Here is a 66,407-nt window from a genome sequence, read left to right on the forward strand (position 1 = left end):
ATACAAAGAAAAATTACATATATGTGAAATTATATATGTGTGCATATATGTATAAAGTATATATACAAAGTATATATATATGTATGTATATATATATATATATATATATATATATGAACTTATCTCTGAGGGATACATAGGAACTGTGGAGAGATGGGTAGAGAAGAAAACTTTCACTGTGAAACTGGTGTTTTCAACATTGTCAACGTACTGAATGCCCCTGACTTGTACACTTTAAAGCGATTAATTTTATGTTATGTGAATATCATATCAATTTTTAAAACTGGTGTTTTAAAAAATTTTGATCCTTAGATAAACCAAATAAATCAAATCTTAAAACTAGTAAGGAATGAAAAAAGGCAGGCAAGCACTCCAAGCCGAACCCAGATCCCCAGGACTCCAGGTTGCTCAGATTCCCATTGAGTTCCAGTGTGAGAGGGAGCCTCCAGGGAAAGCCAGCCCAGGCCACCCTCCTTATAACCAGTGCCAGCTGCCATTGGACACAGCAGCGTGAGACCCCCAGTGGGAAGCACTCAACTGATCCCCTTCCCCAAACCCTGGCCCACAAAATGGTGAACAAAATGGAAATAGTTGTTTTAAGCTGCTAAATTTTAGGGCAATTCATTACTCAGCAACAGCAACTGGATCACTGCCTCAGGGCTTCCACAAGGGCCCTTTCTCTGCCTGGAAAGCTCATTCTCCCCCCAACCCCATACTTACTTGGTCTTCCTCACCTGATCCACATCTCTGTTCAATATCACCTCCTCCCTGAGACCTGCTCCTACCATCCTATGTGTGCAATATACACATCTCCCATCCCTTTATTCTGCTTTATTTCCTTCATAGCATCATTTGCCACCTGTCATGATTTTATGTATTTATTCCTACTTTCTATGCCCTCCCTCATCTATAATAAAAACTCCATATGAGCAGAGAGAGTATCTGTCTTGTTCTCTCCACTGGAGCCTCAGCACAGAGTAGATATTCAGTCTTTGTCAAATGAATGAATAAATGAATGAATGCACGAGCCTCTGTGCGGGGGCAGAGTGTGCAGAGGGCGTCTTCTCAGGCAAGCTGTGGAGGTCCTGGGCCTCTGACCAGGCATATTCACCTCCCTATCCCAAGGCTCCGCCATTGGCCTCCAGGGACTGGGTTTCCAGGGGCTTTTCTGGACAGTAATGGTCTGAGATGTGGTTGTCAACTTGGGCCACGAGATGACAGCCCAGGAGGCCAAGACTCCTGCTCTAAGAACTCCAGGGGCTGAATCTCCTTACAAATAATGCCAACCTGGGGGAGGCTCAGGGGCTGGCTGGGAGTGTGGATGACCCGGAATCCCTGGATCCTGGGTCCAGAGAAGCAGCAGCCCTGACTGCATGCCAGTCTAAGGGTGAACTAGATGATTCCCAAGGCTCTTTGTCCAGGAGAGCCATAATAAGGAGCTACTGATTTTATCTTAGAGCTGAGTATCCTACCTCTCTGCTTTTAGAGACCTATCATTACCATTTGGAGCCATATCTTTTAACCAGAAGAACTATTATTTACTTGATATGCTTCCTTAAATAGACGTTTAAAACAAATGTAATAGGAAAGAATTTTCATATCACCACTGTAACAGAAACCAGAGTCACTTGCCAGAAACAGGTAGTAACTGTAATAGTTAATAATCGCTAACATCAAGAACTCAGGTGGCACTCACTGAATGCCAGATACTATCCCAAACATGTTCTGTATTTTGTTTAGTCCTAACAAGATAATGAGATGTGTCCTACTCCTATCCCATTGTACAGGGAACTGGGGCACAGAGAGGTTAAGTGACCTTCCTGATCTCACACAGCTGGTAAGTGGCACCAGCAGGGTTTGGCATCACTAGATTTTTCGAGACCTGTTAAAAAGTCGAAGTTTATTGCAGCAGCCTTTCCCCCACGCACTACTAAGTGTTGCCTAAGTGAACATGTGCACACCTGTGCACACAGCACCAGCTGCACCCCCTGGTTCCTTGCTAGCCTGCCCTTTGGGCAGCAAGATCCTGGGGTCAGTGCTTGTCTCCTCACCCAATGGGGCTAGCTGGATGAGTTTATCTTTCCAAGGCAGGACTTTACACTCATCCCGTCAACACACAGGAGCCCTCAGCGAGTTCTGAGTACTTACCTGGAGTCTAGAGCAGTTGTGGGTGACCGGGTGACGCACAACAGTTCTGATGCCCAGGGCAGACATAAACTGAGACCCCCACCTATCCTTCCTGAGTCTGGCTGTGACTTGCATAAGCCGGGATTCAGGCAAGACCTGGAGACACTTGTGGAAAACAAGGCTATTGGGAGGCCTTGGAGGAAGAAAGGGACACTCTTAAGCCTGATCCTGGGGAGGGGATCTCTAGCGGAGTCATACACAGCCCTTTGGCCCCTGACTTATAAGGAAGCAAAAAGGCTACAGGACACTGCCGCCGCTAACTGCCAGCTGGCCACTGTGACACGTCTTGGCCTTGGGTAGAGTATGGCAACCGGGGCAAACTGAAGGAGGAGGAGCCTCTACGGCGACAAGGCCCCCTCCACCCAGGCTCCACCCTTCTCCCCCTGGACCTCTGCCGGGCTTGATCGGGTTGAGGTCATGGAGACTGCAAGTGGCCAGCCGACTCGCCCTCGCCCACCTCCTCAGTCCCCAGAGGCCGACTACACGTCCCGGCTCACCCCGCGACCCTCGCGAACAGGGCCCCCATACACCCCCGCTGCGCGCCTTGGTACGCGCCGCCAGACAGGCTGAGGCGGGTCCTGGGGCGGGTACCCCGCCAGAGCCAGCGCCACCGCCCCGCGGGACACTGGACTGCATCCTTGCGCGTGGGCACAGCATGGGGAGACACTGCTGGCGCCGGCGAGTGCTGGCGGCCGCATGTCTGGGTGCCGCGCTCCTGCTCTTGGGTGCCGCGCCCCGCGCCCTAAGCCCAGGTGAGTGCCCGCTGGGCTAGGGGCTGCCGCTCCGGTGGTCGGACCCATAGACTGGGAGGGGCACTTCCACTCTGCTCCTGGGCTGGCGGGTAGAAATGCTCTTGACAGTCCGCCTATGGCCCAGCTCCCCAAAGGGTCTTGCCCCGCTCTGGAGTTGATTTCTCAGCTGCTGGGAATGGGGACCATTCGGGTCTCACAGCCTGTGCCTGGAGACCCAGGTCAACAGTGGCGGGTGGTGGAGGGCGTTTGGCCCACTCAGGAAGGCAAGCCTTCTTTATTTCCCCCTAGTCCCCTTAGCACCGAATGCCCTTACCAGGTATCTCTATGTGACAGGTGCTGCTGCCAGGAGCGCCCTGCTCTGCCCTGAAGTTCACACCAGCAAGGATTTGGGGCTCCTTTGCATCTAACTCATGGTCTGGTAGGGGAAACTGAGGTAGCCAGTGAGAACTCCCACCAGGTGTGTGCTGAAACTTCACTCACATCATCTCCTCAAACCCTGCTACCAGCCCATTTCGGGAAAGAGGAAACAGGCTAGAGAGGTGGAGGGATGGGTGTGGATGGCAAACGTGCTTGCGGGATAGTCTGCCTAAGGCTTGAGGTGCCCCAGTCATTAGCCTATCCTTCTGACCTCTGGCTGTGTGCCTTTCCAGATGTGAGTGTGTGTGTTTGCGGGGTAGGGAGATCTGCACTCTTCTTCCCACCTTGCGTGAGCTCTGTGAGAATCCTTGGAGTCCCTCTTTCGGAGCCTCACAGACAGAGAGTAAGTAACTTCATCCTAGGGTGGACAGGGATTGCGGAGCAGTGGGGTTGGGGTGGCCCAAAAGATGAGGCTGAAGAGACTGTTTTCAGGGGAGCACTTACTCGTGGAGAGGTCTGGCTGGGCCTAGGCCGATGGTAGTAAGGTCATTCCATAGCTTTACCTTCTGGGTGACCTATTCCCTCCCTTCTCAGGGCCTCAGTACTCACATCTATAAAATGGAGTGCTCAAGTTCCTCCTTATAGAGCTTCTGGTGAGGTAAATGAGTTAGCACAAGGGTCCCCAACACCCAGACTGCGGACCAGTACCAGTCCATGGCCTATTAGGAACCAGGACACACAGCAGGAGGTGAGCAGCAGGTGAGCAAGCAAAGCTTCATCTCTATTTGCCGCCACTCCCCAGAGCTAGCATCACTGCCTCAGCTCCACTTCAGATCACCAGGCCTTAGATTCTCATAGGAGCCCTAGCCCCTGGTGCTAAAAAGGTTAGGGGCCACTGAGTTAGTACACAGACAGTGCCTGATCCCTAGCCTGGAAACATCTCTCCTCCTCTACCCAGATTTGAGAGAAGAGAAGAACCAAGGAACCGGACTCCTGTGTTTTGTTCCTTCTGACCTCCCTCTCCTGGGAGAGCAGATGTTAGAGAGGTGGCTCACATTCTCCCTTCCTGCCTTTGTCCAGGCTGTGCCCCCTACCTGGACTGTCCTGCTACTTGAATACCCTTGGCCATGATCCTCTTACCCAACATCTGGCCTCACCGTTTCTGGCCCGGAAGACCCTTCTTGACCCCTGCTTCCATAGCCCCTAGACTGGAATAGACTTTTTTTCTGTCCTCCTACCTCTCAACATCCTTCTCTGCTCCTACTAGACCCTCAGACCTTTCTCCATGGCCTGTTTCCAGCCATCACAGTTTTGAGAGTAACTTTGGATGAGCAAGAGTTAATCAAACCAACCTACCAAACCTACCCTGTTGGCTATTCTCCCTTCCAAGCCAAGAGCTAAAGCCATGGGCTTAAAAGCCAGTGAGGGTCTGCTAAGGAGAGCCTGTGGGCTCATGGCAGACTAGGAGAAGAGACATCTGGGTGGAAAGGGCTTCTCCTGCTGGAGGTGGATACTGCTGTCCAGGGTCTTTGGAAATGGCCTCAATAGGGCCTTCGGCATCTCTGAGTGTGTCCCAGCAGCATGGCCCAAGGAGATAAAGGGTATAGTTTGTGGCCTCTAAGGGCCAACCCCAAGAAGGAATTTTAGCCCTTTATTCCAGGCAGGCGAGTCTGGCACTGTCTCTCCTTCTCCAAAGGAGAAGGTGTTACCAAAATTGGCATGGGACTCCTGTAGGGCTGCCAGCTCAGGCCTGGGGCTCCTGCTGCTCCTTTACCAGTGTGTAGGCGGTTCTGGAACAGCCCACCCCAGCACTCCTCAGCCCCCAGGACTCCACCATCAATGCTAACCTAGTGCTCTCACAGATCTTATATTTTTTGTACTAAAAGCCTTCATCTTCAGCCTGCATCATCTGTCTGAGAGGCATACCCAGGGAGCACCGCCATGCTGCTATATTAGATCTCCCACCTCTGGTCCTCAGGGCTTTGTTGGGGGTACTGGAGCCCACGACAACACCCACCCCCACCCAGTTCTGACCCTCTATCCCCTTCCTAGCTTCTTAGGGCTTGAGCATCTTTCCTAATGTTGCCAGTCATGAGTGTTTCTCTCCAGCCAGACTGGGCCTCTGTCTACTTCCAGGGAACCTTGGAGTTGAGGGCAGAGAATGGAGGGTGTAGAAAGAGGTTGGAGGGAGGAGAGACTTGTTCTCATGAGAATCCACCACCTCCGCAGCTGGATCACTGCCCTCCCTCTCCTCCAGGCCATGTACCTTCTCTTAGAGCCCAGTGCTTCCTGTCTGAAGTCCAAGGGTAATGTGTGTTAATAGAGACCTTATCCCACAGCATCCTTCCTGAAGAGTCTCCAAGGGGAAGGAACCTCAGATGGGGACTCTGGCTCTCTCTCCTAACCATCCTCCGTCTCCCTCTCTACGCTTTAACTCTTCTGGCACCCCAGCACCTAGGGACCCAGTCCATATAGACAACTGTGGGCCGAGCACAAGGGCCATTATGGTCACAGCGCCTTTGCAGTCATGCAGTATTGTGACCCTATAGTCATCCAACATCTATAATGAAATAGCAGTATTTTTGTCCTGTGCAGAATAAACGCAGAAATGCCCAAAGACTACTGAGAGTCAGGGCGCCAGAGCTGAGGAGGGTGGGTGAGGACTGAGACTGGCCTGGCTTTGAAGCTGAGTAGGACCCCTTGAGGACTCAGTGTCCTCCCTTCAGTGCAGAGGTCAGGGCCCGTTTGGAGGTAGCCTAAGGAAGCCTTAGCAGGCAGCTTGCCCTGTGTCTGCTGCCTCCCACTCAGCCTCCTGCAGGGCTCAGCGCATAAGCTCTCCCTCAATGTCCTTGCTTAGGGCTCCCCCAGTGCCCTACTCTACATGCCCTGACTCCTTCCCCAGTCCTGGCCCCTGGTCCCTCACAGGCAAGAGAGGAATCAGAGACTGGGAGCCACCAGAGGATGATGTCTCAGGCCCACTTAAGCCAGATGTGGCTGCCTTCAGGCATGGATGGATCCAGGGTCTCAAACCATGTTTATGCTTCAGCCCTAGGTTTGACTTTTCTCCATGGTGGTTTCACTCTTAGTTCCCTTAGCTAAAACAGAGGGCTTTTTTTTTTTTTTTTTTTTTTTTTTTTTTTTTTACCAACAGTTCCAGTCAGAGTCCCAAAGATGTACCTCATTGGCCTGGGTTGGGTCGCATGATGCCCACTGTGGAAACAATTGCTGTGACAGAAAGGGATGGAATGGTCTGAATGGCCAGGCCTGGTCACGTGCCTATCCTAGCAGCTGCAGGAGGAGGGCAGCTTATTAAAACCACAGAGACTGAATGTAAACAGGTTTGCTCCTGAAGGGAAATAGGTAGACTAGCAAAAGGAAGGGGAGAGGCTGCTGGGAACCAAATCAATAGATGCTCACAATTCTGCTGTCCATTCTCAGGTACTCTGAGAGTGTCCAGAGCTCAGAGGTAGTTTCCAGGCCTCCAGAGAGTACTGTGAGATAAGGCATGTTGGCAAGATGGATGGCTTACCAGAGACCAGAAAAAATGAAGTGCTTTGCTCAAGGTCACTCAGCTAGGGAGTGTGGGGCCAGGGTGAATCCTAACCTAAATTCTAAATGCTTATGCTTTCCACTCAACAGGGCAGGAGTGTTTGGGTTGGGCTTTTAAGGCTACATAGGAATTTACCAGGTAGTAAAATGAAGAAAGGGAATTTTGGGCAGAGGGAATGGCATGAAAGTATAGTGCGAAATGGCCTGGTATGTTAAAGGATGTGCTGTGGGTGGAGCTCAGGGTTCATGAGAGAGAGTGGTGGGGTGGAAGCCGGAAAGGTACTATAAATTACCCAGTCATAAGTGGCCTTGAATGGAAGGCTAGGAGCAAAGGTGCTCTCCCTATAGCCATGACGGGTCATCAGTCTTTAAATAAATATTCCTTGACACTAGGTGGGTACAGGGGTTACAAGGAAACAAGATAGTCCCCTTCCTTACAGAGCTGATCTGCCAGGGGAGGAGCCAAACATTAACCGACACATAAATCAGATTATTTTAGCAGCAATAAGTGCCATGAATACATTAAAAGAAGAAACTGGGAAAGACCCCGGTGTGGAAGGAACATTTGAGTTGAGACCTGAACAATGAGAAGTATCTGCCCTAAAATATTAGTTTACTGGAGGAGCGTCCCAGTCAGAAGGAACAATAAGCACAAAGGCCCTGAGGTGGGAATATACCTATATGTTCAGTATGGCTGGAGCTGAGCAGATGAGCTGGGAAGGAACCAGAATTTACTGTTAGCCAATGGGGAGCCATGTAGGTTTTAAGATCACCAAGGTGGAGCTAGTAGAATTAGGAAGCCAGGTGGGGAGACTTCGGTGATCGTCACAGGCAGAGTGGATGGGGCTTGCCCTGGGCTAGCTACTGTGGAGGAAGCAGAAGGGGTAGGCTTCCTGATGGCTTTGGAGGCAGAGCTGACGTGACTATACCCAAGAACAATCTGGTCAGGGAGGCTTCCATTCCACATGGTTTGTGGAGCTCAGTTTGGAGTTTGAATTTTAAATACAAGTGGAGAGATCCCTACTTCTCTCTCAGGGAAAAAAAAAAAAAAAGTCAGAAAGGCAGAATTGCTTTTTATTTGTGAAGGGCTTGTCAATATGTTCCTCCCTCAGCCTGACCACCAGAGGGAACATCCCTGACCCAAGGGCGCACAGGTCACCGCAGAAGGCCTATGTCACCTCGAGGACAACAGCAACAAGGCCCAGGACTCCTGCCTATCTGGTCTTGCAACACTAGCCCAGCTAGAACTTATTAACCAGAAACCGTGTGTCATAATCTTTGCTTACTGGACTAGGACTCACCAGTGTTTCCTCCAAAATGGTAAAGCCTCAAATTGCCCATGCAACTACTTGTACCTTACCCCATTTCAAGAGGTGGCAGAGCTTCTCTTTAGAGGTGGCTATGCAAGGACAATTTATCAGGTTTCTTTGTGTGGCATTTCACCTACTAGCCTGTGGGTGCTATGAGGGTGGGTTATGTATAGGGTGGAGTGGGTGCCTGAGCATCAGGATAAACATGGCCTGCATTAAGGATGCACACATGCTGTAGCCTAGGATCAAATCCTGTTTCTGGCCCTTATTTGCTGTGAGGCTTCAAGCATGTTTCTTTGCTTGATTTTCAGTTTCCCCATCTGTCAAATGGGGATAATAATAGTTTTCTATCTAATAGGAGAAAGCATCAATGTGCACAAGTCACTAAGCATAGTATGAGGTGCCCATTTGCCTAGAATTCTGTGGGCCCAGGTACTTCCTGACTGGCTCTCCAAACCTGGCCAAAGCCCATCCTCCCTTGCTGACTTCCGTGCTCTTCTAAGAGCTTCCTATGCACTCATAAGCAGTGGGCATTGCAGGGTGCTGGACTGGTCCTCATGGTGGCCCACTGGGCTGTGACCACAGCCTGTCTGCAAGGGGCTATATGGTGTCTGTGGCCTGGGCCCCATGGGCATGGGCCCCTGGCTCTCCCAGACTGCCAGACAGCTCATTCCCCATTGCTTCCCTCCCCTTCAAAACCAGCTGGCTTGCTCTGAGCTATTTCAAAAGTCCTGCTGTTTCACTACTGTTGTCTCTCTGGTTCTGTTTTTCTTCCTCCCGGCCTCTCTCACTGTCATCATTTATAGCTCTCTGTCTCTGTCTCTGTCTTTAGCATCTCAGTTCCTCCTACCTTCTCTCCTATTGCCCTCTCCCTCTTCTCTCTCCCCCATCTTTCCATAACCTCCTGCTATTTTTGTTTCCGTGTTGAAAGCAGAACTCTCATGCGGTTTTGCCTGTGGCTGCTCTGGGCTGACTGAGTTCTTCAGCTCAGGCCTGGGCCCCTCCCTGACCACGAGACTGGGGCCTGCCCACTTGGTTCTCCTTGGCCTCTCTGCTCCATTGTGCCATGGGCAGTGGTCCTGGGACCTAGAGCCCCAGTGGAAGGGCTGGGGGTGCAGAGGAAGAGGCCAAGTGGGGCTTGGGGTGATGGCAGTGGAGGTTGGGGGAGGCCTAGGGTAGCCCTCTTTGAGTCATTCCCTACCCTAGAGCCCCAGCCTCCAGCTATCCAGAGTTGGGGGCTGGACCCAGGAATCTTCAAGGCGTTCCCCTCTGACTCCCTAGCCCTATCTGTCCCCCTCCATGGCCAGCCTGCCCGTCCTGCTGGACATAGTTTCCTCCGATCTGTGTGGTGGAGCTGGGTGGGACAGCCCAGGCCAGTCCTGTAATCACTGGCCACATCTACTCTGGGCCTATCTCTGCTGCCTCCTCCCTCTTGACCTCCACTCACTGGCCCCTGAGGGATCCGTTCTTCTGCAGACTGTGGTCTGCCTGGGAAATGATAGGCCTTACACAAGGGTTAGTGTTTCTGGAAGGCTCCAAGTTGTGGGGCCCCGGAGTAGAGACAGGCCTAGGTTTCTTCTCTGTCACTTGGGGTTCTTCCTCCCACAAGCCCTAGTGGACACCAGCCCTTTAAATCCCAGCTGTGTTCCCAAGAGGAGCTCCTCACTGGGTGACCTAGGGCCAGGGGTAACACCTTTTGGAGCCTCCACTTTCTTGTGTGCAAAGGGAAAGAAGGGTCCTCCTCTTTTCAGGGCTGTGAGAAATGCTGTGCTACTGTGGTGCCAGCAGCTCCTGGTGGCTGCCGTCACACTTGATCCAGCAACCTGGGGCCTCTTGCACTTGGAGGGGCCAAACAATATTGTTGCCCTTTGCTGTCAGGGTGCTGGACTGTGGCATTTTCTGATGATAGTGGCATTCCTGGGACATGGCCAACTGCCAAGAAGGCAGCCATGGGTCTCACAGAAATCCCTGGGCCCAAGTTTGGAGACAGAAGTTTCAGTCCTGGAACCACTGATGAACTCCAAGACACAGGCAGACCCTAACGGTCTTACCTTCTTCACACACCCTGGGGACACTGGGATGGGGAAGGGCCCAAGGCTGCCAAGAGTGTGGTGGGGGCCCAGGACAGTGGGTTTCAGGTGCACACAGAGGGTCTGGAGATCACAGCAAAGCCAGTATGGCTGTCCATTTATTCATTCGCTCCTTCCTTCCTTCCTTCCTTCCTTCCTTCCTTCCTTCCTTCCTTCCTTCCTTCATTCATTCATTCATTCATTCATTCATTCAAACAGCCTCTGTTGTCCAGGCACTGCTCTATCCACTAGGCGCTGCTCTGCAGCAGTGGTTGTCTGTCTGTTCTCCACCGCCAGCAGCAGCATCACCTGGGAACTGTAGAAATGTAGATTCTCACATCAGAAACTCTGGGCATGGGGTCCTGCAATCTATGTTTTAACAAGTCCCATGCATACTAAAGTTTGAGAACCACTGTTATTGGTCAATTTGCCAACAGATCACTTCATCGAATTATCTAAGTTTATTTGTTCACCAAAAACTTGTCTTAAGGAAAACCCTTGAATCTTTTCAATGAATGTATTCTTAGAAGCATTTTAACCACTTCATTTTGTTGAAACCAAGGGTCTTGGAAACATTCTTCTTATGAGTATATTTTTTTCTCATATGCTCCAAAATTCTTGAAGATAATCTTCTTATGAATATCCAATATCCTTATGAATTCAAATAAGATATTAAGATAGCCATTAAATAAATTTGTAAACTATATTCATATAAAATGTTTTTTGGATATATTCTTTTTATGATCAATATTTTTATTTATTTATTTTCACTGAGATATAAGTCTCATTCCATAAAATTCACTATTATAAAGTATACAACTCAGTGGTTTTTAGCATATTCAAAAGTGGTGTGATATCACCATTGAATAATTCGAGAACATTAGCCATTATTAGTCTCTCCTCATTTTCCCAGTGGTCACTCATCCCAAAATTCCTGGCAACCACTAATCTACTTTGTGTCTCTAGGAATTTGACTATACTAGTACTCGCATAAGTGGAATCACACACCGATTTTCTTTTTCTGACTAGTTTATTTCATCCAGGTTCATCCATGTCTAGCATGTGTCAGAGTTTCCTTCTTTTTCAGGGCAGAATAATATTCCATTGTATGTATAGACCATATTTTGTTTATTATCCCTCTTTTGATGGACACTTGGGTCACTTCCTCATTTTAGCTACTGTGAATAATGCTGCTTTGGAACATGGGTGTACAAATATCTCTTTGAGATCTGCTTTCAATCCTTTGGGGTAGATACCCAGAAGTGGAATTGCTAGGCTATATGGAATTCTATTCATAATTTTTTTAGGAAGCTTTATGCTGTTTTCCACAGTGGCTGTGTCATTTTACATTCCCACCAACAGTGCACAAGACCTCCAATTTTTCCACATCCTTGCCAGCACATGTCATTTTCTGTTATTTTGATAGAAGCCATAATAATTGGTATGAGATGGTATTTCATTGTAGTTTTACTTGTATTTCCATAGTTATTGATGTTGAGCATCTTTTCACATGCTTATTGGCCATTTGTATATATTTTTTGGAAAAATATCTGTTTGAGTCTTTTGCCCATTTTTTAATCAGTTTGTTCATTTTTAAATTGATAATTTTTATGAGTTCTCTATATATTCCTGGTCAGATACATGATTTGCAAGTATTTTCTCTCATTCTGTGGGCTGCCTTTTTACTATATGGATAATGTCTCCTGATGCACAAAATGTTTTAATTTTCATGAAGCCCAACTTATCTATTTTTTCTTTTATTACCTGTCCTTTGATGTCATAGCCAAGAAATCATTTCCAAATCCAATGTCCTGAAAGACAATTGTGTTTTCTTCTAAGAGAACTATTGTTTTAGGTTTTATATTTAGGTCTTTGATCTAAATTTTGAGCTATTTTTTGTGTATGGTGTTAAGTAAGGGTCCAACTTTATTCTTTTGCATTTGGATATCCAGTTTTCTCAGCACCATTTGTTAAGAAGAATTGTCCTTACTCTATGGTACGGTCTTGGTACACTTGTTGAAAATCATATATATGTGAGGCTTTACTTCTAGGCTCTCTATTCTATTCCATTGGTGTGTATGTCTGTCTTTTTGCCAGTACCACCCTCTTTTGTTCACTGTAGCTTTGTTGTAAGTACTGAAATCAGTACTCTAATTTTGTGCTTTTTCTTTTGGCTATTTGGGGGTCCTTTGAGAGTCCATAAAAATTTTAAGATGGGTTTTTCTATCTCTGTACGAAATGTCATTGGGATTTTGATAGAGATTCCCCAGAATCTCTATCATTTTGGTAACATTGATATTTAACAATATTAAGTATTCTAATCCATGAACATAGGGTATGTTTCCATTTGCGTCTCTTCAATTTCTTTCAGAAATGTTTTGTAGTTTTCATTGTACTAGTCTTTTACCTCCTTGGTTACATTTATTTCTAAGTATTCGTTTTGATGCTATCGTAAATGGAATTGTTTTTGTAATTTCCTTTTCGGATTGTTCATTGTATATAGAAATGCAACTGATTTTTATGTGTTGATTTGTATCCTGCAACTTTGGTGAACTCATGTATTAGTTCTCACATTTTCTGTGTGTGGAATCTTTAGGTTTTCCACATGTAAGACCATATCATCTGCAAACAGAGTTCACTTTACTACTGCCTTTCCAGTTTGGATGCCTTTTGTTTGCCTTATTGCTCTGACTAGAATTCCCAGTACTATGTTGAATAGAAGTGGTGAAAGTGGGCATCCTTACCATGTTCTGATCTTAGAGAAAAAGCTGTAAGTCTTTCACCATCATTGATTATGATGTTTTTTATATATGACTTTTATTATGTTAAGATAATTTTCTTTTATTCATTATTTTATAAGAGTTTTTATCAAGAAAGGGTGTTGCATTTCATCAGTGTTTTTTGGCATCAAATGAGAATTGAGATGATCTTGTGTTCATTTTCCCTTTATTCTGTTAAAGTGGTATACTACATTGATTTTCATATGTTGAACCATCTTTGCAAGCCAGGAACAAATCCCGCTTGGTCATAGTGTAAATTTTTTATAATATGCTGCCAAATTCAATTTTTTAATATTTCATGGAGGATTTTTACATCAATATTCATAAGGGATTTGAGTTTTTAGTTTTCTTATAGTGCCTTCATCTGGCTTTTAAAATCAGAGTTATACTGGCCTCATAGAATTAGTTAGGAAGTGTTCCCCCCTCTTTAATTGTTGTAAAAGTTTGAGGACTAGTATTACTTCTTTAAATGTTTGATAGAATTCACCAGTAAAGCCATCAGGTCTAGGGATTTTCTTTGTCAGGAGAATTTTTTTTTTTTAACTGATTCAATCTCCTTACTAGTTATAGGTCTATTTTGGTTTTCTATTTCTTTGTAATTTAGTCTTGGTATGCTTTTGTGTTTCTAGAAATTGGTTTGTTTTATTTAGATTATCCCGTTTGTTGACATACAATTGTTCACAGTACTCATAATCCTTTTTATTTCTGCAGAGTCAGTAGTAACAACCTCACTTAAATTTATGATTTTAGTAATTTGAATCTTCTTTTATTCTTACTCCATCTAGCTGATGGTTTGTCAATTTTGTTGATCTTTTTGAAGAGCAACTTTTGGTTTCATTAATTTTCTCTATTTTTCTATTTTCTATTTTATTTACCTCTGCTCTAATCTTTATTATTTCCTTCTTTCTGTTCACTTTGTTTTTTTTCTCTTTGTAGTTCCTTAAGTTGTAAAATCAGATTGTTGATTTGAGATCTTTCCTGTTTTTTAATGTAAGCATTTATAGCTATAAATTTCCCCATTAGCACTTTGCTATATCCCATAAATTTTGGTATTGTTGTATTTTCATTTTCATTTTTCTCTAAATATTTTCAATTTCCTTTGTGACTTCTTCTTTGATCCAATTTCCACAAATTTGTAATTTTCCAGTTTTTCTTCTATTATTGATTTCTAACTTTATCCTCTTTTGGTCAGAGATGATACTTTATATGATACACATCATTTCAAATCTATTGAGACTTAATTTATGGCCTAACATGTTGTGTGTCCTGGAAAATGTCCCGTGTGCACTTGAGAAAATGTGTATGCTGTTGTTGGGTAGACTGTTCTGTATATGTCTGTCAGATACAGGTGGTCTGTTGTGTTGTCTAAGTCCTCTATTTCTTTACTCATTTTCTGCCTGGTGCTCTATCAGTTGTGATTGGTGTACTGAAGTCTCCAACTATTGTTGTAGAACTGTTAATTTCTCCCTTCTATTCTTTCAGTTTTGCTTCATGTATTTGGATAGTCTGTCATTAGGTAAGTAAATGTTTATATTTATTCTATCTCTTGCTGTGCCAAAACTTTTATTAATATATCATGTTGTCCTTTGTGTCTTGGAATCTTTAAATTTAACATCTATTTGTCTGATGTCAGTGTAACCACCCTTGCTCTCTTTTGGTTACTATTCACATGGAATCTCTTTTTTCATCCTTTCACTTTCAATTTGTGTCACTGGACCTCAACTGAATCTCTTGTAGACAACATATAGAACTGGGTCTTGTGTTTTTATTTATTCTGCCAATTTCTATATTTGCTTGGAGAGTTTAATCCATTTACACTTAAAGTAATTACTGATAAGGAGGAAGTCTGTCATTTTCCTGTTCGTTTTCAGTATGCCTTATAGCTTTTATTTTTTTGGTCCGTTATTTCTTGTATTACTCTCTACTTTTATATTTAGCCCATTTTTTTTACAGTGAAATATTTCAATTTATTTGTCATTTCCTTTTGTGTATATTCTATAACTATCTTCTTTGTGGTTACCATAGAGATTACATTTAAGACCCTAAAATCATAATGCTCTAATTTGAATTTATGCCAGTTTAACCTCAATAACATATAAAAACTCTGCTATTCTACAGTTTGTTGTTGATGTTACCTAATTACACTTTTTAAATTGTGTGCCAGAATGTGTAAATTAACAATCCTTTTAAATGCATTAGTGTCTTAAATTGTGTATAAAACAAGATTTGGAGTTACCACAGTACTAGTGTTTAGACTAACAATTTTTTTCTTTAAACATATTAGTCTCTTAAATCATATAGAGAACAAAAAGTGCAGTTATAAATCATTGTTACAATAATACTAGCTCTTATAATTGCCCATGTATTTGCCTTTATTGGGATCTTTATTTCTCTATATGGCTTTAAGTAACTGTCTCATGTCCTTTCGTTTCACCCTGCTGAGCATTTCTTGCAGGGCAAGTGTAATAGTGACATATGCCATCAGCTTTTGTTTGTCTGGGAATGTCTTAATTTCTCTCTCACTTTCGAAGGACAGTTTTGCCAGATATAGGATTCTTGGTTGACACTTTTATTTGAGCACTTTGAATATATCAGCCCACTATCTTCTGGTCTCCAAAGTTTCTGATGTGAAATCTGCTCATAATCTTATCGAGGATCCCTTATTTGTGATGAGTCACTTGTCTCTTGCTGCTTTTGAGATTCTCTTTGTCTTTTGAAAGTTTAATTATAATGTGTCTTGGTGTGGGGTTTTGAGTTCAATTAACTTGGAGATCCTTGAACTTTTTAGATATTTTATTCATGTCTTTCATGAAATTTGGGGAGTTTTCAGCCATTGGGTCTTCAGATAGTTTCTCTAATCCTTTCTCTCTCTCCCTTCTCCTTTTGCCTATGTGGTCCACTTGATGTTGTCCACACATCACTTAGGCTTTATTTACTTTTTTCTCACGGCTTTATTGAAATATAGACAATTAGTTGCTTGTATTTTCATTGTACAATTCAATGAGTTTTTTTTTCAATTATAGTTGGCATACAATAATATATTAGTTTCAGTTGTACAGCATAGCGATTAGAGATCTATATAACTCACAAAGTAATCACCCCACTAAATCTAGTAACCCTCTTCTCCTTACATATGTACATTATTAACTATTTTTCTTATGTTACACTTTATATCTCCATGTCTATTTTGTCATTATCCATTTGTACGTCTGAATCCCTTTGCCCATTTTGCCATCCCTTCAACATCCCTACTATCTAGTAGCTCTCAAAATATTCTCTGTATCTATGAGTTTATTTCTACTTTTGTTGTTGTTTATTTTGTTCTTTAGATTTCACATGTATGTGAAATCATGTGATATTTGTCTTTCTCTGTCTGACTTATTTCATTCAGCTCAGTAGCCTTTAGGTCCATCAAGGCAATATATTTTTCCATCTCCTTCCTTTTAGTCTGTGTGTATCTTTTAATCTGAACTGAGTCTCTTGTAGGCAGCATATGTAGAGGTCTTGTTTCCTTATCCATTCAGTTACTCTATCTTTCGGTTGGAGCAATTAATTCTTTTCCTTTTGAAGTACTTGTTGATAGGAACGTAGTTATTACTATTCTTTATTCAAGTTTTTGATGCATGTTTTTTCTTTTTAAAGAAGTCCCTCGAACATTTCCTGTAATACTGGCTTGGTTTTGATAAATTCCTCTAGCTTACTTTTGTCTGAGAAGCTCTTTATCTGTCCTTCAGCTCTAAGTGATAGCTTTGCCAGATAAAGTATTCTTGGTCGCAGATCCTGGGTTTTCACCACGTTGAATATTTTGTGTCAAGCCCTTCTGTCCTGCATAGTTTCTTTTGAGAAATCAGGTGCTAGTCTTATGGGTGCTCCCTTGTAGGTAACTAACTATAGGTAACTTTTCTTGCTGCTTTTATCTTGTTTCTTCTAAGATTCTCCCTTTGTATTTAACCTTTGGCATCCAAATTATAATGTGTCTTGGTGTGGGACTCTTTGGGTTCATCGTTTTTGGAACTCTCTGAGTTTCCTGGGGTTATGTCTATTTCCTTCTCCAAGTGAGGGAAATTTTCCATCATTATTTCTTCAAATAGTTCTTCAATGTCTTGTTTTCCTTATTTTCCTATGACATGGATGTTTTAACCTTTAATTGTGTCCCATAGCCTCCTTAAATTATTATTGTAGTCTTGGCTTCTTTTTTGTTGCTGTTCTGGTTGAGTGTTCTTGGCTTCCCCATCCTCTTTAGCAGTGGTTCAATCTTCTATTTATCCACTCTATTTTTTCCATCTAATATACTTTTCACCTCAAATAATGTGTTCATCATTTCTGACTGGTTCCCTTTTATAATTTTCATTTCCATTTTTATGTTTTTTAACTCTTTGTTAAAGTTACCACTGAGTTCATCTATACTTTCTCTAAATTCATTGAGCATCTCAATAACAATGTTTTGAACTCTATATCTGTTAGATTGCTTGACTCCATTATTCCTGGATCTCTGTTATGTCCTCTTATATAGTTTCTACTTCTTTGTCTTCCCATTTTGTCTGCCTTTCTGTGTCTGTTTCTATGTACTAAGCATAGAATCTGTAGATTGACTTGGGGAATACTGCCACCTTAACAATATTAAACCTCCTAATCCATGTACTAAACACAGAAAATCTTTTCGTTCATTCAGGTCTTTAATTTCTTTCAGTGATATCTTGTAGTTTTCAGTGACAAGTCTTAGACTTCTTTTGTTAAATTTATTCCCTATGATTTTATTCTTTTTGATGACATTGTAAGTGGAATTATTTTTGAAATTTCACATTTGGATTATTCATTACTAGTATTTAGAAATGAAATTGATTGTTGTGTATTAATCATGTATTCTATAACCTTGCTGAACTCGTTTATTAGTTGTAATAGTTCGTGAATTCTGCAGGGTTTTCTATATTTATATTAAATCATATTGGTTATGAACAGACATAGTTTTATTTCTTTTCCATCCTCAATGATTTTTATTTCTTTTTCTGCCTAATTACAATGGCTAGAACTTCCAGTTCACTGTTGAATAGAACTGGTGAGAGTGGACATTCCCATCTTGTTCCTGATCTTAGAGGGAAAGCATCAAGTCTATCACCATTAAATATATAAGCAGCGGGTTTTTTCTAGATGACTTTTATCAGTTTAATAAAGTTGATTCCTAGTTTGTTTAGTGTTTTCATCATAAAAGAGTATCATATTTTGTGCAATGTTTTTTCTGCATCTATTGATGGTCATATGGATGTGTTTTCTTTATTCTAGTACTATGGTGTAGTATGTGGATTAATTTTGTATGTTGAACCAACCTTGCACTCCTGGAATAAATCTTACATGATCATAGCGTATAACCCTTTTTATTTATTGGATTTGATTTGCTAGTATTTTGTTGAGGGGTTTGCATCTATATTCGTAAGAGATATTGATCTGTAGTTTCCTTGTGACGTCTTTGGTTTTCATATGGGTAATAATACAGGGCTCATATAAAGAGTTAGAAAGTGTTCTTTCACTTTCTGATTTTTGTTTGTTTGTTTTTGAATAGTTTGGAAGAGATTGGTGTTGATTTTTAAATATTTGGTGAGCTTCACCAGTGAAGCCACCTAATCCAGGGCTTTTCTTTGTGGAAATTTTAATTACAGTTTACACTTATTTAAACATTTTTTTTTAACTTTTTAAAAATTAAGTTTATTGGGTTAACATTGGTTAATACAATTATATAATTTTCAGGTGTACATTATAATTTGGCACTTGTATATTCTATTGTGTGTTTACCACCTGAAGTCTAGTTTCTTTCAGCTACCATATATTTGGTCCCCTTTATTCCCTTCACCCTACCCCTACCCCCCCATATTTGACTGCCTTAATCATGTCTACCTTCCCCCTCTTCCCCCACCTCCTACCCTCTAGTCTATAGTTCATGTCCATGAGTCTCTGTCTATTTGTCTTGTTGATTTGTTGCTTTTAGGTATAAGTGATATCACGTGATTTTCAACTTTTTCTGTCTGGCTTATTTCGAATAGTATGATTATCTCGAGGTCCATCCATGTTGTTGCAAATGACAGTATTTCAACTCTTATGGCTGATAATATTCCATAATATATATGTACCACAGTTTCTTTAGACCATCATCTATCCTAGGACATTTCAGTTGCCTCCATATCCTGGCCACGGTGAATAATGCTGCTATGAACATTGGTGTGCAAATATCTTTTTTAGATATGAGTTTTCAAGTCTTTGGGGTAAATACCCAGTAGACGGATTGCTGGATTATATGGTAGATCAATTCTTAGTTCTTTTGAGGAACCTCCATACTGTTTTCTATAGTGGCTGTACCAATTTGCAGTCCCACCAGCAAGCAGTACATGAGGGTTCCTTTTTCTCTGCATCCTCTCTAACATTCGTTATTATTTGTCCTGTTGATTAGAACTATTCTAACAGGTGTGAGATGGTATCTCATTGCGATTTATATTTGCACTTCCCTAATAGGTAGCAATGTTTTCGAATATTTGATGGCCATTTGTATGTTTTCTTAGGAGAAGTATCTGTTCAGGTCCTCTGCCCATTTTTTGATTGGATCATTTGTTTTGTTGTTGTTGTTACTGAGTCATATGACTTCTTTGTATATTTTGGATATTAGGCCCTTATTGGAGGAGTTGCTTGCAAATATATTTTCCCATTTGAATGGTTTGTCTCTTTACCTTGTTGATGGTTTCTTTTGCTGTGCAGAAGCTTTTTATTTTGATATAGTCCAATTCATTTATTTTAGCTTTTCCTTCCCTTGCTTTTGAGATCAAATTCATAAAATCATTAAGTCCAAGGTCCTTGAGTTTAGTTCCTATGTTTTCTTCTATGCATTTTATTGTTTCAGGTCTTATATTCAGGTCCTTAATCCATTTTGAGTTAATTTTGGTGTGTGGTGATGGACAACAGTCTAGTTTCATTCTTTTGCAGGTGACTTTCCAGTTTTCCCAGCACCATTTATTGAAGAGGCTTTCTTTTCTCCACTGTATATTTTTGGCCTTTTTTGTTGAAAATTATTTGCCTATATAAATATTCACTTTTGGACTCTCAATTCTGTTCCACTGGTCTATGTGTCTGTTTCTCTGCCAATACCATACTGTTTTGGTTATTTTTGCCTTGTAGTATAATTTGAAGTTGGGCAAAGTGATGCCTCCAGCCTCATTCTTTTTTCTCAGGATGGCTTTGGTAATTTGAGGTCTTTTGCGGTTTCATACAAATCTGATGATTTTTTGTTCTACTTCTTTAAAAAATGCCGATGGGATTTTGATGGGGATTGCATTAAATCTGTATAATGTTTTAGGTAATATGATCATTTTAACTATGTGGATTCTTCCAATCCAAGATCATGGAATATCTTTCCATTTCTTTGTATCTTCTTCAATTTCTTTTAATAAGGTCTTATAGTTTTCATCATATAGGTCCTTCACATAAATTTATTCCTAGGTATTTTATTCTTTTTGTTGCAGTTGCAAAAGGAATTCTTTTTCCTACTTCTTTTTCTGACACTTCGTTATTAGAGTATAGAAATGCTATGGATTTTCAAATGTTGACTTTGTATCTGGAAACTACTGTATTTGCTTATTGTTTCTAGTGGTGTTCTTGTTGAGTCTTTAGGGTTTTCTATATAGAGAATCATGTCATCCACAAATAGTGACAGTTTGACTTCTTCATTTCTTATTTGGATGCCTTTTATATCTTTCTCTTGTCTGATTGAACTTGCTAGGACCTCCATGTTATACTGAATAAGAGTGGCGATAGTGGGCAGCCTTGCCTTCTTCCTGACCTTAGAGGGAAGGTTTTTGGTTTTTCACTATTCAGTCTAATGTTGGTTGAGTGTTTGTCATATATGGCCTTTATTATGTTAAGATACTTTCCTTCTATATCTATTTCCTTCTATGATCTATTTTGATCATAAATGGATGCTGTATCTTATCAAAGTCTTTTTCTGCATCTATTGCTATGATCATATGATTCTTATTTTTTAATTTGTTTATGTGGTGTATCACATTAATTGATTTGCATATGTTGTACCATCCCTGTGCCTTTGGGATGAAGCCCACTTGATTGTGGTGTATAATCTTTTTAATATGTTGCTGTATTCGGTTCGTTAGTATCTTATTTAGGATTTTTGCATCCATGTTCATGAGAGGTATCAGTCTACAGTTTTCTTTTTTTGTGTTATCTTTACAAGATTTTGGTATCAGAGTAATATTGGCCTTATAAAGTGAGCTGTGAAATATTGCCTTCTCTTTGATTTTTTTGAAGAGTTTGAGGAGAATAGGTGTAAGGTGTATGGTAGAATTTACTGGTGAAGCCATTTGGTCCTGGAATTTTACTTTTTGGTAGATTTTTGATTATTGTTTCAATTTCCATACTGCTGATTGGTCTATTTAGATTTTCCAGTTCTTCTCGATTCAGTCTAGGATGATTGTATCTTTCTAAGTACTGGTCCAGGTTATTAAATTTGGTGTTATATACTTTTTCATTGTATTCTTGTATAATCTTTTTTAATTCTGCGATGTCAGTCATAATTTCTCCTCTTTCATTCATGGTTTTGTTTATTTGTGTCCTTTCTCTTTTTTCTTTAGTGAGTCTATCCAGGGGTTTTTCAATTTTATTAACCTTCTCAAAGAACCAGCCCTTTGTTGCATTTATCTTCTCTATTGCTTTTGTTTTCAATTTCATTTATTTCTGCTCTAATTTTGATTATTTCTTTCCTTCTGCTGACTTTAGCCTCTACTTGTTCTTCCTATTCTAGTTTTTAAAGATGAAACATTAGGTTGTTTATTTGGACTCGTTCTTGTTTTTGGAGGTAGGTCTGTAATGATATGAACTTTCCTCTTAGTACCACTTTTGCCATGTCCCAAAAGTTTTGATATGTTGCACTATCATTATCATTCATTTCCATGTATCTCTTGATCTCTCTTTTATCTCTTCTGTGACCCAGTAATTTTTCAGTAGCATGTTGTTTAATATCCATGTATTTGTGGTTCTTCTCTCTTTCTTTTTACAGTTGATCTCCAGCTTCAAAGCATATTCAAAAAATATGGTTTGATGATTTCAACCCTCTTATATTTGTTGAGGCTATCTCTGTGTCCCATATGTGGTCCGTCCTTGAGAATGTTCCATGTGCTCTAGAGAAGAATGTATAAGCAGCTGTTTTGGGATGAAAGGCTCTGTAAATGTCAATGATGTCCAGTTGGTCTAATGTGTCATTTAAAGATGTTATTTCCTTATTGGTTTTCTGTTTGGATGATCTGTTCATATCCGACAGTGGGGTAATTAGGTCTCATACTATGATAGTGTTTCAGTCTGTTTCTCCCTTTAGTTATGTTAGTAATTGCTTTACATATTTCTGGGCTCCCTGATGTCTTCTTGTTGCATGATTCCCTTGATCATTATGAAATGTTCCTCAGTATCTCTCTTTACCTTTTATTTTTTGAAGTCTATTTCCTCACATATTAGTACCGCTACTCCCACCTTTCTCTGAATGCCATCTGCTTGAAATATAATTTTCTACCCTTTCACTTTGAGTCTATATGTGTATCTCCTGTAGGCAGTACATGGTTGAGTTTTGTTTTTTTGATCCATTCTGCAACACTGTGCCTTTTCATTGGTGAGCTCAGTCCATTTACATTTAGGCTGATTATTGAAATATGAGGTCTTCTTATAACCATTTTATCTTTTGCTTTGTGGTTGCTCAGTGTTTCCATTGCTTCCTTGTCCTTGTATTTCTGTTTTCTTTATTTTGGTTGGCCTTTGTGAGTTTTGCCTCTAGTTCTTCTTGCTTCATGTTATATACTTCAGTTCTGAATCTTTGGTGTGTAATTACCATTATGGATATGTAAAGGATAGTTATTTATATACAGTCATCCATTTTCTTCTGCACGTGCCTTATCTCCATTCCCATTTACAAATTTGAATCTGCGAATCCTCCCGTTTTCAGTCTTCATTGTCTCATTTTGTCCCTATGTATGCTGAACATTCATTACTATCTTGCTATAGACTTTCGCTTATTATTTAAACTTATAATGCCCTTTTATTAGTGAGGGTTGCCCTCCTCTGCTTCTATTTGCCTGATAGCCACTTCATTACTAAATATATGTAGTTTTTCATTTTGCTTTAGGTGAGCTGACCTCTTTCAGTATTTCCTGTAGTGCGTAGTGCAGGCCTCATAGTGGAGAATTCCCTCAATTTTTGTATGTCGGGAAAGGTCTTAAATTTCTCCTTCATACCTAAAGGAGAACTTAGCTCGATACATTATTCTAGGCTGGTAGTTTGTTTCACTTAATAGTTTGAATATTTCATTCCACTCCTTTCTGGTTTGTAAAGTTTTGCTGAGAAGTCCAATGATAATCTAATGAATTTTCCTTTATAAGTTACCATATTTTCCCTGACTGCCTGAGAATTTTGTCTTTGTCACTGATTTTTGATAATTTTAATACAATATGTCTTGGAGAAGGCCTTTTTGGGTCGTGATAATTGAGTGTTGTGTTGCCTTCTTGAATTTCAAGCTCCTGCTCATTCCTTAGATTTGGGAAATTTTCGTCAACTATTTGTCTGAAAATGCTTTCTAGTCCCTGCTCCTTTTCCTTGCCTTTGATAATGACCATTTGTCTTATGTTTCCTCTCTTGATATTATCAGCTAGTTCTTGAATTTCTCTTTCATTATTTTTTAATCTTCTGTTTCTCTCTTCTCCCTTCTGATTTATTTCTAGATTTCTGTCTTCAATATCACTGATTCTTTCCTCCATTTGGTTGATCTGTTGCCAAAGCTTGCTATTTCATTTTTCAACTCTTACAGTGTGTTCTTCATCTCTAGAAGATCTATTGTGTTCTTTCTGAGGGTTTCAATCTCCTTGCTCTGCTCATCTAGTTGTTTTTTCAATTCTTGAAATTTTGATATGACCTATTTTGGAACTCACTGAGTTTTTTCAGAAGTATCATTCTGAATTCTCTGTCATTTAAGTTGCATATTTCTATGTCTATAAGCTTATTTTCTGGAGATTTATCTCTTCCTTTCAGAGATTCCTTGTCACCTTGGTTGTTCATGGTGTATAATCAACTATTTCTCTACCTGGGCATTAATGGAAGTGTATTCAGCATTTTTTCCAGAAAGAAGATTTATTATATAAAGGTCTCTCTTTAGCCTGTTGTAAAGAAGGCACTTTTCTTTTGGTTTTCAGTAGGCAGCGTCGAAGCCTCTTGGATCCCTGCTTTATTTAAAGCCTTAATAATGCCTTTTAATTTTCTTATAGATATTTAATCACACTTGCTACCCTCAGTTTCATTACTCCACCCCTTCTACTGTCTCAACATGGCTTCTTCTTTATTCCATGGGAATTTTTTAAAATTATTAATTCAATCTCTTTTGTTATAAATTTGTTAGAGTTTCCATTTTTTCTTGAGTCATTTTTAGGAATTTGTGTCTTTGTAGGAATTTTTCCATTTCATAGAGGTTATTTAATTTACTGTTGTACAATTGTTCATCTTGTGCTTTTATAATCTTATTTCTGTAAGTTCCAGTACTAATATCTCTTCTTCCACTCCTGTTTTTAGTATTTGATTCGTCATTATTTTCTTCTTGATTAATCCAGTTACAGATTTGCCAATTTGGGTGATTTTGTAAAGATATACTTTATTAGTTTTTTAATATGTATAGTCATATTTAAGAAAAATATGATCAAGAAGGTCTTGGACTTTCCTTATCGATGTTGATTGTATTACTAAGAATATATTCACAATTATTGAATATGTTTAAGAAGATAGTCCTTAAAAACATTTTGAGTGAAAGAATAAACTTAGCAAGCCAAGATTTTTGGTAGCTCTAGGAAGATTGTGAGGAATGGGGGGGGGGGGGGCATTGACACAGACAGAGGTGTCCAGTCTGTGAGACACGTGCACTGCCAAGGAAAGTACAGGCTGCTGTAGGAGTTCACAGTGGGTCACTTGACCTGTGAGCCATTCCCCAGAGAGCCTGAAGCTTGGCTGTGCCACCTCCACTTCTGCTCAGCCCTTTCTGGCTGCTTACACCCAGGATCTGGGGAGGCTGGACAGATAGCTTGTTGAGCCTCTCAGGACTCTTCAGTCATGGGATGAGCAGAGGTGGGACATAAGATGGGAGCAGATTGGAATGGATGAAGTAGGGCGATCAGGCCTTTCCCAGAGAGCTATGGGCCGGGAATCACCTTCCCTCTTGCTTGGCACCCTTCAACTCTGGAGGGCAGAGCATGGGGGCAAGAATGACACCAAGTATTCTGCCCTGGTGGATTAGGGGCTCTGTCAGTGCTTCTCCACACTCCACCTCCCCACCCCCACCTGGGACAGTCAAGACACAGGAGAGAAACTGAGTCTCAGAGATAGATTAACTGTGCTCTAGGTGAGTTGGCGAAGTTTCCCCCAGAACCAAATCCAGTTTATCTGATACAGTGATGACACCTCTCTCTTTATGCTCCTTCAGAATCTAAAAACAGAGCTCTGGGCTCTGGCTGGCTTGGTGAGAAGAAGAGGAGTCCCCTGCAGATGCTCTATGACTTGGATAAGGTAGGTAGACAGATCCTCAGCCTAGAATCCCTCATTCTACCTTCAGACATGGGAATCTGAGGGCCCCAGTGTAGACCTGCTGTCATGAGACTGGAACCCACATTGGACACAGAGAAGCTTCCTCTGCAAATCCAGGCTCTGTCCAGAGACAAGACTGCTTGATGATATGACAAGGGCAAATCTTGGGGGCAAGCTGAGACAGCTGGGATCTCCACTACCCCCCACCTGTCCATCATCCATCCAACAATAGACTGAGGCCACTCTGTGCCAGGTACTTTTCTACATGTTGCAGATATGAAAGGGAGTGAAAGAAACCATGAGGCTACCCTAAGGGAATTGACAGTCTAGTAGGGAGATGTAATTATGTGAACCCCCCAATTTAGTACCAGTTGTAATAGGAAAACATACAGGGAGCCTCTGCCTCTCCTGTTCTCAGGCAATAGACCAAGTGGGTTGCTGATCCATGAATTCCACTTCTGATGTTGGCCCCACTGAGACCACACACTGCCCCAAACATACACATGGTTGTACCACACTGAGAGCCATACCCCTGGCTCACACACACCCAAACAAGGCATACTCAGAGGCACCCATTCAGGCAGCATGTGTTGAGCACCTACTGTATGCAAGCTGTGCTCAGGAAGCTGTGGATCTAGCCATAAGCAGGTCAGCTGGGTCCCTGCCCTTGTGCAGATTACAGTCCCATGTGGGGAAGGCATAGTATGATTACTGCCTGTACTAACCTGTGACTGATTCATGTCTAAAGGGAAAGTGCAAAGTGAAATGAAAACTCTACCAGAAGGGTCCTAGTTTAAATGGGGGAGAGGAACCCTCTCTGAGAAAGAGACATTGCAGCTAAGATCTACGGAAGAAGAGTTAAGAAGCAAACAGTAGGGACTGAGCACCTGGAGGTGAGCAGAGGACAGAAAAGGGTGTGTGAGCTGAGCCAGGGGTGGGCAGTAACCTGCTGTGGCCCAGCAGGTGAGGCAAGGGCAACAGGGAGCCATGGAATGTTTTAAACCAGGGAAAAGAATCATACTAGGATTGAGAAAGTGGCTGCTCATTGAATCTCCAAGGACTGAGGCCAGAGGAGCACGTAGAGCTCATCTGGCTCACACTCTTAGGTTGCAGGAGTGTTGGCCTCGGTTTAGAGAGGGTGAATGGCTTGCCCTGGGCTACATAGCAAATCAAGGGCTCTCACCAAGGCCCCAGGTTCCACCAGCTGCACAGGTTTTTGAGAGGCAGATGGGGCTGACTCAGCCCTCTCACAGCCTGAGGAGCCAGTGACTTTGGGGTGTCAAGGCCCTGGAAGTTTAGCACCTTGCAGCTGGAGAAATAACAGTAATAAAAACAATGTGGCCAACAAGTGCTAACTGTGTACCGAGCTCTCTAGTTCTGTGAACTTACCTAGTCCTCACAGCAACCCTATAAGGTGGGGCTGTTGCTATCCCTATTTACAGATGAGGAAACCAAGGCACAGGGAGGCTAAGGGCCCTGAGAAGACCACAGTGGTCATAGGGACTAGAGTCAGCATAAAGAACCAAGCAGCTGAGTCCAGACAACCTAGGAAAGATGAATGTCACTACTGGATGTGCCCCAGACCATCAGGCATAGCCCTGGCTTCTGAGTCCCAAGGAACCTGAGCTGGAGACCCAGCTTTCCTACTGGGGAGTTGTAGACAACTCATTTCCTCTGAGCCTCAGTGTTCTCATCTGTAAAATGGAGGTAGCATTCACTGTGTAGCTATTCGTGAGGCTTTAAACAAGAGAAAAGCCAACTGAGTCTATGTTAAGCCATTAGGAGAGTCAGTGTGTACTCCCCAAGATGCTCAGAGACTGGCATCTCCATGGACAGTAGCAGCACTTTGCCTAACAACACCCTGTGGATGTTGGCTTCTGTCATAGACTAGTTGCTTCATGGCTACAAGATGCGGGCCAGGGCCCCGACCTCTTCTCACAGGACAGCATCCTAAGCAAAAGGTAGAGGGGTGGGACAAAGGGTTTTCTTTCTTCAGGAGCCCTCACTTTTTCTTGTGAAGGAAAGTCATCTTTGAGAGCCATTCAGCAGACTTCCTCTTACATTTTCTTAGCCAGAGCCAGGCTACATTCCCAACACTGAACTCATCGCTTTAATGAAGGTGTGAATGGTTCCTCCCTGAGGCCAGGCACATGGCCTAACACAGCTGGGGTCTCCTGGCAAGGAAGGAGGGAGACTGACAGGTGGGTCGATGGCCAATATTCTGTGCCACAAGAAATGTCTTGGGTTGTCTGGAAGCTGAAAGCAGACCTTGGCTGTGGGGCCCCTGGATACAGTCCTTTCCTGGAAGCCATGTGGAGCTAGGCTCCTGAGGTCAATTCTGTGAGGCAGTACCTCAGAGGGTGGAAATGCCCTCAGGCCTTCTACAGCTATGGCTGAACCTGGCAGTCACCCCCACAGTGAGATTTTGAAAAAGTAATGTAAGCACATAATAGGGCATTCAACACTCCCAGAGTGTATGTACAGTGAAGAGCTCTTTCTCACACTGGCCCCCAGGTACCCCTGGAAGTGACCAGTTCTCTGCATGTCCTTCCAGACACGTACAAGGCATGCATGTAGCATCGAATGCTCTATGATGTGTTTATGTTACTTTAAAAAAATCTCACCTACAGGTACATATGTCATCTATTTTAACTTTTTATTTTGAAAAATTCAAATATATGCAGAAGTAAAGAGAATATAGTACAACCAATGCCCATATTCCCATCACCCAGTCTGAATAATGATCAACTGTCTTGTTTCATCCTGACCTCTCGTCCCCTGACTCTCCTTCCTTGTATTATTTTGAAGCAAATCCCAGTCTTGTTGATTCTGTGACAATTGCAGCATATATCTAAAAGAGAAACTCTCCATAACCCATCCTTTTTGAAAAATTTTTAGATTTCTTTCCTTTCCCTTTTAAAACCCAAAGTGTGGCATGTTAAGTCCTGTTCCTCACTTTAACTTTTTGCACTTAAGTATCTTTGATGTCTGTGAGATATTTTTAAAGGCACATGTGCACACATACACATGTTTTCACACTTCTCCCTCCCACCAATGTCAGATGTTCTCACGTAGGCACTGGATATAGTGTCCCACCACTTCAGATATTGCTTTAGCCTCCTCTGAAATGGAAACATTCTGAAGTCTTTTTATTTTAACAGATATAACTCATGTACTATAAATTTCACTCTTTTAAAGTGTACAATTTAATGGTTTTAGGATATTTATAAGACTGCACAACTATCACCACCATCTAGTTTCAGAACATTTTCATCACTCCAAAAAGAAATCCAGTACCCATTAGCAGTCATTCCCCAGCACCCTCTCACCCCAGCCCATGACAACCACCAATCCCCTTTCTGTCTCTATGATCTATTCTGGACATTTCATATAAATGGACTCATACATGCGGCTTTTTGTGTCTGGCTTCTTTCACTTAGTGTGCATAATCTTTTCAAGGTTCATCCGTGTTTTGGCATGTATCAGAACTTCATTCCTTTTTATGGCTGAATAATATTCCATTATATGGGTAGACTACATACGATTTATCTGTTCATCAGTTGATGGACATTTGGGATGCGAACACTCTGGCTATTATGAATAATGTTGCTGTCAACATTTATGTGCAATTTTCTGTGTAACTTACGTTTTTAGTTAGCTAAGGTATATACCTAAGGAGTGGCATTGCTGGAGCATGTTTACTTTTTTGAGGAGCTGTCAAACTGCTTTCAACAACAGCTGTATGAGTTTAATGTCTTACCAGCAATGAGTGAAGATTTTACGTTCCCACATCCTCACCGTGTTTAGGGCAGAGAGGACTTGAAGGAGATAGGAGGGTTGCTGGAGGTGCTGGCCTGGGTGTAGGTATAGCTGGGGAGGGTTGGGGGGGATGGGGCGGGGGCTGGGCCCATGTGTCTTAATATTACCTAATTCATAGAGTTGTAAAGAGGATAGCACAATAAGTACTAGATACATGCTGGATGTTATTATTTCACAGAGGAGAGACAGGCTCAAAGAGTGTAAGCTTCCTGCCTGACCAAGCATTGAGATTAGAATTCGTTGGGTGGTGGGGGTGAAGAAATCAAGACCCAAAGGAACATACCAATTCACAAATACAGAATTAGCTGATTTTATTATTAAACAAAAAGTGTCCCAATAGCTTACAAGTGGCTGAATTTTTCAACTCCATTTATATGTAGTTAAAGCTACTGTTCTTATGTACTATACTATTTTTAGTAAACAGCAGATATTCAGTTTACACCCGCGGTGAGCATTCTGAAGTCATACTTTATTGGGTTTACTCTGATTTTGTCCTAATAGTTAACAGGACCCCTTCAGTTCTGAGTGCCCAAGAGACTAGTCATATTCTTCCTCATGTCTCTGCTAAGCTAGATTCATTATCCCCCAATTCCAGGTCCAGGACAGATGCCTGGGCCCCAAATCACACAGTGATCGGTGGCAGCGCTGGGGTTCCAGTCCAGGTCCCCTGCCTGCTGCCGAGCCCTGTCTCACACACGTCCCTGGCCGCTCCACGCTGGGCAGCAGCCCTGACCTATTTCCCTGTCGCCCGCAGGGCCCGCTCTCCGCCCTGGCTGAAGTGCACCGGCAGAGGCGTGACCTGCTGCACCGTGCCTGCAGCCGCCACACACGCCGGCAGCGCCTGCTGCGGCCGGAGGACCTGCGACATGTGCTGGTGGACGATGCGCACGGCCTGCTCTATTGCTACGTGCCCAAGGTGGCCTGCACCAACTGGAAGCGTGTGCTGCTGGCACTGAGCGGCCGCTTCGGCGGGGACCCGCGAGCCATTCCCGCGCACGAGGTGCACGCTCCAGGCCGCCTGCCCTCTCTGGCTGACTTCAGCCCCACGGAGATCAACCGGCGCCTGCGCGCCTATCTAGCCTTCCTGTTCGTGCGCGAGCCCTTCCAGCGCCTGGCCTCGGCCTACAGCAACAAGTTTTCGCAGCCCTACAGTGCGGCCTTCCAGCGGCGCTATGGCACGCGCATCGTGCGGCGCCTGCGTCCGCGCCCACACCCCGAAGCGCTGGCCCGCGGCCACGACGTACGCTTCGCGGAGTTCCTGGCCTACCTGCTGGATCCGCGTACGCGCCGCAACGAACCCTTCAACGAACACTGGGAGCGCGCCCACGCGCTCTGCCACCCGTGCGGCCTGCGCTATGACATCGTAGGCAAGTTCGAGACGCTGGCGGAAGACGCGGCGTTTGTGCTGAGCCTGGTGGGCGCGCCCGGTCTGCGCTTCCCCTCGCCACCGCCCCGGGCCAAGGCTGCTGCCACGCAGGACCAGGCTGCGCGCCTCTTCCAGGACATCAGCCCCTTCTACCAGCGGCGCCTCTTCAATCTATACAGGATGGACTTTCTGCTCTTCAACTACTCCGTCCCCTCCTACCTGCGGCTGCACTAGCCTGCAGGTCCCCTTTCAGAGTCTGGTACACTGCGGAGGCTTCCAGCACAAGCATGAAGAGCCAGAGAAGTAGTTTTTCTGATGGGCCCCCGTGACTCCACCACTGCACTGGGCCTACATCACACCTGGCCGGGTTAGGGTACAGCCCACCTCAAGTGCTGTACACCCGTGTGCCTGCCTCCTATTCTGCTTGTCTCTTGATGTGTGCTTCCTCCAACTGTTCTAGTGGGCAGATGCTTTCTGAGGGTCCCTGGATGGGCGAGGACTGGATAATAGTGTTTTAGGTTGCAAAGAGGCCTTTTTTCCTTTTCTTTTTTCCTTTTTTTTTCTTTTGGTTTGGTCAGCTGTCCTCGAAGCTGCTCATGGTGCAGTGGAGCAGAATACTGGCTCAAGGAGGCCCGTAGCCCGTCCCTGTACCCTCCCTACCTAACATGCTCTGGTAAGGACAGCCCTGGGGAAGGAGAGAAGCCCTCCCATGCTGGACTCTCGATGGGGCCATTTTTGTTTGTGAGCATGGCTCAGGAGCCAGCTGTGAGCTGCCTTCACTCTGCCTGTAACAGAGCAGGGCCATCTTTCCTGTGGCTAGCCCCTACCCTTGGTCACAGTCTGGCCAGATACTAGGTGGCTTCTGTGTGCGCACAGAGTCCAGGGTGCAATAGGATGGCAGGTTTTATAGGACCTTGGTGAGCTGGGGAGCCATGTTATTGAAATAAATGTGTTTTGTTACTTTCTGACATTTTGTAGTTTCTCCACTTCATTTTGCCATTTGCTCTGTGGGTAGGGCTGATGTGGGGCATTTCACTGAGCCTTATTTTCCCCTGCTGCCAGCTGGCCTAAGAATGCCAGATAGTTATGAAGATAAGAGAGATGGAGGGCCTGGCTTGCCTTCACAGTAACTCACATACGTGAGGGGATACAGGGGGAGTAGGGTAAATAGGGGGTGCACCATATTAGGAGTGGCAAATTGTGAGTTGGGGGAAAACAGTGACAACTTGGGGAAAATCTAACCTTTCATTCTGCCTAGACCAAAGAACAAAGCCCAAACCAGTTCAGTGAAGCCCCGTGTCTTGGGCCACCCCCAACCTATGTGTGGGTGTGTGGTTTGCAGCCTGTGTTGGTCTGCTTAGCAATGAGGTTCCACACTTTCAGCTTTGGGATTTCCTTAGGAGGGACTGAATGCACCGTTAGTGAATATATAGTGTCCTGGTTGAATATATAGTGTCCTTCTCAGTTTCTTTGGATGATAAATAAAAATACCAGAACCTTGGGAAGAACAGGCAGGGTATGCTTGAGGTTTTAAAAAACAGGAATGAGAATACATCTAAGAAAGGGCAGCTTGTCTGGAACGAGCCCTAACCAGCTTTGGTGCTTCCATCCTCTGTGATGAGTGCCCATGAATGCTATGCCAGCCTGTGGGAACCATCTGGCCAGTAACTGGCAGCTCAGCCACATTCACTCCCCAGCCTTTGCTAATGCTATTCCCCTGACTGGAATGTTCTCCCTCCTCAGGCTTGTCCTCAGATCCCTCTTTCTCAGGAGCCTGTCTGAAGCCTTCAGGATACCCCTCTCAGAGCTTCCCTACTAAGTTCATGGGTCCTCCCAGCGTGGGTCAACTGCTGCTGGGCTCTCTGTGAAGTCTCACCCCACCTAAGGTGCTCAGAAAACTCAGAGTCTGAACAGTTACTAGGACATGCTGGACCATAGCCCCACAATGCCTAGCTATGCTTACAAAGGGAGGGGCTGGGCCTATGGGCACACCCAGGGGCCATGGTCTTTCTTACAAGCTCCTGTTACCCACATACTCCCCCAGACGCTATACACACACCAAGTTTGTTTCGTGCCACTTTATGCTCAGTTGTTACCTATCTGCTTCGACAACATACAACTTTGTTCCCAGTCATTCAGCACTCACACAGCTTCTGATGTGACTTGTTGGCTGAAAGTTAACCCCAATCCAGATGTCACACCCCCGGGTACATCACAATTAGAAGTCACCCTTTGCCTTCACACCATCAGGTATCATCTCCTCAGTGCATCTTGCATGCTGACACTTGTCACACGCACTCACACTCTGTCATTCGGTGTAGGCACTCCATTGCCCCACCCACATGGATGTCACTGTGCGCTCTGAGTTTACATGCACTCCATGTCACACATTCAGCTGCACCCCCACACTGCTGTGATGCAGGGCTCACACCCTAGGCCTGTGCACACTGGAGGCACCTCTTGCTCTTCTCACCTCATCGGTCTTATGGAACTCCTTTTGCTCTGGCCATCCTCTGACCTTTCCCCACCTCTGCCTGGCACCAGAACGTGTTTGTCCTCACAGATCATGGACTGCCTGCCTGCTGCCCAGTGGTGTGATCCTGGCTGGGTCATGAGATGACCTGAGAAGGATAGGGTTTCACAAGAACTGGAAAAGACATGAGAGTGCCCAGGTGAGCTCTTAATTGGCATCTCCTGCAGACCAGTGATTCTTTATTGAAATCAGTTCCAAAAGGGATTAAGAACATGAACTGAATGTCACATGGCATTGTAACTTATTTAAAATTGTATTTCCTGGTTTTCCAGTCTCTCAGAACTGGGTAGTACTGATCAGCACCTTCCCCAGGATGGAAGTGACATGGGTGGATGGGGTTACAAAGACTCGTTTAAAACAAGGTTCAATGCATCTTTTGCTTTTTCTGGCTTTTTTTTTTTTTGTCAGGAAAATGTTTCCCAGATTTTTGTAGTTATGGTATTGGTTTGTTTTCATTTGCTTGTTTTGTTTTTCAGTTTATTTTCTGGCTTTGTCATCTAGGTAGCTTCCTAGGAGACATAGTTCTATGGTTTAAAGTTCTGCTAAAATAAAATCCCTAGTTCTCTGTAACACTACTTCATGCATTATTCACTTTCAGAATTGCAGCCAACTGCGTTTGCTGGTTTCATCGACTGGCCAGAAGGGCTCTGGGTAAAGGCAAGGCCCAGAACTGCTCAGATTATTGTTACCAAAACACTCTGAGAGGTCAGTGGGCCCAGGTCTCAGAGTGTTGCCTTTTTCGATGATGCTACAGTTCTTTTCCTAGGATAAAGATGTGGCTGCCTGTGACAAAGGCTCAATAATGGCAACTTCAGCTAAATGTCCTCTCTTGTACAGAGAAAGGTGGTCAGAGGCTGGGACGGACACTCCATAGAACCACCAGGGGTGCAGTCTCCTTTTCTCCTGTTGCTTTCCCATCTCTAAGACATGGCCTTCTTCCACATGGTGCATGAGCATGAGCAATTTACTTTTCTAGAAGGTGGGTTGACCCTGACCACTCATTCATTAGGAGGTTTCAACCATGTGCTAATTTGTGTTTTGCTATAACTGTACTCTTGGCATGAGGACAATCGAGGGTCTGGATGGGAGCTCTTAAATGCCTGGTCAACATGCCCCATGTTGCTACATGGGCCCCATGATCATTTCTAATTTTATGGAATAATTTTGCATAGAGAATACTGTTAACTCATTTCTATGTTGTCACATATTTAGGTTATTGCCCATTTCTCTGTGAGGAATTTCTCAACGTGTGCTTCCTGAAGGTTTGTTTCCCTTTTTCAGGACATCATGTACATACAAAGACTCAACACATGGCAGAGCCAACAGGTAGTTCCTTATTCCCTTCGTGTCCTTTCTTTAAAATAAACTTGAAGGGAAAGTACCACTGATGACCACGATCATTTTTTGATTCTGGATTCAGAAATAAGCATAAGCTTTTTCTATCTATGGAACAGCTGGCTTTGCCACACATGCTGGAGGAGCCCTGGGATGTCCTGCTCCATTTTCTAAACACCAGGCCACAGCAAAGTGTAGTCCGGAGGTGGAGCCAAAGGAGCTTCTTCTATAAGGTGCATTGGGACCACTAAGGAAATCAGTGTGGTGCCAGCTGGTAACGGCAGGTATTTGGGAGCCCTCTGGCCAGCGACTCCTCTCTGGGGACAACATGCCCCGAGAACAGGGCAAGAATGTTCAGAGCAGCATTGCCTACAACAGCAGAAAGTGGAAACAACCAAATGTCTAGTAGAAAGAGAATCATAATTCAGAATAGGCCCACTTGCCTACCTCAATAAATCATAATTTATTATATAGTAAAAATTAAATGATTAAATGAACAGCAGCTATATGCACAATCATATGACTCATAGCAACTTGCTGTTGAGTGGAAAAGAAAGTAGCATATAGTATGATTCAAATCTGAATCACTAAAAAAAAAAACCCCAATGTATTGTTTTGAGATACTATTTTTAAAAGGGAAGGAGAGAGATATGGTCAACTAGGGGCTAGGGGGAGGAAGGGGACAGGTGGAGAAGGATCTCCCGGGCAGGTGTAAAGTTCAGTCACATGCATCTCTTCATCATTATGCTGGATCACAGAGACATGTTACTGTATTTTGCATGTATGGAATATGACATAGCTTTAAACATTGGAGGAAAACTCCTTGGGACTTCCACAGTCCAAATGGAGATCAGTCTGGCTTCCAGTTCAAGAGGAAGGGACATTAGGAGTCTCTGCTCTCGGCTAGGAGACAGCTGCTGGGAGCTGGACTCCACCTACGGAAAGGCCTGTACCATCCCCTGGGCCTGCTCCTCACCTGAGCTCTTCAGGCCTGGAGAGAGGGGGCCTGGAGCCTTTTGCTGGGCAGTCTGCCATGCCTTTCCCCAGGCCCTAGACACCCCAGGAGCACACAGCAGAACTGTATTCTGCCTCCTAAAGACAGGGAACTGCAGTCCAGTCCCTCTCTAGGACCTGAGGAGAGCCCCCTGCCAATCCTTACTCCTCAAATGACCTAATTCCACCCTCTTTTCAGAATAATAGGCCCACTTGCCCACCTCACTAAGTGTGGCCACCCCGGTTGTCCCCAAGGTGACAACCATCTCTCTTATAGAGAGAAAGCTACAGTTAGTGTCCCTAATTTGATTTACCCTCTCAAGGACTCCAAGACAAAATTCTAGCCCCTGTCATCATAGAACAAAGAAGAGAACCCTACAACTTCAGCAGGCATAGTGTTTCTATTCTACATGCCAAAGGGGTTATACCAGTCTCTGATTTTTCAGCAGGCCATGAGTATGCCTGTTTTAGTCCATGCTATTTCTCTTTAAAGAATTCATAATATACCAACAGTATGGTATTAGGTTCATATATTAAGTTCATATATGCCTCCCTCAGGCCTGTCCCCAAGCTCCCCATGTCTTCTACCCAAAGGTAACCTGTTCCACACATCCATACATGCACATGCACATATGCACATCTACACACATGCATACACATATCCACGTGCACACAAACATACACACATGCACACCTACACATACATGCACATGCATTTTTTTCTAATATGCACAAGATGGGAGCATATTAGGCACCCATTGTTAAAAATATCTCAATAGACTTTGTAGATTGTTCTGGATCAGCATATAAAGAGCTTCTTCGTTTTAATGGATGTTTAGTCTTTCAGGATGCAACTGTGGCATAATAATTTAAAAGTCTCCTATCAGTGGATATTTAATGGTTTTCACTTTTTTGCTGTTTTCTAAAGTGGAGTAAATATTGTTTTCCATATATCTTACATGTCTGAATATATCCTTGGGATAAATTCTTGGACATGACATTCACACTCTCTTTAATCCTCACACCAACCATTCAAGATTAAACAATATCTCATTTTATAGATGAGAAAATAGAGGCTCAGAAAGGCAGTGATTAGTCCAAATGGAAATGGGATTTGAACCTGCAAATTTTATTCCCCGGGCATCATTTCGGAGGAGGTGGATACCTCCTCAGGGCTGTTCAACTCACTACAGTTCGCCTCTGTTCTAAGTGCTAGAGTAAGGTGGCTGGGAGGGAGGCTTCACAGAGCAGGGCTCTCAGAGTGGGCTGTGGAGGGGCAGTCAACACAGGCGCCGTGGAGGGCAGTATGGATGCTTGGCTCCAGGGAAGCGGTGGCTCAGTAGCTTGAGTTCCCATAGGTTGCTCAGTGGAGGCGGCGGCAGCGGGGGGGAGCTGGACACTGGTGTGAAATCTGGGGCGCCAAGCCTAGAGAAGTCACACAAAGTCCCACGTTGACCTTTGGGAACCCTGTTGGTCCACAGAAGTCAGCCAGAGCCACAACCAAGACTCTGCTACCAACCCAGACCTGCCACAGCTCGGCGTACTTTCTCTGCCACCCTCCTAGATGTCATTCTCCTAGACGGTCAAGCCAGTCACCTAGCAAGCCTCCAGTGCTTTTCATGCCCTGTTCCATACCTTACTGGCCATGTGGTCCCCTAGCCCACATGACACTCAGCCAGTGTCATCCAAGTGCCTACCTGTAAGTGTACCACCTCCAGGAAGGACACCAGCCTTGTACTGCCACCGTGAGACTGCCTTCCTCTCTGCCTCCTATGTGGGACTGCCCTTCCCCTCCCACATGGAACCACTCTCCCCGCTCCAACATGCGACCGCCTTCCCTCTGCCTCCCCCCAAAAAACGCCCTCCCGCCACTCAGCCTGGGCCTGTAGAGCACCCACCCCTTCTAGTCAGTCTTCTCTCACAGCTAAACACTGGTCTGGACATGCAACCTTACCCCTTCACACTGATCAGTTCCCCAGTGAAGGGCTGGTAGGCATTTGGAGAATGGAGGGAGGGTGAGCATCTCTCCCACCTGCTCCCCACTGCGGTGCTGCCAATGACAGGAGCCCACGCAGCCACGGGCCTTGTCCACTCCTCTTGCCCCAGGGAAGGGCATGCTCCCTACTGGTGATGGGTCCTGTTTGATTAACTCAGCCTGCCTTTGTGCTGCCTATGGCCTCTGGCAGATATCAGACACATTCACTGTCCTTCTGCTTTCTGCTCTCTGTCACCCTCCTAGAGAGCTCTTCCTGGACTCTGCCCTCCAGCCCAGTATTGGGGCTGCATGGTGGGCCATAAGGGACAAGAGCCCAGGGTGTGAGGAGGGCCATTCCCCAGAGGCAGGCCTTAGCCTCTCCCCTCGCCCTAGCATGAAGAACTGGGCCAGAGGCACAGTCTGACGAGCCTGCACAAGACCCTTGTCTGAAGCTGATCCCAGGCTGCAGATGTAGAAGCTGAGCCCCAGGAACAGCTGTGCATTCAGATCCCAGCCTCAGTCGCTCAGCTTTACCCTTTTAGTTGAGGTTTAGAGCAGAAGCCTGCTGTCAAATGAGGCTCTAGGACCCAGGACCAAGGCCAAAGTTAGTGTGAGGGTTCGTCTGCGTTTACCTGAGGGGGGTGTGTGTGCATGTGTGTGTATGCGTGTGTGTGTTTATAGTGCCTCCCTGAGTGTTCATTCAGGGGACTGAGCAAGCATTTCCTGACCTCCCTGAGATGATATACAGTGTGTAAAGTCAAGGACATAGCTAGTTAGAGCAAACAGGCCCTTCGCCCTGAGTCTTGCCATACCCAGTGTCAACTCTATTCACTGGAGGAGTCAGAGGAACGGGCTAAGGAAGTAGGAGTGGAAGCTCTCTCCCAACTAGTTATGGAAGCCCTTTAGTATATAACAGCTGGTATGCAAGCTGAGTGACAGCTGACATGAGTCCTAGTGTAGGGTGTGTGTGTGTATCTGAACATCTTTGTGTTTGCATATATGAGCCTTTCCGAGGGTGCCTGGGCATTTAGCTGTGTCCTATGTGCATGGGGTGCATGTGGGTATGCATGTTTAGGTACACGTGGTCAGCCCAGGGCTGCTCAGTGCGGGGTCCCCTGCCAGTGCCTCCACCCTCAGGGAAGGCTGAATGGAGTCCAGAAACGATCTGACTCTCCTTCTGCTTTGCCTCTGCTCTGTGGAAGGATAGAGACTAAGTTCCCGCCCCTGTAGTCCTGATTCCCCACCTGTAGACAAGGCCCACCCCAGGTGAGGCCAGTTCCTGCCTGAAGGACCTGTACAGCCTCACCTGGAAGCTGCCTGGTTGTGGGAGGGACCATTGGACTTTAGCATCTCTTTTCTGGGCCTCAGTTTTTTCAGCTGTGAAGTGGAGCATGCTAAGAGGATGATATGAGTGTTTGTGCAGACCCAAGGTGGAAAGCAAGGCAGCAATGGTCAGTGGGTGGTGGTGACTGCCAGAATCTATGTCCTGTGACTTACCCTCTGACTGGGATGGATCTTGTTGGCACCAGCATCTTCTGCAGAGGCAGCTGCTCCCGCAGTGAGCTGTTCATCTTTGTGACCTCCCAGGGCTGCAGGGACTCCGAGTTGGGCTCCGTCAGCCAAGAGAACCTACAATAGGCTCTTGGCATCTTTAAGTGGCCTGTAGCCACCAGACGCATGACATAGCTCCTGCTCCTCTGGGACTTCCTATTTGCTAGACACTGCCCCAAGTTCTTCACAAACATTAACACATATGTCAACTCACAACCATGTTATGCACACTTTATAGACAAGGAAACCGAGGCACAGAAAGGTCAAGTAACTGCCCCAGGTCACATAGCTAGGAAGGGGTAGAACTGGGATACGGGCCAGCAGCTGGCTCCAGAACCATATGTCATCCAATACAGCCAAGTGGTATCCTAGGGTGTCCTCAGCTTCCCAGTTTCAGTCTCCCCTTGTTCTAACCCAAGGCATCCGTACTGCTGTACATATCTGCCTCATTGGGCCTCACAGCATGTGTGGCCTGGTGACAAAATGGAGGTGCAAGATTAGGACAGATATTGAGCCTGGCTTGCCACAGGTGCATAGTGTGGAGAACACCGCCTCTAGCAGGCTGCAGCCCTCCCTCTGCTAGCTCAGCTCCTGAGGGGAGGTGCAGGAGAAATGGGTTCAAGTCAGATGGAGCTGCAGGAGGCTGCAGGGGTAGAGCAGACACCTGGATCTGAGTCTGGAAAGAGGGGAAGAATGTGAGAGGCCAGTCCTTCCTTCCAGAGCCCTTACCTGAGCTCAGTGTTCAGATCTGGCCCAAGGCTCCAAGAAGCAGACACCTCACCCGAGAAAGGCAGGCTTAGGCCACACAGGCTACTTGGGTTGCACTGCACTCCCTTAAGGGGTGACCGCTCATTGGATGCTCCCTGTGGTGGCCCGTGAGCAGCATAGCCCTGCATCCTAGACTCTCCCCTGGGTCCCATAGCACCTGTTGCTGAGATGGGGTGAGGACAACCACCAAGAGGGCAACTGCAAGGACCCAGGAGGCCAAACTGAGTTCCAGAGGGATGAGTGTTTCCTACTCCACAGTGTATAGGACCCATGTGGCTCTGAGCCCAGGGTGTCAACTGACATTCCCTCTTTGCCCATCTTGTATGTGTGGTTTCATTTGTGTTTCCCCAGGACTACTGAAGTGGGCACCTCTGTTTGGCCGCATGCCTTTCTTGTTGTGTGAAGTACCTCTTCAAGTTGTGCCCAGCACCTATGTATTGACCTGTAGTAGTTCCTATGGAAGCAGGATTTTGTCACTTGTTTCCTGCATGTCCTCCACTGTGTGGCTCTTCTGATGGATGGGAAAACTTGGCTTTAAATTAGGAGCCACATTGCTCAGTTTTCTCTGAGTAGCCAGGGCTGTGGTGAGGTGTCTCAGCCTCCAGTAGATCTCTCCCCCAGCTATGAGTTCTCACTGGTCAATGTGGTCTTCCTTCTCCCCACTTCTGCTCTCTCCCTCTGAGCTGAGTTTTGGGAATCAAGAACCACCCAGAATCCTCCAAGACTGCTGCATTTTACCCAGAACCCTGCGAGCCACGCTGATGGCAGGACTCCGGCCCTGGCCTGTCCACTCATGCGGGTCTCTGCTGGTTCCTGAATTCTCCAGATCTTCCCAAACTACTCCCCTCGCTCTTGTCTGATCCTATCACACCTGCAGCCAGGGCAGGTATTCATGAATGGTTCAGGCGAGAGGGCCACTGGCTCAGAAGGAAGCAGCTGGCCACAGCCCTGGGATGGTTTAGGATACCTATCTAGAGGCTCTCAGCTAAGGTTGGGATGGGAAGAGAAGAAGGTGGACCCCGGACTGTCACAGACCACACAGCAGTTTAGGGAAGTCCCTGTGGACCAGATGTCCCCTCCCAGCTCCAGCCTATATACCCCCAGAATGCAATACTGGGGTAACCTGAAGGGAGGCGGGACTTAGCTCTAGGGGCCCAGGGGTCTTGTACCTGTATGGAAACTTCCTGGCAAATTCCTCCTGTGTCTTAGTCCTGTTCTTCTTATATTGTGGGTATTTCTTGGGGGCCCTTGCGTCCATCACAGAAGGACATTAGCTGTGGTGCACTTTTCAGCCATGACTAGAAGATGAGAGAAGCCCTTCAGAACTGGGGAGGAGGTGGGAGGAGCCAGTCTAAACTTGAACCAGGCACATGGCTTCCTCTCCCACTCATCCTCATCTGCAGAGGAGACAGGGGAGGGCAATCCTGCAGGCCTCTCAGGCTAAGTGAGGGCTGGGTCATGCCAGCCGGTCGGTCACCTTGTGCCCCGGCCTCACCACATTGCACTAGTTATGCACACTTTCATTCACATGAATGTATGTGTGGGCATGTGTGTATGAGTGTGTGTGTATATATACATATGTATGTATATAACATGTATAAATGTATATGTGTATAGTGTATGTATGTGTGTATAGTGTGCGAGTATATGAGTGTGTGTGTATGTGTGTATGTGTGTATAGTGTGCATGAGTGTATGTGTGTCATGAGTGTGTGTTTGTGTGTGTATGAGTGTATGTATGTATGTGTATAATGTGTATGTGTGTATGTGTGTTGTGAGTGTGTGTGAGTGTACAAGTGTGAGTGTGTGTATATATACATGTATAGTGTGTATATGAATGTATATGTATAGTGTGTATGAGCCTGTGTGTGTATATATGTATGTATGTGTATAGTTTACATGAGTGTATGTGTGTATATGTATAGTCTACGCATGAGTGTATGTGTGTAGCTCTATGAAATTTTATCATGTGTGCAGTTCCATGTAACCAGCACAATCAAGATGATCCTCCACTGAACACCCCCTGCGAGGCTCCCTCGTGCTGCTCCTCCACGGCCACTTGTGCCCTCTGCCCCATCCTTAACCCTGGCAACCACTGATCTACTCTCACCTCTATGATGATGTGATTCCAGAATTATACAGAGAGGATCACACGGTAGGCATTCTTAAGAGACTGGCTTCTTTCTCGCAGCATAATTTCCTTGAGAAACATCCCAGTTGTTGTGTGTATCAACAGTTGTTTACTTTTTCAGGGCTAAGTAGTATTCCATGGTGTGGACATAACACGGTTTGTTTAACTATCACCTACTGAAGGATATTTGGGTAATTCTCAGTTTGGGACTATTATGAATAAAGCTGCTATGAATATCGATGTACACATTTCTGCATGAAAATAAGTCCTTGTTTCTCTGGGACATATGCCTAAGAGTGCAATGGCTGGGTTGTATGATAAACTCACTTTTAGTTTTCAAAGGAGCTGCCAAATGATATTTCAGAGTGGCTGTGTCATTTTACATACTCACCAGCAGTGTACGAGTGATTCTGTCTTTTTAAAATCATACCCGTGAATATAAAGTTAAGTTGGGGTTGAGAACAATTGGGTTCAGATCTGACCATGGGTGTTTCATTTGCCATAAAATCGGCCTGACCCTTGCCTGCCAATGGCTGTCCTAATATATTTTTACTGTGGTCTAAACAGCCATTGTGTCATCAACAATTGACCTTAAAGCTTGTCGTGACAATGCCAACCACTGGCCAGCAGCACAGGTTCCACATTTGGTCCCAAGCTGCCAGGTGAAGCCCTGGTTGGGGGCTGACCCCCCATGTGAGAACTTCCCCAGGCCAAGGCTCTGGTGTCAGCTGGGACTTGTGCAGATGCTGTAGGTACCCCCATGGCACACACCCTACACCCACCTCTACACCTGGTGGCTATGTCTGCAACTCTGCCTGAGAGTACTTCTCCAGCTGTAGAAATGTGCCAGGCCTTCAGACAGGGCGGGGCAGGTCCCTGATAGCTGGCACCCTTAGAAGCAACTCACCAACAACTGACAAGGGTTGTAAACAAATGCCCAGCCACCTCATCCTTGCTTGGGTCAGCAACACATATGGCTCCATACCCTATGGAACCACGGGACTTGGCAGAGTTGCCCATTGCAGTGACAAAACATCTATGTCCCTTTCCTTTCCTTTCCTTTCCTTTCCTTTCCTTTCCTTTCCTTTCCTTTCCTTTCCTTTCCTTTCCTTTCCTTTCCTTTCCTTTCCTTTCCTTTCCTTTTTCTCTCTCCCACTCCCCTCCTGGGAGCAGCTGCCAGATAAAGTATATGCATTTCTAGGCTCATCCCAGGAGCTGCTTCTGGAGAACTCAAACCAGCTTGGGGAGCCTGCTCTCCAGCAATGGCTGCAAATGTTCGAACTTGCTGGGACACAGGTTGAGAAGGCGAAAGCTAATTAGCTTACACCCACCTCACCAATGTGTCTCTAAACACATGCGCATGTGTGCATGCACACACACACTCACTTTGCTTCTCTCCCTCATACCACCCTGCGTCATCCTACCCTGTCTGACCAGCATCCTCTGGCCCATTCCCCCTTTTCCCAGGCTGAGGCAGCCCCTTGAATCCCTTTTCTATTCACAGCAGCTGGGTTTCCATTATAACTCTGCATAATAAAGAATGCAGTGAAATCTGAAGAGAAGCCACATGTGAACAAGGTTCCCCTTCCCAAGTCTATGGTTCTGGGGTCCCCAGAAGGCTGCTAGACCTCGGGCCAGGCTGTTTTGCTGGGGATTCAGTTTTGTTTCCTGAAGGGAGAGATAGAAAAATGGGCCATTAAACCCAGCTTAGAGGGGCTACAAGGGCTGCTGGGAATCCCTACTATGGGCAGAGAGCATCCCTGCCTCGGGTCAGGGTAGAGGGGTCAACTGTGTTTCTGCCTGTTCCAAGTACACTGGCCCGGGCCCTGGTACACTGGCCCGGGCCCTGGACGGAGGCTGGGCAGCAGCACTGGGGACAGATTACCCAAGTCCAAGGCTAAAGTCACTTGCCGGAGCCCATCCTGTCTGTGAGCCAAGCACACCCCACTCACTTCTTGGCTGCCCTGGTCTCTGACTCTGGAAGACTAGCTCTCTTGAAGTCTGGAACCCAGTGGGACTTAGCGCTGGCCTGGAAATGCTGGCATCCTTGCTCGTGACCTGTCCCCTTGGGCCCACCAAGAAGTCCTCCAGACTCTGAATGGCAGGGTGTGCAGAGGAGGGAGCTCTCCACTTATTTGCCCACCTGGTAAGGGCCATATTGAAGGTGCAGCTCTTTATACTAGTACTGGCTAGTGGGGCCTCCATGGCCTCTGACATGGGACCTTAGCCGTTATGAGGACACTGGAGCCCCTTTCATGGGACTGGCCCTGAGAAGCCAGATGAGGGCTCTGGTCCAGACCAGTGGTTGTGTCATGGACGGGAGGCACGAGTTCTGGGCCTTCCGAAGTGTCTGCTAAGCTCTGGCATGGCCTCTTTTAATGTTCTCCTCCTGAAGGAGAACAGATTATGGTCAACTCCATTTTTCAGGTAAGGAAACTGAGGCTCTGAAATGCTAAGTGCTTTGCCTATGTTCTCTACCCCCACGGCGAGTAGGGAAAGAGGTGGGGTCCAGGTGGGCATCTGGGCCACATGGCTTTAGACAGTCCTGGACAGGGTTGGAAGAGATGATCACACCAAGACTGACCTAGGAAGTGGCATTGCCACAGGACCAAGAGGTCTGAAGGAGGTAGAGGTGAGATGCCCCGTATGTCTCCCCATACCCATCTGCAGACCCCCTCAGCCAAGGAAATGACCTTGCAAACTGGCATAGCTAAATCTGCTTCTCTTAGGGGCAAGAGGGCCACTGCGAGGTTCAAGCCAGCCCTCTGGTCATCTGTCCCAGGTGCCATCCTGCTGCTGCTTCCCTTACTGACTTGGGATTATCCTTCCCAGCCAGCCAGGCTGCCTCCCCTAATCCTGGCAAGACAACAGTTGAGGTGTGGATCGGAGTGCCTAGAAAGGTGTTAGTGTGAGAGCCACCACCCCCACCTGCAAGGCTGGTCCCAGCAAGGTGAAGGCTTTCAGAGGCAGGGCCCCCAGGCACCCCAGAGCCCACAGCCAGAAAGCAGAAGGCAAGTGAACCATCCAAGCTGCAGGCTACTCACAGGTTGGCCTATGTAATGGCAGAGGGGCGGAACCCAGCCATGGCCCTGGATGCCATGTCGTCATATGAGCACTGACCCAGGGATCCGGCTGGCCAGGCCCACAGGCTCATTGCGACATCAGAGGTCCCTGAGGTCACAATCAGTGACATCGCAGCTACTGAGCCATGTGGCTCAGATTCCAGCCTAAGCTCCTCCTGGCCTTGGGAGTGGCTATAGAGGTGGCAGTGTGCTGACCAGGGCTGCTAGAATTCCACCTCCAAATACCCTGTACAGGAGCAGCCACAGCAACATCTGCTATGGCAGGAATCTCTCCCCCTTCAGACCTGGAAACAGAAGAGATAGGCCAGAAATAGTTAAAAAAAAATCTCCCTTTGGTCGTAGAAGAGCTTGTAAACTGGCATAGCTAAATCTGCTATACCAGTTTTCTAGCTGCCTTGCCCTGAGCTCTAGCAACAGCTCAGGAATCATGCGGCTGAGGGTTCGAGCCCAGGGGAATGTGATGGTTTAGGGCTCCCTCTCCAAAGCCTTCCTGACTCTTGGTCTGCGCCTTCCCTGTGGTCTGCCAATTTTGCTGATCAGTTCAAAAATCGACTTTAGATTTTGCTGATGTTTTATTTTTGTTTCTTTTCACATCTTTCAAAATCTTTTGATTTTTATTTTTGTTTCTTTTTCTGGTTCTGTTAGGTGTAGAGTTAGATTATATATTGGGGATTTTTCTTGTTTCTTGAGGTAGGCTTGCGATCTATAAAAACCCCCTTCGAAGTGCTTTTGCTGCATCCCATATATTTTGAAAAGTTGTCTTTATTTTCATTTGTTTCAAGATAGTTTTTGATTTCTTGTGCGATTTTCTTTTTGAGATATTGGTTGTTTAGTCACGTCTTGGTATAGATAGTCTCCACATATTTGTGTTTTTTCCAGTTTTCTTCCTGCAGGTGACTTCTAGTTTTATGTCATTGTGGTCAGGAAAGATGATATTTCAATCTTCTTGAATTTATTAAAGCTTATTTTGCCACCTAAAATTGGTCTATTCTGTGGAATATTCCATATGGCCTTGCAAAAAAAAAATGTGTATTCTGCTGTTTTTGGATAAAATATTTTATAAATTTCAAGTCAATTTAGTCTAATGTGACATTGAAAGCCATTATTTCCTTATTAATTTTCTGTCTGGGTGATCTATTCATCCATGTGAATAGGGTACTACAATCATCTACTATTATTATATTACTTTGGATTTCTCCTTTTTATGTTCATTAATAATTGTTTTAAATATATTTAGGTGCTCCTATATTGGGTGGGTAGGTAGTTACGATTCTTATATCCTCATCTTGGATTGACCCCTTTATAATAATGCAATGTCCTTCCTTGTCTGTTTTTACATTTTTCATTTTAAAGTCTATTTTGTCTGATATGAATACTGCTGCCTTAGCTTTCTTTTTGTTTCTGTTTGCGTGGAATATCTTTTTCCTTCTGTTCACTTCGTTTGTACGTGACTTTTGATTTCAAGTGTGTCTCATAAAAAGTATATTAATGTTTTTTCATCCATTCAGTCACTCTTTGTCTTTTTATTGGAGCATTTAGTCCATTTACATTTAAAGTAAATATTGATAAGTATGCATTTACTGGTGTTTTGTTAATTTCTTATTGGTTACTTTTAAAGTTCTCCTGTTCCTTTCTTCTTTTGTTCTCTTCCTTTGTGGTTTGCTAGTGTTCTTTAGTGTTTTTGCTTGGGTTCCTTTCCCTTAATTCTTTGTAAATCTTCTGTAGGTTTTTGGTTTGTGGTTATCATGAGGTTTATGCATATCATTTTATAGCTCATGATTTAGATATATCCTAACTACTTATTGTAGTTTGAGTTGAGATTTTTTTCTTTTGACCTTTGTAGTAGCTTTTTAAATGTCTGATTTGCTATATTTATTAAACATTTGGCTTTATCTGAGATTTTCCTCTTTTTCATGTTTTCTTATTTCTAATTATGACCTTTCCTTTTCCGCTTAAAAAAGACCCTTTAACTTAAAGCTGGTTTAATAGTGATGAACTCCTTTAGTTTTTGCTTGTCTGGGAAACTTTCTTTTCTTCGATTCTGAATGATAAACTTGTTGGGTAAATTATCCTACTTTGTGAGTGCCTTTCTTTCAGCACTTTAAAGTTGTCCTGCCACTCCTGTCTGGCCTGTAAAGTTGCTGCTGAGAAATCATCTGATATATTCCTTTGTATATAACTCATTGTTTTCCTCTTGCTTCCACCAAAATTATCTTTTTATCTTTACCTTTTGGTATCTCAATTATAATGTGTCTTGATGTGGGTACCTTTGGGTTCATCTTGTTTGAAACTCTCTATGCTTCCTGGACCTGGATGTCTGTTTCCTTTCCCAACTTAGGAAAGTTTTCAGCCATTATTTCTTTAAATAAAGTTTCTGTTACTTTCTCTCTTCTCCTGGGATCCCAATAATGCAAATGTTTGAGTGTTTGATGTTAAACCAGATGTCCCTTACACTACCTTCTATTTTTTTTTTTAATTTTTTTTCTTTTTGTTCTTCTAATTGATTGATTTCTGCTAGTCTGTCTTCCAGGTCACTGCTGGTCTATTATTAGCTAATCTGTTAATGATTTTTTCTAATGTATTTTTCATTGCAGTATTCTTCAGGTCTGCTTGGTTTTTTATTATACTATATAACTCTTTGTTGAAGTTCTTCTCAAGTTTGGTGAGCATCTTCATGATTGTCTCTTCGAATTCTTTGTTAGGCAAATTACTCTTCTCTGTTTCCTTATGACATTTTTATTCTGGGGATTTTTCTTGTTTCTTCATCTGAGAGATATTATTTTGTCTTTTCATTTTTCTCACGTTTGTTTATAAAAATAGACAAAATAGCTATCTCCTTCAGTTTTAAAAAAAGTGGCCTTATGTAGAAAAGTGGCCTCTGTGTAGGCTATGTGTCTGGGTGGTTTTGGCAGGCTGGTAGGAGCCAAGTGCTCAAGACTTCTGGGGCACACTGGCTTTCTGAGCCAGAGCGTCTCCTGATGAGAAGACCAGATGTGTGTGTAGTAATGCCCTGTTGGGATCTTTCCGGATTGCTTTTTTTGAGGCTGAAAAGGCTTGGGCAACGTGTCTGGGAATGCACTGTAGCAGCTTTGCAGATAGGCCAGAGCACCTGGATCGATCTCCCACCTAAATGGAGGTGGAGGGGGATGTAAACAATGATACTCATTGGCCTCTGACCCTGGAGAATTCCTACAGTCCCTCCTGGAGAGCTCTCTATACAGACTCTCTCTTGTTTGTTGTAAAAAAAAAAAAGTGATCTTGTGAAGAAGCAACCTCTGTGTAGGCTTTATGTGCCAGGTAGTTTTAAGAAGCTCGTTGGAGCTAGGCAGGTGCTTATGGTGCTTATGGTGCTTATGGTGCCTGGGCCACTGGCTTGCTGAACTGCCTTAGCTCTTGGCAGAGAGGCCAAGTGCATGAGCAGATGCCCTGTTTTTCCTGCTAATCCTTTTGTTTGGAGGCAAAAAGCTCCAGGCAATGTAGCTGAGAATCTGTTGTTGCAATGATTTTGCAGGTAAGCGGCCCTACTGAAGTGGAGGTGAAGCGAACAATGACTTACACTGATTCCTCTGGCCTAGAGAGTTCCCGCAGCTCCCAGAGGCCTTCTGCAGATTCCCTGCCTTCTCCATTCGATCTCTTTCTCTTGTTTGTGGTCATAAGCTGTTCATTTAGCCCTCAATTGTCTCTCAGGAGTAATTACTCTCTATATATGTGTACATTTGAGTTTGCTCATTGGAGGGGGTGAGTCCTATTCCGCTGCCATCTTGGACCTCTCCTCAATATTTTATGTTATTTTTCTCTTCTCTATTTATCTTTGTCCTATTCTTTATCATTTCCTTCTAACTTTGTATATCATTTATTCTGCATGTTCTAGTTCCTTAAGTTGTATAGTTAGATTATTAATTTGTGATCTTCTTTTCGAAGGTAGACATTTAGAGGAATAAATGTCCCTCTTAGCACTACTTTCAGTGCATCCTTTAATTCTGGAATTTGATATTTTACTTTTATTCATCTGAAGGCATTTTCTAAATTCCCTTGTGATTTCTTCTTTGACTCAATGTTTATTTAAGAATGTGTTGTTTAATTGCCACATATTTGTGAATTTTCCAGCTTACCTTCTGTCATTGATTTCTAGTTTCATTCTATTGTGGTCAGAAAATATAGTTGGTATGGTTTGGCTGTCTTACAGTGCATTAAATTTATTGACTTGTTTGTAGCCTAGTATATCTTGTAGAACATTCCATGTACACTTGAGAATAATTTATATTTTGCTGTTGTTGGGTGGAGGTTTCTGTTTAGCTGTTAAGTCTAGTTGGTTTATAGTATTATTCAAGTACTCCATTTATTTTTTGACCTTCTGTCTCGTTTTATCTATTACTAAAAGTAGAGTATTAAAGCCTCCAACTATTATTGTAGAACTATTTTTCTCTTAAGTTTTGTTAATTTTGGGCTCTGTTGTTAAGTGTATATATTTTTATAAAATTTATATCTTCTCGCTGGGGTGGCCCTTTTATATTTAATATTTAATGTTCTTCTTTATCAGTTGTAATTTTTGGATCATTATTTCAGCCAGTATTTCGTCAAATATTTTTCTGTCTTTTTCTCTCCTTCTCTTCTACTGGGACTCTTAGGATATGTATGCTGGCATTTTTACTAGTGTTATACAGGTCCTGTGGGCTCTGTCAATTTTTCTCTCTCTTTATTTCTCAAACTGGATAATTTTGATTCCCTAACTTCAAGTTATGAGTTTAACTGTGTCCCTCTGAAATTCATATGTTAAAGTTCAACACCCTAGAATTGAGTTTATTTGGATATAGGGTCATTGCAAATGTAATTAGTTAAGTCATACTGGAATAGAATGGTCTCCAATCCAATACGACTTGTGTCTTTATAAAAAAGGAAACATTTGGGTTCAGACACACAAATAGGGAGATCTACACACCAAGAAATGTCAAAGCTTGTCAGAAAACCACCAAAGGCTAGCAGAGATGAAACAGATTCTCTGTCACAACCCTCAGAATGAACCAACCCTGCCAATACCTTGATTTCAGATTTCCAGCCTCTGTTGTTCAAGCCACCCACTCAATGATGCTTTAGTATAGCAGCCCTACCAACCTAATACATATGCTTTGTTATTTTTTCATTGAGAACTGGACATTCTGTGTTTTATATAATGTGATAACTCTTGAAATCACATATTCCCACTCCTGAGGGATTTCTGATCTTTGCTGTTGAAGGCTAGAGCCATCTGCTCTGTTTCTGACTTTTCCGAATTATTCTGAAAACTATGTATTCGTTATTAAGTGTGGTCACTGAAGTTTCTATTCTCTGTGGTCAGTTGGTGACTGGATAAATATTTCCTTAAATGTCTGGCTCTTAAAATAAAAATTAAATAAATTTGCAAAAAGGACTGTCTCTTTAAATCCCCTCGTGGCAGGAAAACTGCTTCAGACTGTGGGGAGTTGAAAGAATAACCAGATTCTGTGCCAGCCCATCAGCAATCAAAAGTAGTGAGCAGTAGTCAAAATACAAAAACCCAAGTTTTGAAGGACAAGGTCCTATTGCCCACCCTGGAATTAGTAAACTGCACCACAAAGGCCACTGTCCCTGTGACTGCCTGCCACAGTACTGGCGGATGTAGGATGTTAGCCTCTAATGGAAATTCACTAAAACTTCCAAGCCTTTTTCATCAAGCTCTCCCCTGGATCCTGGAAGTGTTCAACTAGATTCTAGAGTTCCAAAAACAGTTTCTTCAGACAGTTCTTGCCACCTCAATTACTGTTTCAGTAGAGAGATGGGTTCTTGGAGCTTCCTACGCCACCATACTTCTGTTCATTCATCTTTATTACTGAGTTGTATTTCATGGTATGGATGTACTATCATTTATTTAATCATTCACTTGTTGAAGGACATTTTGGTTGTTTTTAATTTGGGGCTATTATGAACAAAGCTGCTATAAACATTCGTGTACACACAGAAATAAACATAAGTCTTTATTTCTCTGAAATATATCCCCATGCATTGAATTTTAATTTCTGCTATCATATTTTGTATTTCCACTAGTTGTCTTTTGATTTTCTGAATATTACTTCTGATAGTATATCCTATTTTCTATTCATAATTATAAAACATTATTTCTGAGAATATCTGCATCATCCCCGTTTATTTTAAGTCTGCTGTTCTTTGATTGCCTGCTCATATTAAACATTGAGGATTAAAGGATGTCTGATTTGGGGGGTGTTGGAACTGTTCTACATCTTGATAATAAGTATGGTTTTATAACTGTTTGTCTTAACTCATAGAATTTTACATCAAGAAAATCTATTTTACTGTAAGTAAATTATGTCTTAATTTTTAAAAATTAAGTTTAGAAGCCCTGAGCTTGTGTTTGAATTTGAGCTTACTGTCCAGTATCTAACTGGGAAGTTTATTTGGGAATGCTTATTCAGTACCTTTAGGTCTTTATGGCCTTTGTCAGAGTCCCCTGAGAAATAAGACTCTTCTAATCTCCAGCCAAAGAAGGATGAGGCCTGGTTGCCAGAGTTCTGGGAACTGAGTGGGAGAAGTGGTCTCAGGATTCAATATGTATTTGTTCACTTAAATACTGGGATGGCACCCACACCTTCATTTGAACCTAGTACCCCTTTGTCAAGAGACCCTTGGTTTTAACTCTCTCTAGAAAACAACTTCCCAGACATTTGTCAGTGTGAAAAAAGTGTACAATGTGCAGAAAGAATTATGGGAGGTGAGACTCTTGCTGTTTCTTAGATAGAATTTTAAACAGCTTATTTTATATTAGCTACCCCCATCCTGCCTCCAGAGGTGCATAGTGTCACTAATTTTTGAGCCTTTGATGACTTTGATGTAAAACTAGGTTTGTTTCTTGACTTTTTCCATATCTGTTTAGAATTTTTTTTTAAATCTGCTGGATTATTTACCACTCATCTTTCTACTTTTCCAAAATTTTCACTGCTATTTGTTTCCTCTACTATCCTGAAAAAAATTAAATAATAACTAAAAAATGGGGGAACCATCATGTTTATGGATTGGAATATTTAATATAGTTAGGATAGTAATACTATTTAAAATGTTCTATAGATTCAATACAATTCCTATTGAAATCCCATTGGTTTTATGCAGAAATGGAAAAGCTGATTCTAAAATTCACATGGAATTCCAAGGGACCCCAAATAGCTAAAATAATTTTGAAATAGTAAAACAAAGTTGAAGGACTCACATTTCCTGATTTTGAAACTTGTTACAAATTACAGTAATCAAAATAGTATGGTACCAGATAAGGATAAACACAGATCAATGGGACAGAATTGAGAGTCCAGAAATAAATCCATAATCTATATAGACAATTGATATTTTGATAAGGGTGCCAAGACCATTCAATGGGAATAGAATAGTTTCTTTAGCAAATAGTGCTGGTACAACTGGATATCTACATGCAAAGGAATAAAATTGGACCATTACCTCACACGATACACAATAATTAACTCAAAATGGGTCCCCAGACCTAAATATATGACTCTGATAAAAAGGTTTCTAAATCATAAAACTCTTAGAAGGAAATATAGGTTTAAATCTTTGTAAACCTGGATTAGGCGAAGATTTCTTAAATATGACATGAAGCAACCAAAGAATAAATAGATAAATTGAACCTCATCAAAATTTAAAACTTTTGAGCTTCAAAAGTACATTATCGAGAAAGTCCAAATATAACCCACAGAATGGGAGAAAAATATTTCCAAAACATATATCTGATATTTCAAACTATAATTCACAGAAACTAAAGAATGATATATAAACTGAATTCACCACTCAGGGCTCCTGTCAGTGTCTTTACTCTGTCTCTTTCACTGTCCCCATCTTTATTGTCTCTGTCCCTCTGAGTTTCTTAGGCTCTGTCACTCTCTGCTGCTGAGAGAGACCATGCTCAATTGAGTGTTACCCCTTCTCTAATAAATTTTCTTTTTGACAAACTTTGGCAGGCATTTGAATTCTTTCTTGCACTCAGCAAAGAACCCTTTTCTCAGTGCAGGGCTTGAGTCTCCCCCAAACCCCCCACTTGGAGAATTTGCCCTGTCCTGCTGCAAAACGAACCACTAAAGACTAGGTACCACATGATTCCATTCGCAAAACTATCTGGACAGAAACAGCAGTTTTTATCAAGGGGCCATCTTTAGAGTGAGTGGGTTGGCTTCAAATGGGCACTAGGAAACTTTTTGGGGTGGAATTGTTGTGTATAATGATTGAGGTGGTGGCTACCTCAATAAACTAATGAAAAAAAAAAAAAGAATTCGTTGCCTGTATTTGAAAGAGATTCATATAGAAACATGAATCTTTGTTTCTCTAAACTATATGGGAGGTCTGGCCCCCAAGCGGTTCACATTACCAGGTGGCAACATGAGCGGGGTGCAGCCTGCCTCCTTGAACAGGCCTCCTTTGCATGGGCCTGTGCTTTCCTGACCGTTAGTGCCTAGGTCTGAAGGCACCCAAGTTTGAGACCCTTGATTTATAAGGAATTTTGCGTGGCTCCTAAATGGATTACAGAATAGAGAAGAAATGAAGTGGTGCAGGGACCAAGAGTTGCGTTCTTCCCCAAGGCCAGGGCAACCTGTGAGAGTTTACAGGAAGAGCACAGTCCTCAACTGGAACCCCACTGACAGCGCAAGCCTTGACTACCTGGCCTGTCCCCGCAGCGGTGGAGCTGGCTCTCTGGTGCCATCATGTGGTGGCCAGGGGGAAGAGGAACAGAGGGCTCCGAGGAGACTGACCACTTCCCTTTGGGACTCCGCAGCCCCCTGAGAATTTGAATATCCAGAGATGGGCAGCCCAGCAGCCCAGGAAGGTGTGTCTGGGCTGGAGTGATGAACTGGGTATGTGGGAGCCAAAATTACATGTGCCCTCAGAGTTTCTGGAGCTTCACACCCAGCACAGAGTTTCCAGATGTCTACATTTCCAGTGTGGACAAAATCCTATTTGTCCTGTTCAATATTTCTTCCTTTCAACTTTTTTCCCTGATATTACAATTGTGAGCCAGGACTTTGCCTGGGTAATGAGGTTTGTTTGGGGAAGAGCAAGAGATATTTGAATCCTCCCCTCCTCCCCTCACCTATAAGGCTGCCAAGATCTTGGGACCTTCGACCTGCCCCAAATTCTAATCTGGGGTCTGAGTGTCCATTACAGAGAAAAATCAAACTGCATATTGTTAAGCTCAGTGACCCACGTACAATTTTGAGGGTAGAACACTCTGTTTGCAGTTGGTGGGAAGCGCTGGAGGGGACCACACAGGCAGCAGGCTGGGGCTAGTGAGAGAACCCCTCCCAAACTGGCATCTGGCTGGTGACTACAAGAACAGGGATATTTGATATTGTCGGCATTTTTCTTGTGTGAAGTCCTCTCATGGCTTCAAAACTTGGGTCTGCATTCACAGTGCTTGGTGTGGCCCTGGGCCAAGGCTGTATCCTCTGGGAAGGATAGTGGTCCTGAGACCCTGCATCCTCATGACAGCAGTGATGAGACCAGGGCCACAGCTGCAGAGACAACCACCAACTAGGTGAAAAGACAGGAATTCAACTTCTTTTCAGAAAATACCAGAGTTAGATCAGATGGCCTTTGAAAGGGTTGGGATATGATGAGCTTGTTTTCCAAGGCCAGCAGGCATAGGTGGGTCATCTTTGCACTGGCTCCTCTGTCCTTGCATGGTGGTGGTCCAAGAAGCTAGGCCAACATGAACAGGTGCAAGGAGGAGCCAGGGATGGCTAAGTAGTGACAGCTAAGGCCCAGGTTGTAAAAGCAGTCTGTGGGGATGGAGGCAAAACTGTGGTTCTGACTTGGTCCATGAAGGCAGAGGGATCCGCCACTGAGCATTGGCGCCATGCCCCAAACACTCACTACCCCCTAGGGAGCTCCTGGCCCTGAGAAGCCCTCATTATTCCTAGCTGTAAACTGAGGACACTAGCAACACCTGCTTATTAGGATGATCAGAGGATTTGGTGAGGTTAGGGGGTGCAAGAGCAGCAGTCATAACCCTTCCATCCTATCAGTGTTTGCAAATCTACGAGACTCACGACTTGCATTTTAGTGTTTGCTGTCGCATTATTTTATGCAAGTAACACGTGTGTGGTTTAAAAAGTGGAGTAGTTCAAACACAAGACCACCTTGTATTCGAGGACATACTCAAGGACCCCAGGCTCCAGGGCCTGAACAGTGACAGAGGCACTTGGAGGCTGGCTGACAGGTCTTCCCCAGTCTCCTCCCAACTGTCTGGCAGCAGCAAGTGGACAAGGAATCCCTCTCCATCGTATTGCAAATATAGCTGAATGACTGGACACGTAGAAGAGCAGATGCCAGTGCTTGCACCGGAGGGCTTCTTGACATTGAGCCAAGGGCTCCCCCTTCTATCAGTCAGGCTCTGGCAGGAATCACCACGCACCGCTCTAGAGGGTAGGGAGAGTCCCAGGAAGGAACGACTCAAGAAAGTGGGGTGGGGTGAAGGGACTGAGGGTGACAGTGAAGCACCGTTAGCACCTGCAGTGGGAGGGCAGCGGGTAGCAGCCATGAAAGAGGGACTACCTGAGGACATGGACTCTGCCTGATCTAGAGAGCTCCACGGAACCCCCACTCCCTCTGGCCTCCTGCTGGTATCTCCCACTGATTCGACCCAGCCAGACGCTATGGCTGGAGTCTTAGCAATGGGGCCTAGAGCAGGTGGAGAAGGGTCAGGGGCTTCTGTAGGGTAAACAAAGACACGTAGTCATTTTGCTTCAGTTCTCACTTTGCCAGACCCATCCTCAGCAGAAAGGCAGGTAGGTATGTTCCACCCATTGTTCCATGAGACATGTGAGGTGGGATTCTCTCTGCTGGTCAACTTCAAACTAAAATTCAGACTTGTCTTAGCAAGTCTTGTCCTTGACCATCTCAGGCAACATCCTGTCAAACGCCGCATTGCTCACTGGTTAATGGAGGCAGTTCCATCCCTTTGCTGAGAAAACTATTTTCAACTACACATGTTTGTAAATCTTAAGACATAGTACTTGTATTTCACTGTTGGTTTTGATGCATTATTTTGCACAAGAGATGCAAGCATGCAGTTTAAAGAGTCGAAGCCTTTGGAAGCTTACACAAAATACCACAGTTCTCTACAGAGATTTCCCCTTTCTCCCAAGGCCCCTTACCAGAATAGTGACTCTCATCCGCTTTAGCTGTTTCTTTCTGCGGTTCTACATCAGCATGTTGCTAAGCCATTTAGGAATAGTGCTATCCATCAATTCTATTTCATTTACCAATTACTGGTATCTGTTGTGAAAGAAGAGGACTCAGTTCTCACAAACATGCCCACTCCATCACCCCCTCGTTATTTACATTTTTACACCTGAGCAAATATTACTCTGTTTTATCTTTTGCTATATCCCAGGTTCAGAATCAGTTTCTCTAGGCCTTTCTTCCCCAGCTGCTCAGATCCTTCGGAAAGACTTTTTCCAGTATACTGGCTGCAGGACAAAAGCTTGGAGCTGAGCACCTGAAGAAGATCTCTGCCTGCATCATGTAGATCTGAATGTCTCTCAATCCTCCACATTGTGCCAGTGGTGACCCCCAGTCCAAAACCTTTTTGTCTTACTCTCTCCAGAGAGCACAGTTCTGCAGTGGTGGGAACCAGCAGTTAACCCCTCAGTGATGTGGCGCACAGGGGGTTGAGCCGGGGTGTAACTTCTTCCCCATGCCTTCCCTGTTCCAGGCAGTTCCCAGGCCTTTGAAGGGTCCATGGTGTCTGTTAGCTCAGCTCTCGGCTCTGGCTGAGGAATCCAGAGACCCCTATGACCCAGGCCTCGGAGTTAGTCACTGCTCATCCCACTTATCCACTGGTGCTTCGGCTCCCACAGTCTGGGACTGGGGTCTCCTGTCCCCCTCTTTATGAGACTATGCTTTAATAAAACCTCCCTTTACTGCAATTTGAGTAAGAAGTATTATCACATTTGTTTTCAATCCCCCATCTTAACCCAGAGGCCCATTTTATTTTTATGTTATGGTATCTTTTCTTTAGTCCTTTTACTATTAGAATTACTGTCCATTTAAGGCAAATAAGACTGGTTTCCATTTGTGGTAGTAATATGAAGTTTCCTTTTTAAATACATATACTTAGATATATATTTATAAAATGTGAGTTGATTTATACTTACATTACAAAGTAAATAGTATAGAGGAACAGTGACTATGTCAAAAATCATGAGTGACAGACGTTTTGAAAATATAGGCCTTAATGAATTTTAAGGTTCTTATGTTTCTGCAGTTCAATAATTTTGTAACCATTAGGAAAGTAAAATATATACCTAACTAAATTTCCAAATTCAGTTGCTTAGAAAAACCCACATGCTCATCCTAATAGAAAGAAAAGTATTTAATAAAATTGAACACTTTATTGATAAAAATTCTGAGCAAACTAGGGACAGAAGGAAACTTCCTCAACTAGGTAAAAGGAATGTATGAAAAAACTACCGCTAACATCATACTTAATAGTGAGAGTCTGTATGCTTGCCCCTAAGATCACAAATCAGGCTAGGATGTTTCTTCGCTGCTCACCACTGCTTTCAATGTTGTACTAGCGGTTCTAGCCAGTGCAATCAGGAAGGAAAACAAAGAGATCCAGTTTGGAAAAGAAGAAATAAAACCATTTTTATTTGACAATGACATGATCCTGTATGTAGAAGCTCCTAAAGAATCCATTAGAAGAACTACTAGAATAAATTAGTTCAGCAAGATTTCAGGACACAAGATCAATACACAAAAGTCAATTGTACTTCTATACATCAGCAATGAATAATCCAAAAATGAAATTCAGAAAAAAGTTTTCTTCACAATTTTTCATAATATTTGGGACTAAATTTAACAAAAGAAATACAAGACTCATACCATGAAAAAACTAAAAAACATTGCTGAGAGAAATTAAAGAAGATCTATATAAATTCCATGTTCATGAATACTAAGACTCTACAGTTAAGATGGAAATACTCTCCAAAGTGATTTGTGTAATCAATGCAATCTCTATCAAAATCCATCACCATCATCATCATCATCATAATCATCACAAAAACTTAGAAGCTGATACTAAAATTAATATAGAAATACAAAGGATATAAAATAGCAAAAACAATCTTGAGAAAGAAGAACAAAGTTGGAGGACTCGCACTTTCAAAACTTGCTACAAAGCTACGGTAATCGAGACTGGTCAATTAATTGATGACAAAGGAGCCAAAGATATGCAATGGGGAAAGGACAGTCATTTCAATAAATGATGTTGAGAAAACTGGATATCCTCATGCAAAAGAGTGAAACTATACTGCTATTTTACACGATACACAAAAATTAACTCAAAACAAATTAAAGACTTAAATGTAAGACCTAAAACCACAGAACTCCTAGGAAAAAATATAGGAGGTAAGTTCTTTGACATTGGTCTTAGTAATGATTTTTTTAGATTGACACGAAAAGCAAAGGCAACACAAGCAAAAATAAACACATGGGACTACATCAAATTAAAAAGTGTGTGCACAGCAAACTACCAACAAAATGAAAAGATGACCTACTGAATGGGAGAAAATATTTGCAAATCGCATATCATATATCCAAAAATATACAAAAACTCATACAACTTGATAGCAAAAAAAAAATCTGATTTAAAAATAGGTAGAGGATCTGAATAAACATTTTTCCAAAGAAGACAGACACATAGCCAAGCACATGAAAATGTGTTCAACATCATCAATCATCAGGGAAATGCAAATCAAAACTACAATGAGATATCACCTCACCCCTATTAGAATGACTATTATCAAAAACACAAAAGAAAACAAGTGTTGGAGAGAACGTGGAGAAAGGGAAGATCCAGCTATTCAACTTCTCAGTATTCAGAAGGAAATGAAAACACAAACTTGAAAAGCTATCTGTACCCCTAAAGCTATCTGCAGCATTATTTACAGTAGCTAAGACGCGGAGACAATCTAAACGTCTATAGATAAATGCATGGATAAAGAAGGTGTGTGTGTGTGTGTGTGTGCGCGCGCGCGCGCACACGCGCGCACGCGCGCGTGCGCATTCATTCATAAAAAGAAGGAAATCCTGCCATTTGCCAACATGGGTGAATCGCGAAGGCATTATGCTAAGTAAAGTAAGTCAGAGAAAGACAAATATCATATAATCTCATTTATATGTGGAATCTTAAAAACAAACAAACAAACAAATGGGCTCATAGATACAAAGAACAGACTGGCAATAGCCAGAGGCAGGGGAAGGGGATGGAAAAAAAAAATGGGTGAAGGGGACTAAAGGTAAAAATTTCCAGTTAAACAATATATAAGTCCTGGGGAGGTACTGTATAGCATGGTGACTACAATTAACAATACTGTACTGCATATTTGAAAGTTGTTAAAAGAGTAGATATTAAAAGTTTTCATAACAAGAAAAAAGTTTGTAACTATGTATGGTGATGGATATTAACCAGACTTATTGTGGTGATTATTTTTCAATATACACATATATTAAATCATTATGTTGACATATGAAACTAATATAATGTTATATGTCAATTATATTTGACTAAAACATAACATTAAAAAAGTGTGGTCATGGCATTAGGATAGATATAGACCAATAAAACAGAATTGAAAGTCCTGCATTTCAGTTTATGACCAACTGATTTTTGACAAAGGTGACATGTAATTCAATGGGCAAAGAGCAGTCTTTTCAACAAATGTTACTGGAACAATTGAATATTCACAGGTCAAAAGTGAATTTAGATGTTTACTTCACATCATACAGACACACATGAAAATACTAAAACGGGATCACATACTTAAATATAACAGCTAAAGCAATAAAACTTCTAGGGAAAAAAAATCAGGGGAAAAATCTTCATGATTTTGAGTTAAGTAAGTTCTTAAATAAGATACCAAAATCACATACCATAAAAGGAAAAATTGATTACGTTAGACTTCATCAAAATTACAAATTTTTCCACTTTCAAAGATATCATTATAAAAATGGAAACATAAGCCACAAACTGGGAAGAAATATTTTCAAATCATATATATGATAAAGGACTTTTATCCAGAATATATATAAAGAACTCTTACAACCCAATAGTAAGAAAACAAACAATCCACTTAAAAATGGACAAAAGATTTGAATAGCCATTTTACCACAGATAGTGTAAGATTGGCTAATTAACACATAAAAATATTCCCAATATCTTTATTCATTAGAAAACTAAATTAAAACCTCCATGAGATACACTTTTACCCCCCCCATTAGATGGCTATAGTAAAGAATATTTGGCAAGAATATGGAAAAACTGGAAATTTTATACATTACTAGCAGGAACATAGATTGGTACAGCTACACAGGAAAACAGTTTGGGAATATCTTAAAAAGCTAAACACAAACTAACCATATGAACCAGAAATTCTCCTCATTTCTTACAAGAGGAATAAAAACGTAAGTCCACATGAAGACTTGTACATGAATCTTCATAGCAGCCTTATTAGTAATAGCCAAAAGAGGAAAAAAACCAGTATCTCAACTGATGAGTGGACAAATAAAATGTGCTATTAAATATTCCAGACAACAAAATATTACTCAGCCTTAAATAGAATGAAGTACATGCTATAATATGGATGAACCTTGAGGACATCATGCTAAGTGAAAGAAGTCAAATGCTTAAAATCTATATATTGTAGGATTGCATTTATATGAGCTATCTAGAATTGGCCAATCTTTATAAACAGAAAACAGATTAGTGGTTGCCTGGGATGAAGTGGGAACAAGGATTGACTGCCAATGGGAAAAGGTTCTTTTTGGAATGATGGAAAAGTTCTAAAACTAGATTAAGGAGATGGTTGCCTTTCTTTAAAGGCATTACATTGTACACTGGAAATAAGGTGAATTTTGTAGCATGTAATTATACTGCAACAGAGTTGTTAGAGTGTTTGTTTTCTTCAAAAACATCAGCTTGGATATGAATCTAACCTTACCTAAATAAAAGGTCTATTTGCTTATTATAAATCATGGACGATTTGTATGTAGGTGTTTTAGGGCTTAAGAGGAAGACTGTGGAAGATTCAAGGACAATAAGTGGATGCACCAGGTGGCAATACCTCAACTTAAGGGGAGACTGCAAAACAGTATTAAAACTCTTTATTGAAAAGTGAAACACAGTCAATGTAGAACCTTTGGACAATACAGAATATTAGAAATTAAAACATACCCTAACACACCACTCTAAGAAAACCAGCAGCACCCTGGTTGAGTAGGTTGGAGTGAGGGCCTGGAGTCGAACTCCGCTGTATGACCTTGCCCTTGGATGTGTTCCTTCCCTCCCGGGTACCCCCAGGCTCCTTTCTTTAAAAGCTACAGTCAGAGCAGGCCCACCCTCCAAAGCTGCTGGGAGGGCTAAATTAGACAGTGCTGGCCCAATGCTTAGTGCAGCACCCACTCATATAATGGGAAGTAGAAGGAGGAGAAAGAGGAGAAAGGAGAGGGAGAGGGAAAAGATGAGTGAGAGGGAGAGGTGGGAGAAGGGGGAGATATCAGCATGGTGTGTTTCTTTATCGCCATTTAATGAGTTCACAAAAGTAGTTCTTGGCTCAGCTCTGGAGATTGAAGCAGGTGAGCAATGGGAGTCATGGCATGGATGGATGGCAAGCAAGAGTGATGCAGAGAGGACTAACAGGGTGAGGAGGGGCCAGGGTCTCTATGTCTTTACTCTGCTGACATTTGGGTCAGATGAGACCTTGCTGTAGGGACCACTCTGTGCTTATAGGATGTTTGGCAGCACCCCTGACCTCCACCAACCAAATACCAATAGCAACTATCCGCTCACCAGTTGTGAAAACCAAAATGTCTCCAGACACCGCCAAATGGCCCCTGGGAAAAAATCACCACCCCTGCCCTCCAGGTGAGAAGCATTGCTCTAGGACTGAAGACTGGCCCAATACCCAGGGGTACCTTAGGCTGAGCCTACCTTTCTCCAGACACTGTGGCTTAACCAAACAGCCTCTTGGCCCTGTCTTCAGAAGTTAATCCCCAAAGCACATTCTGCCCATTAGGCCCTCTCTGGTTATTGTGTCCAGATGCCATCCTCTACACCCCCAACCCCCAAATCCTTAGCTATGAGTCAAGAACAACGCTTCACAAAGGGCAGCCCACACTCACATCCTCAAGACTTTTCTCCTAGGTCCTTTTTTGCCTTAGCCCTGCAAGCAGGCCTTCCTTGCCTGGTTTGGTCAGAAGCAAAGGCTCTGTATAAAAAAATAACACAAAATCCAGCTCTAGGGCAAGATGGCCTTCTCCATGGGTGCAAGCTGAAGTGTGAGGCCTGGGTTTAGGCCTGCCCTGGGTCTGTTCATGATCTGCTACTTGCATTCTATATGACCTTCAGCAAGTCCTTTATCTTCCTGACCTGTTTCCTCAAATGGAGATTGCAGATACATTATACCACCTTGAAGGGATGTTTTGGGATTAAAGAGGACAAGAGTAGTTTCTAGGCCAAGTACCTGCTAGCTTAGTCAGTGGCACAAGGGAAGAGAGAGTGCTGCCTTCACTGGGCCTCAGGGTGTGAGAGGACACCCTCTAGTAACCCTGCTACCTGTACTCAGGAAGGTCTCAGGGCACCTGTGCCTTCAGAAGAGTCCAACTCAGGCACAGGGGGCAGAAATGAGCTGTAGAAAAGGCTCCAGCCCTTGGGTACACTTTCCAGGTATTCACAGTCTGTGTTCATGTTCCTTTCTCTAAAGTCTTTTCCTTGTAGTCTTAACAAAAGTCATTCATATCACCTTTACAAGGCAAGGGACCAACTGGGGAGAAGGTGGCTGCAGACAGTTCTATTGCCTCTCTTGCCTAGCTCTGCCCTTCCATAGGCCAGACCTATAGCTGCAGTGGCTCTGCTCCCCATAGTTACTTCTGGCTCTGAGATCACTTAGAACTCTCCTCCTCTTTTTTTTTTTGTCCCATCTCCTTTCATTGTAGCATTGCCTCACCTTCAAACCAAGGGTCAAAGCTAACGGGAGACAGTCCTTGACCAAAAGTTGGCAATGTGGAATAAGAAGACATACTAGCTGGGTTCAAATTCCAGTTTCATGATTTACTAACCCTGAACTTTGAGCAAGTTTTTAAAATTTGAGTCTGTTTCCTTATCATAGGGATGATAAACACAGTACCCACCTCACAGAGTTGTGGTGAACTTAAATGAGATAAACATACAAAATATCTGGGACATAGTCACTTAAATATTAGCTGTTAGTGTTGTCGATTTGATAGGAATTTCCCTAGTGTTTCACCTTAAAATATTTTGACTAGTATAATCTGTTCTTATTTAACCATGATGAAGAAATACAGGTAGTGTGCCCCTCCAAGGGTGAGCTGGCAGAGGGGCACTGACCAGGTCACCTGCAGTGTGACCAGGTTGACCAGAGTAACTGGCAGAGTAACATTTGAGAAGACAGCTCCTCAAACTTTTTAATGATTCTTACTGCCTGCCTTCCTCAGAAGGGAAGACCAGAACTCAGAGAAATAATGAATTGCAATGGACACACAGTTAGGAAATCAAAGGGTTAATATTCTGCTACCAAATCCAGTGCTCTGTAAGGAGCAACTTATGTGAAATAGGATATTTTTTGGCAAATAAATATTTGTAAAATGGAGGAAGCAACAAAACCACCATTTCTCCCCAATAACAGGAACCATCTGTTTGAGCTACAAAATGATTGTTTTGTGTTTTTAACCCACGCTAGAGAGCTGAGAGTAAAAACAAACAAACAAACAACCCTACAATACAAATGCTCCTTAGCTTATGATGGGGTTATGTCCCAACGAACCCATCATAAAGTGAAAATACTATAATTTGAAAATGCATTTAATATACCTAACCTACCAAACATCATAGCTTAGTCCAGTCTACCTTAAACATAGTCACAACACTTGCATTAGCTTGCAGTTAGGCACATTTAAGGTATGCTAGATTAAATTAGTTCAAACATAGAGATGGATCCAGATATTGAAAACAGACAGGGATCTTAAAACTATGGTAAATATGTCACATGGTCTAAAGGAAAAGGTGGATGTTATGTGTGAACACACAAAAAATGCGACCATAAATTAAGAATCTATTTAATGGGTTTAACAGCAGACTGGACACAGCAGAGTAACAAATCAGTGAACCTGAAGACCAGTCAGTTTCCAAATTGAATTACAATAATCCAGACAGAATAGTGGGAGAATAAATACTAGAAGTCTGAGCTCTGTTTAATAATAAGTCTGATGAAACTGTAACTGGAATTCTAGAAGGAGAGAAAAGAGAATGGATATAAGAAATATTTGAGGAGGTAATGGCTGAAAATTTTTCCAAAATTGGTATAAGATATCAACTCACAGATCTAAGAAGTTCAGCAAAGCCCATGCAGCATAATTACTAAGAGAAACATAGAAAGGGCACATAAGAGCCGAACTGCTGACAATTCAAGATTTTTAAAAAAAAAAATCTCTGTAAGATTTAAACAAGACCAAGAGACTCATAACATAATACTGAAAATGTCTGAGATACAATACAAAATAATTTGGTATATGAAAAACAGAAAATCTCTATTTGCATGATAAAAGACAATGACTATCTGCCAATGCTGAGGTAACACAGATTAGCTGGCAATAATGTTAAAACAACTGTTATAAAAATGCTCCAACAATTAAAAGAAAATTCTCTTTAAACAAATAGATAAAAATTCTCAGGAAAGTAACAGAAGACAAAATAAGAATGGAAGTTATATAATTGAAAAATGCAAAAGCCAATATAAAAAAATTATTGAACTCGATAGCAAAATGAAGATGAGAAAAACATGTCTGTGAACTTGAAAAAAGATCAATAAAAATTGTCAAATATAAACAATGGGGGGAAAAATTTTTTTTAAATGGACAGAACCCCAGGTAACTGGGACAATTATACAAGACCTAATAAATATTTGTGTCACTGAAATACCAAAGAAGAGAAAATGAGTGCAAGGCTGAAAATATATTTGAAGAAATAATTGTTGAAAACTTCACAAATTTGATAAAAGACATAAATGTACAGATTCAAAAAATTTGTAGAAGACTTCTGTTCAAGACAGTGGAGTAGGTAAATTCTGTGCTCCCATCTTCCCATACCATATTAAAATTACAACTAAGTTATAGAACCACTACCGTTGAGAACCACCTGAAGACTAGCCAAAGAGAACTCCTATAACTAAGGATATAAAGAAGCCACATGGAGACTCATAGCAGGGGCAGAGATATGAAGCAGGCTAGTCCTACACCCATGTATGGCAGTTGAGAACTGGAAGGATATCTCGGCTGTGGAAGTGCCCCCCGAGGAATAGGAATCCCAGTCGCACGTTGGGCTACCCACAACAGCTGGCTGTGAAAATCTGTGGGGTCTCAGTCAGGATGAGACGGTGGGCTGTTGGAAACACAGGTGTCCTCTTAAAGGGCCTGTGCAAAGACTCACACACTCGCAAACACTCATCCGAAACTCTCACGAAGGGTCAGCAGCTTGAAGGGACCAGGGACATATATAGAGGAAATGAATTGTCTGGTTTCAGGAGAAGGGCTAGAGGGGCAGCCCTCTCCAGTGCCAGTGAATGCCATTGTTCCTTTGTTGAGGCCTCCCCTCACTCAGCCTGCAGGCCCAGGTAGGTGCCAAATCTGAGTATCCATCAACCCATTTCCTGTTTTCCCTGAGAATACTCGCTTGGCTGCAATTGCGACTGCAGTGTTTACAAGATAACGTGTGGATTATAGTCCTAACCTCGCCCTCAAAATTTGTGACAAAATATCTCGCTTTTAATGCTGTTTTTGCATCACTCTAGTATATCGATAGTTTTTGGAAACAAATGACATGATTCTATTTATAACATTCTGTTTTTATTAGTGGCATTTCAATTTATAAAATATAGTAATTCTTGGTCATTGAAAATGTCAAATCCTAGTAAACGTTGCATTCTTACATGTGATATTAAATTAATAGTGGCAGTGAGCCGCACTTTTCTTTTCTAAATGAAAAAAGGGTTAACCTGGATAACACTACTCTCACCCCACTCACTCTCTAAGGCTCCCCAACCACCCACCCAATTCACATGCCCAGCCAGAACCTCTTTCAGAGGCTAACCCACACTACAGGCCAGTCTGGGCCCTTGTTACTGACTCTCCTAAAATCTCTCAAAGGTCC

General features: G+C 43.1%; 2 protein-coding genes across 5 annotated transcripts; one reads left to right on the forward strand and one right to left on the reverse strand.

Moving 5' to 3' along the window:
• The first annotated feature begins 2,595 nt into the window (after positions 1 to 2,595).
• CHST13 (carbohydrate sulfotransferase 13) lies at positions 2,596 to 31,808 on the forward strand. 4 transcript variants are annotated; one of them, XM_016160519.2, is made up of 4 exons: positions 2,596 to 2,939; positions 3,273 to 3,396; positions 25,501 to 25,583; positions 30,175 to 31,808. In XM_016160519.2, the coding sequence occupies exons 3-4, from the start codon at positions 25,563 to 25,565 to the stop codon at positions 31,018 to 31,020; spliced, it is 867 nt and encodes a 288-aa protein (XP_016016005.1). In that variant the 5' UTR covers positions 2,596 to 2,939; positions 3,273 to 3,396; positions 25,501 to 25,562; the 3' UTR covers positions 31,021 to 31,808. The 4 variants fall into 4 exon arrangements, with proteins under 4 accessions (XP_016016005.1, XP_016016004.1, XP_016016006.1 ...); XM_016160518.2 differs by lacking the exon at positions 3,273 to 3,396; XM_016160520.2 differs by lacking the exon at positions 2,596 to 2,939 and having other exon boundaries at positions 3,122 to 3,396.
• A 5,119-nt stretch (positions 31,809 to 36,927) lies between these two features.
• Positions 36,928 to 41,199, reverse strand: CUNH3orf22 (chromosome unknown C3orf22 homolog). Its single transcript, XM_016160522.1, has 3 exons — positions 41,111 to 41,199; positions 39,120 to 39,251; positions 36,928 to 37,072 (listed from the first exon to the last, which is right to left on the reverse strand). The coding sequence occupies exons 1-3, from the start codon at positions 41,197 to 41,199 to the stop codon at positions 36,928 to 36,930; spliced, it is 366 nt and encodes a 121-aa protein (XP_016016008.1).
• Between the last annotated feature and the right edge of the window lie 25,208 nt (positions 41,200 to 66,407).

The sequence above is a fragment of the Rousettus aegyptiacus genome, unplaced genomic scaffold, assembly GCF_014176215.1.
Source record: "Rousettus aegyptiacus isolate mRouAeg1 unplaced genomic scaffold, mRouAeg1.p scaffold_m13_p_12, whole genome shotgun sequence".
Lineage (NCBI taxonomy): Eukaryota > Metazoa > Chordata > Mammalia > Chiroptera > Pteropodidae > Rousettus > Rousettus aegyptiacus.

Bases quoted from the DNA above. Each gene is read 5' to 3' on its own strand.
- CHST13 (XM_016160518.2), top strand. From the start codon at position 2,843: ATGGGGAGACACTGCTGGCGCCGGCGAGTGCTGGCGGCCGCATGTCTG. The intron at 2,940-25,500 runs GTGAGTGCCCGC...ATGCTCCTTCAG, and splicing joins GCCCCGCGCCCTAAGCCCAG to AATCTAAAAACAGAGCTCTG. The intron at 25,584-30,174 runs GTAGGTAGACAG...TGTCGCCCGCAG, and splicing joins TGCTCTATGACTTGGATAAG to GGCCCGCTCTCCGCCCTGGC.
- CUNH3orf22 (XM_016160522.1), bottom strand. From the start codon at position 41,199: ATGGACGCAAGGGCCCCCAAGAAATACCCACAATATAAGAAGAACAGG. The intron at 39,252-41,110 runs GTACAAGACCCC...AGCCTATTGTAG, and splicing joins GCCAGGAAGTTTCCATACAG to GTTCTCTTGGCTGACGGAGC. The intron at 37,073-39,119 runs GTAAGTCACAGG...TGACTTCTCTAG, and splicing joins AGATCCATCCCAGTCAGAGG to GCTTGGCGCCCCAGATTTCA.